Source organism: Oncorhynchus gorbuscha, linkage group LG14 (assembly GCF_021184085.1).
Source record: "Oncorhynchus gorbuscha isolate QuinsamMale2020 ecotype Even-year linkage group LG14, OgorEven_v1.0, whole genome shotgun sequence".
NCBI classification, from domain to species: domain Eukaryota; kingdom Metazoa; phylum Chordata; class Actinopteri; order Salmoniformes; family Salmonidae; genus Oncorhynchus; species Oncorhynchus gorbuscha.
The window spans coordinates 58,278,204-58,350,292 of NC_060186.1; the positions used below are offsets into that span (position 1 = coordinate 58,278,204).

At 43.2% G+C, this 72,089-nt stretch overlaps 1 protein-coding gene and 1 long non-coding RNA gene across 6 annotated transcripts; one reads left to right on the top strand and one right to left on the bottom strand.

The window, feature by feature from the left end:
• The first annotated feature begins 20,459 nt into the window (after positions 1–20,459).
• acp1 (acid phosphatase 1) lies at positions 20,460–33,020 on the top strand. Of its 4 annotated transcripts, none has more exons than XM_046298639.1 (6): positions 20,460–20,747; positions 21,830–21,903; positions 23,109–23,222; positions 26,239–26,300; positions 28,276–28,381; positions 28,675–29,404. In XM_046298639.1, exons 1-6 carry the CDS (start codon positions 20,705–20,707, stop codon positions 28,855–28,857), a joined length of 582 nt encoding a protein of 193 aa, XP_046154595.1. In that variant the 5' UTR covers positions 20,460–20,704; the 3' UTR covers positions 28,858–29,404. The 4 variants fall into 4 exon arrangements, with proteins under 4 accessions (XP_046154595.1, XP_046154596.1, XP_046154598.1 ...); XM_046298640.1 differs by lacking the exon at positions 23,109–23,222 and adding an exon at positions 22,927–23,040 and having other exon boundaries at positions 28,675–28,872; XM_046298642.1 differs by lacking the exon at positions 28,675–29,404 and adding an exon at positions 32,708–33,020 and having other exon boundaries at positions 20,467–20,747.
• Positions 33,021–36,031: 3,011 nt separating this feature from the next.
• On the bottom strand, positions 36,032–40,181 carry LOC123995718. 2 transcript variants are annotated; one of them, XR_006831880.1, is made up of 6 exons: positions 39,980–40,181; positions 38,436–38,777; positions 38,086–38,139; positions 37,772–37,852; positions 37,543–37,617; positions 36,032–36,973 (listed from the first exon to the last, which is right to left on the bottom strand). It is a non-coding gene; the product is annotated as an uncharacterized LOC123995718 (long non-coding RNA). The 2 variants fall into 2 exon arrangements; XR_006831879.1 differs by having other exon boundaries at positions 39,287–40,178.
• Between the last annotated feature and the right edge of the window lie 31,908 nt (positions 40,182–72,089).

Sequence of the window (72,089 nt, forward strand, 5' to 3'; positions counted from 1 at the left end):
AGAGAGACTGACGGACGCACCAATCAAACGACAGAACTCCCTCCAAAACTGTGACGTGAATTGCGGGCCTCTGTCTGAAACGGCGTCTAACGGGAGGCCATGAATTCTGAACACATTCTCGATAATGATTTGTGCCGTCTCCTTAGCGGAAGGAAGTTTAGCGAGGGGAATGAAATGTGCCGCCTTAGAGAACCTATCGACAACCGTAAGAATCACAGTCTTCCCCGCAGACAAAGGCAGACCGGTAATGAAGTCTAGGGCGATGTGAGACCATGGTCGAGAAGGAATGGGAGCGGTCTGAGACGACCGGCAGGAGGAGAGTTACCCGACTTAGTCTGCGCGCAGTCCGAACAAGCAGCCACGAAACGGCGCGTGTCACGCTCCTGAGTCGGCCACCAAAAGCGCTGGCGAATAGACGCAAGAGTGCCTCGAACACCGGGATGACCAGCTAACTTGGCAGAGTGAGCCCACTGAAGAACAGCCAGACGAGTGGAAACAGGAACGAAAAGGAGGTTACTAGGACAAGCGCGCGGCGACGCAGTGTGCGTGAGTGCTTGCTTAACCTGTCTTTCAATTCCCCAGACTGTCAACCCGACAACACGCCCATAAGGAAGAATCCCCTCGGGATCAGTAGAAGCCACAGAAGAACTAAACAGACGGGATAAGGCATCAGGCTTGGTGTTCTTGCTACCCGGACGGTAAGAAATCACAAACTCGAAACGAGCGAAAAACAACGCCCAACGAGCTTGACGGGCATTAAGTCGTTTGGCAGAACGGATGTACTCAAGGTTCTTATGGTCTGTCCAAACGACAAAAGGAACGGTCGCCCCCTCCAACCACTGTCGCCATTCGCCTAGGGCTAAGCGGATGGCGAGCAGTTCACGGTTACCCACATCATAGTTGCGCTCAGATGGCGACAGGCGATGAGAAAAATAAGCGCAAGGATGAACCTTATCGTCAGACTGGAAGCGCTGGGATAGAATGGCTCCCACGCCTACCTCTGAAGCGTCAACCTCGACAATGAATTGTCTAGTGATGTCAGGAGTAACGAGGATAGGAGCGGACGTAAAACGTTCTTTTAGAAGATCAAAAGCTCCCTGGGCGGAACCGGACCACTTAAAACACGTCTTGACAGAAGTAAGAGCTGTGAGAGGGGCAGCAACTTGACCGAAATTACGAATGAAACGCCGATAGAAATTAGCGAAACCTAAAAAGCGCTGCAACTCGACACGTGACCTTGGAACGGGCCAATCACTGACAGCTTGGACCTTAGCGGAATCCATCTGAATGCCTTCAGCGGAAATAACGGAACTGAGAAAAGTAACGGAGGAGACATGAAAAGAGCACTTCTCAGCCTTTACGTAGAGACAATTCTCTAAAAGGCGCTGTAGAACACGTCGAACGTGCTGAACATGAATCTCGAGTGACGGTGAAAAAATCAGGATATCGTCAAGATAGACAAAAACAAAGATGTTCAGCATGTCTCTCAGAACATCATTAACTAATGCCTGAAAAACAGCTGGCGCATTGGCGAGACCAAACGGCAGAACCCGGTACTCAAAATGCCCTAACGGAGTGTTAAACGCCGTTTTCCACTCGTCCCCCTCTCTGATGCGCACGAGATGGTAAGCGTTACGAAGGTCCAACTTAGTAAAGCACCTGGCTCCCTGCAGAATCTCGAAGGCTGATGACATAAGGGGAAGCGGATAACGATTCTTAACCGTTATGTCATTCAGCCCTCGATAATCCACGCAGGGGCGCAGAGTACCGTCCTTCTTCTTAACAAAAAGAACCCCGCCCCGGCCGGAGAGGAAGAAGGCACTATGGTACCGGCGTCAAGAGACACAGATAAATAATCCTCGAGAGCCTTACGTTCGGGAGCCGACAGAGAGTATAGTCTACCCCGAGGAGGAGTGGTCCCCGGAAGGAGATCAATACTACAATCATACGACCGGTGAGGAGGAAGGGAGTTGGCTCGGGACCGACTGAAGACCGTGCGCAGATCATGATATTCCTCCGGCACTCCTGTCAAATCGCCAGGTTCCTCCTGAGAAGTGGGGACAGAAGAAATGGGAGGGATGGCAGACATTAAGCACTTCACATGACAAGATACGTTCCAGGATAGGATAGAATTACAAGACCAATTAATAGAAGGATTATGACATACTAGCCAGGGATGACCCAAAACAACAGGTGTGAAAGGTGAACGAAAAATCAAAAAAGAAATAGTCTCACTGTGGTTACCAGATACTGTGAGAGTTAAAGGTAGTGTCTCAAATCTGATACTGGGAAGATGACTACCATCTAAGGCAAACATGGGCGTAGGCTTGTCTAACTGTCTGAAAGGAATGTTATGTTTCCGAACCCATGCTTCGTCCATGAAACAACCCTCAGCCCCAGAGTCAATCAAGGCACTGCATGTAGCACCCGAACCGGTCCAGCGTAGATGGACCGACATAGTAGTACAGGATCTAGATGAAGAGACCTGAGTAGTAGCGCTCACCAGTAGCCCTCCGCTTACTGATGGGCTCTGGCCTCTTACTGGACATGAATTAACAAAATGTCCATCAAATCCGCAATAGAGGCACAGGCGGTTGGTGATCCTCCGTTCCCTCTCCTTAGTCGAGATGCGAATCCCTCCCAGCTGCATGGGCTCAGTCTCAGAGCCAGAGGAGGGAGATGGTTGCGATGCGGAGCAGGGAAACACCGTTGATGCGAGCTCTCTTCCACGAGCCTGGTGACGAAGATCTACCCGTCGTTCTATGCGGATGGCGAGAGCAATCAAAGAGTCCACACTGGAAGGAACCTCCCGAGAGAGAATCTCATCTTTGACCACTGTGTGGAGTCCCTCCAGAAAACGAGCGAGCAGCGCCGGCTCGTTCCAGTCACTAGAGGCAGCAAGAGTACGAAACTCTATAGAGTAATCCGTTATGGATCGATCACCTTGGCATAGGGAAGCCAGGGCCCTAGAAGCCTCCCCACCAAAAACTGAATGGTCAAAAACCCGAATCATCTCCTCTTTAAAGTTCTGGTAATTGTTAGAACAATCAGCCCTTGCCTCCCAGATAGCTGTGCCCCACTCTCGGGCCCGGCCAGTAAGGAGTGAAATGACGTAAGCAACCCGAGCTCTCTCTCTAGAGTATGTGTTGGGTTGGAGAGAGAACACAATCTCACACTGGGTGAGAAAGGAGCGGCACTCAGTGGGCTGCCCGGAGTAGCAAGGTGGGTTATTAACCCTAGGTTCTGGAGGCTCGGCAGGCCAGGAAGTAACAGGTGGCACGAGACGAAGACTCTGGAACTGTCCAGAGAGGTCGGAAACCTGAGCGGCCAGGTTCTCCACGGCATGGCGAGCAGCAGACAATTCCTGCTCGTGTCTGCCGAGCATGGCTCCTTGGATCTCGACGGCAGTGTTACGAGCGTCTGTAGTCGCTGGGTCCATTCCTTGGTCGGATCCTTCTGTTATGCAGGTGAATGAGGACCCAAAAGCGACTTGGCGAAAACAGAGTTTTTAATCCAGTAAGAAACTTTACAAAACAAAAAGCATAATACTACTCGTAAAGACGAGAACAGACTGGAGACTTGATCGAGAACTGCAGGTTGCCTCGGGAAGGCACTTGAACCTAGCAGACTCAGACACCTGCTCACCACGCAGCATCTGAGGGAAACACGACACGACAGGGCAAAACATAGACACAGCACGGTGAATTATAGATGAGGATCCGACAGGGCAGGTACGGAAAACAAGGAGAGAAATAGGGACTCTAATCAGGGAAAAGGATCGGGAACAGGTGTGGGAAGACTAAATGATGATTAGGGGAATAGGAACAGCTGGGAGCAGGAACGGAACGATAGAGAGAAGAGAGAGCGAGAGAGTGAGAGAGGGAGGGGGAGAGAGAGGGATAAAAAGAGGGAAAGAACCTAATAAGACCAGCAGAGGGAAACGAATAGAAGGGGAAGCACAGGGACAAGACATGATAATTAATGACAAAACATGACAGAGTAAAGGTAGGCTCGCCTATACTCCTTCACAGTACATTCTTGGGATAGAACCAAGTCAAAAGTCAGCCACAGGAAATGCATTATTGAACACATTCTTTACCACTGACCAGATTCAGTCAACTCTGTTATCACTATCAACATTTAACACTGTGACTTTTGATTGAGTCATACTGAAAATATTTGGGTTAGTTTGTAAATAGATTTGACTTGAATAAAAATGGGCTAGTTACGGATGCAGGATCTTAATTTGAGCCAGTTTGCTACAGAAAGAAAATAATCCAGCAGCAACAGGACATGTGAATTATTATGTGGATTTTAATGAATTGACATTTATTTAGGGGTTGGTACATTTTTCTTAAGAGAAAATCAAGTTATAATTTTTAAAGTGGAAATAACAGACTCCGGAAGTCTTTTTAAACCTCAAATACAGTACACATTTTTAAAATCTCCTGCAACAGGGCGATCAAGTTAAGATCCTACATCTGTAATATCCTCTTATTTCACTGAGTTGATACCCTGTCCACTAGAAGGTGCAACAGGTGTAATCTCGGCACTCAGAACCACAACAGGTGTAATCTCGGCACTCAAAACCACAACAGGTGTAATCTCGGCACTCAGAACCACAACAGGTGTAATCTCGGCACTCAGAACCACAACAGGTGCAGCAACATTCTCTCTTTTCTGAGCATCACATTACATTTACTTTATTTACCTACAAAATGTTGATGAATTCAATAAAAAACCTAATCTCTTTCACCACTTCCACCTTGGGACGGAAGGCCAAGTATAGCCTAAGGTGCAAAAATGTTAATACTTATTAGGTAGGCTAAAAGTAGTGGTAGGAGGGGTATGTAATAATTAAAAGGCTGGCAAAAATGACAATAATTGACTCACAAAACAGTCAAACAGGGTCAACAATCTAAATCAAATCTTCAAATGAATTCAAGGTGGTTCTACCCACATTGATGATCTCAAACTAAATGTACAAATTACAGATTACATAATAATGTAATTACACAGGTATACATTGAGTAAATGAAACATTAAGAACACCTGCTCTTTCCATGACATACACTGACCAGGTACATCCAGGTGAAAGCTATGATCCTTTATTAATCTTACTTCAATCAGATCAGATCTTACTTCAAATCAGATGTAGGGGAGGTCATTTTTAAACCTTGAGGCATTTGAGACGTGAATTGTGTATGTGTGCCACTCAGACGGTGAATGGGCAAGACATAAGATTTAAGTGCTGTTGAACGAGTATGGTAGTAGGTGACCAGCCGCACCGGTTTGTGTCAAGAACTGCAACGCTGCTGGGTTTTTCACGCGCAAAAGTTTCCCATGTGTATCAAGAATAGACCACCACCAAAAGGCCATCCAACCCACTTGACACGACTGTGGGAAGCATTGGAGTCAACATGGGACAGTATCCCTGTAGAACGCTTGACACCTTGTAGAGTCAATGCCCCAATGAATTAAGGCTGTTCCCGAGGGCAAAAGGGGTTGGAGCGAGCGGTCGCATCGGCACTTCGCTCCGCAGGTAGTATAACTTTTTCATTATATTTCATTACATTTCATTATAGCACAACGGTTTGATTTGTCTAATCTTAGCAATTTCTTCTTAGCTAGCTACATAGCCGTCTTTGTATCAAAGATAATTGCGTAATTATCGTATTTCGCCGCCCTAACGTAGTCTTCACTGCTCTGCCCAGCACCTAGCCAGCTAACGTCCACCGATTAGCTGCACTGTAGAACTATTACACTCAACTGAACGACTTGATTAGTGTAGTGTTAGCTAGCTACATAGCTGTCTTTGCTGTCTTCGTATCCAAGATAATTGTGTAGTTTAGAGTGTGTAGTCTTAGAGTGATTATCTTAATTTACCGAGGTTAGCTAGCCAGCTATTTGTCGTCCTTAACGTAGGAGACTATGCTAGCTAGCCAACAGCTAGCCAACAGCTAGCCAACGACTTCTGAATAGAACTCAACAACCCGGTTTTCACAGGTAGTATCACATTTTCATTTCATTTCATTACAGTACAACGGTACAACGGTACAATTACAGTACAACGGTACAACGGTTTGATTTGTTTGATCGTAGCTAGCTACATAGCTAGCTACATAGCCGTCTTTGTATCAAAGATAATTGTGTAGTCTAGAGCGACTTTCTAGGTTAGCTAGCCAGCTATTGTCGTTCTTTTAACGCAACGTAACGTAAACAACACTGCTAGCTAGCCAGCTAGCCCCCGAATAGCAGCACTGTCGAAACTATTACACTCAACGGAACGACTTGATTAGTGTAGTGTCAACAACGCACCCACTGCCAGCTAGCCTACTTCAGCAGTACTGTATCATTTTAATCATTTTAGTCAATAAGATTCTTGCTACGTAAGCTTAACTTTCTGAACATTCGAGACGTGTAGTCCACTTGTCATTCCAATCTCCTTTGCATTAGCGTAGCCTCATCTGTAGCCTGTCAACTATGTGTCTGTCTATCCCTGTTCTCTCCTCTCTGCACAGACCATACAAACGCTCCACACCGCGTGGCCGCGGCCACCCTAATCTGGTGGTCCCAGCGCGCACGACCCACGTGGAGTTCCAGGTCTCCGGTAGCCTCTGGAACTGCCGATCTGCGGCCAACAAGGCAGAGTTCATCTCAGCCTATGCCTCCCTCCAGTCCCTCGACTTCTTGGCACTGACAGAAACATGGATCACCACAGACAACACTGCTACTCCTACTGCTCTCTCTTCGTCCGCCCACGTGTTCTCGCACACCCCGAGAGCTTCTGGTCAGCGGGGTGGTGGCACCGGGATCCTCATCTCTCCCAAGTGGTCATTCTCTCCTTCTCCCCTTACCCATCTGTCTATCACCTCCTTTGAATTCCATGCTGTCACAGTTACCAGCCCTTTCAAGCTTAACATCCTTATCATTTATCGCCCTCCAGGTTCCCTCGGAGAGTTCATCAATGAGCTTGATGCCTTGATAAGCTCCTTTCCTGAGGACGGCTCACCTCTCACAGTTCTGGGCGACTTTAACCTCCCCACGTCTACCTTTGACTCATTCATCTCTGCCTCCTTCTTTCCACTCCTCTCCTCTTTTGACCTCACCCTCTCACCTTCCCCCCCTACTCACAAGGCAGGCAATACGCTCGACCTCATCTTTACTAGATGCTGTTCTTCCACTAACCTCATTGCAACTCCCCTCCAAGTCTCCGACCACTACCTTGTATCCTTTTCCCTCTCGCTCTCATCCAACACCTCCCACACTGCCCCTACTCGGATGGTATCGCGCCGTCCCAACCTTCGCTCTCTCTCCCCCGCTACTCTCTCCTCTTCCATCCTATCATCTCTTCCCTCTGCTCAAACCTTCTCCAACCTATCTCCTGATTCTGCCTCCTCAACCCTCCTCTCCTCCCTCTCTGCATCCTTTGACTCTCTATGTCCCCTATCCTCCAGGCCGGCTCGGTCCTCCCCTCTCGCTCCGTGGCTCGACGACTCATTGCGAGCTCACAGAACAGGGCTCCGGGCAGCCGAGCGGAAATGGAGGAAAACTCGCCTCCCTGCGGACCTGGCATCCTTTCACTCCCTCCTCTCTACATTTTCCTCCTCTGTCTCTGCTGCTAAAGCCACTTTCTACCACTCTAAATTCCAAGCCAGCATCTGGTTAGCCTAGGAAGCTCTTTGCCACCTTCTCCTCCCTCCTGAATCCTCCTCCCCCCCCTCCCTCTCTGCAGATGACTTCGTCAACCATTTTGAAAAGAAGGTCGACGACATCCGATCCTCGTTTGCTAAGTCAAACGACACCGCTGGTTCTGCTCACACTGCCCTACCCTGTGCTCTGACCTCTTTCTCCCCTCTCTCTCCAGATGAAATCTTGCGTCTTGTGACGGCCGGCCGCCCAACAACCTGCCCGCTTGACCCTATCCCCTCCTCTCTTCTCCAGACCATTTCCGGAGACCTTCTCCCTTACCTCACCTCGCTCATCAACTCATCCCTGACCGCTGGCTACGTCCCTTCCGTCTTCAAGAGAGCGAGAGTTGCACCCCTTCTGAAAAAACCTACACTCGATCCCTCCGATGACAACAACTACAGACCAGTATCCCTTCTTTCTTTTCTCTCCAAAACTCTTGAACGTGCCGTCCTTGGCCAGCTCTCCCGCTATCTCTCTCTGAATGACCTTCTTGATCCAAATCAGTCAGGTTTCAAGACTAGTCATTCAACTGAGACTGCTCTCCTCTTTATCACGGAGGCGCTCCGCACTGCTAAAGCTAACTCTCTCTCCTCTGCTCTCATCCTTCTAGATCTATCGGCTGCCTTCGGTACTGTGAACCATCAGATCCTCCTCTCCACCCTCTCCGAGTTGAGCATCTCCGGCGCGGCCCACGCTTGGATTGCGTCCTACCTGACAGGTCGCTCCTACCAGGTGGCGTGGCGAGAATCTGTCTCCTCACCACGCGCTCTCACCACTGGTGTCCCCCAGGGCTCTGTTCTAGGCCCTCTCCTATTCTCGCTATACACCAAGTCACTTGGCTCTGTCATAACCTCACATGGTCTCTCCTATCATTGCTATGCAGACGACACGCAATTAATCTTCTCCTTTCCCCCTTCTGATGACCAGGTGGCGAATCGCATCTCTGCATGTCTGGCAGACATATCAGTGTGGATGACGGATCACCACCTCAAGCTGAACCTCGGCAAGACGGAGCTGCTCTTCCTCCCGGGGAAGGACTGCCCGTTCCATGATCTCGCCATCACGGTTGACAACTCCATTGTGTCCTCCTCCCAGAGCGCTAAGAACCTTGGCGTGATCCTGGACAACACCCTGTCGTTCTCAACCAACATCAAGGCGGTGGCCCGTTCCTGTAGGTTCATGCTCTACAACATCCGCAGAGTACGACCCTGCCTCACACAGGAAGCGGCGCAGGTCCTAATCCAGGCACTTGTCATCTCCCGTCTGGATTACTGCAACTCGCTGTTGGCTGGGCTCCCTTCCTGTGCCATTAAACCCCTACAACTCATCCAGAACGCCGCAGCCCGTCTGGTGTTCAACCTTCCCAAGTTCTCTCACGTCACCCCGCTCCTCCGCTCTCTCCACTGGCTTCCAGTTGAAGCTCGCATCCGCTACAAGACCATGGTGCTTGCCTACGGAGCTGTGAGGGGAACGGCACCTCAGTACCTCCAGGCTCTGATCAGGCCCTACACCCAAACAAGGGCACTGCGTTCATCCACCTCTGGCCTGCTCGCCTCCCTACCACTGAGGAAGTACAGCTCCCGCTCAGCCCAGTCAAAACTGTTCGCTGCTCTGGCCCCCCAATGGTGGAACAAACTCCCTCACGACGCCAGGACAGCGGAGTCAATCACCACCTTCCGGAGACACCTGAAACCCCACCTCTTTAAGGAATACCTAGGATAGGATAAGTAATCCCTCTCACCCCCCCCCTTTAAGATTTAGATGCACTATTGTAAAGTGACTGTTCCACTGGATGTCTTAAGGTGAATGCACTAATTTGTAAGTCGCTCTGGATAAGAGCGTCTGCTAAATGACTTAAATGTAAAATGATGTAAATGGGTGGTGCAACTCAATATTAGGAAGGTGTTCTTAATGTTTTGTAAACTCAGTGTTTGTACACCTAGCACCACCCCAGGCTAAACTGGTTTTATCTAGACAGGATACTGACTTTTCATAGCAGGTTAGAAGAACTTCCGCAGCAGGTTAGGATAATTAGGTTAAGGTTAATAGGGAAAGAGTTAGGGTTAGCTAAAATGCTCAATTTGAGAAAAGCTGTATCCTGTGTAAACATGACCGGCTAAACCACAGCTTTTATGTGAGTTGACTATAATGGGCCTTTACAATTCAACCGGTTACATTTCTCATAAGCACATTTCCCAAATAAGCATAAATGACAAGAATATCGCTGGAAAAGAGCGCACCTCTTTATTAGCAGATACACGCACACACCAGCGGGTGACAGCAAGCAGGATTTCCTAGATTTTCAATCAGGCATGATATTTTCCAACCCAGTGACAGTGACATTGACAGAAGGAGCCAGAAGCATAATGGGAGGTGGGAGGACGACTTGAGGCAGAAAGAATAGCACACATACCGTGTTCACGTGCTAGTCGGAACTAGGATCTTGGAAATGTCCGACTGGGGTGCTGAGGAGTATTTCTGTCTTTAATAAAGTCCTTTGTGGGGAAAAACTAATTATGATTGGCTGGGCCTGGCTCCCCAGTTTGTATTTAACTAAGTCAGTTAAGAACAAATTCTTATTCACAATGACAGCATACCTACTATGAATTATTACTGTAAAATCTTGTTGCAAATATATTTGTGTTCAGTATACAGTCATGGCAAAACGTTTTGATAATGACACAAATATTAATTTTCACAAAGTCTGCTGCCTCAGTTTGGATGATGGCAATTTGCATATACTCCAGAATGTTATGAAGAGTGATCAAAGTTTCCACTGCATTTCAGCCCTACCACAAAACGACCAGCTGACATCATGTCAGTGATTCTCTCGTTAACACAGGTGTGTGTGTTGACGAGGACAAGGCTGGAAATCATTCTGTCATGCTGATTGAGTTCGAATAACAGACTGGAAGCATCAAAATGAGGGTGGTGCTTGGAATCATTGTTCTTCCTCTGTCTACCATGGTTACCTACAAGGAAACACGTGCCTTCATCATTGCTTTGCACAAAAGGGCTTCACAAGCAAGGATATTGCTGCCAGTAAGATTGCACCTAAATCAACCATTTATAGGTTCATCATCAAGAACTTCAAGGAGAGCGGTTCAATTGTTGTGAAAAAGGCTTCAGGTCGCCCCAAGAAAGTCCAGCAAGCACCAGGACCGTCTCCTAAAGTTGATTCAGCTGTGGGATCAGGGCACCACCAGTACAGAGCTTGCTCGGGAATGGCAGCAGGCAGGTGTGAGTGCATCTGCACGCACAGTGAGGGCTAAGACTTTTGGAGGATGGCCTGGTGTCAAGAAGGGCAGCAAAGAAGCCACTTCTCTCCAGGAAAAACATCAGGGACAGACTGATATTCTGCAAAAGGTACAGGGATTGGACTGCTGAGGACTGGGGTAAAGTCATTTTCTCTGATGAATCCCCTGTCCAATTGTTTGGGGCATCCGGAAAAAAAGCTTGTCCAGAGAAGACAAGGTGAGCGCTACCGTCAGTCCTATGTCATGCCAACAGTAAAGCACCCTGAGACCATTCAAGTGTGGGGTTGCTTCTCAGCCAAGGGTGTGGGCTCACTCACAATTTTGCTTAACACAGCCATGAATAAAGAATGGTACCCACACATCCTCCGAGAGCAACTTCTCCCAACCATCCAGATACAGTTTGGTGACGAACAATGCCTTTTCCAGCATGATGGAGCACCTTGCCATAAGGCAAAAGTGATAACTAAGTGACTCGGGGAACAAAACATTGATATTTTGAATCCATGGCCAGGAAACTCCCCAGACCTTAATCCCATTGAGAACTTGTGATCAATCCTCAAAGAGGCGGGAGGACAAACAAAAACCCACAAATTCTGACAAACTCCAAGCATTGATTATGCAAGAATGGGCTGCCATCAGTCAGGATATGGCCCAGAAGATAATTGACAGCATGCCAGGGCGGATTGCAGAGGTTTTGAAAAAGAAGGGTCAACACTGCAAATATTGATTCTTTGCATCAACTTCATGTAATTGTCAATAAAAGCCTTTGACACTTATGGAATGCTTGTAATTATATTTCTGTATTCTATAGTAACTTCTGTCAAAAAATATCTAAAGACACTGAGGCAGCAGACTTTGTGAAAATGTATATTTGGGTCAATCTCAAAAGTTTTGGCCACGACTGTGCAACCAATTAGCAAAACGGAAATTTCGGAGTTGCCTAGTTCGGATTAGCACGTTAACCTGCCATTAGTACAAACCATACAAAACGACATCTCCCTAATACAAGCCCAGCTAACAATTATAGGTAGAGAGAACATTTATGTAATGTTACCCATAATGTTCCCCTAATGTTTGAGTGTCCAGTTTTCAGTTTGTTAGCAGATGATTAAATCTATTTTTGCAAAAACCTTTTGAGAACATTTTTAGCATGATTTGGTGTTAAAGTTAGGATAACATTGCCTTATTGTCAAGCAGAACCTATCTAGAACGTGGTTACAATGTCCTCAGAATATACAACATGAATGTTCTAGATGCTTTTTATGGGACATTGCAAGAACATTAATGTGTCCAGTTTTCTAAGAGTTAAGGAACCTACTTTTACTCCTTAAGGTCCAAGGATCTTATGCTATTTTCAGAGGTAGACTGGCTCTGACAGTTAAAACGGCCAAATACTCCATCTAAACGTGAATCGATTCTCAATTGCCACACTGTTCTATAAACATAAAGCCCTTTACTTTCATGTCACATCAAAATAATTTCACAAACGCAAAATAAACACTTACTGTACATTGTTTTAACCTGCTGTATCACAGTTGCAGGCAATAGCATTTTTCAGTGACAACACATTCTGGCAGTGAGAGTAAGGTGACTTGCCTAACAGGTCTAGAAACCAGGCCACCAGCACCAATGACAAATGCCCTACCCACTGTCCCAATATGGGATCTCTAGGGAATGTGCTTATTGGGACAATGTAGTTAAGCCCTGTCCAGAAGAAACCATTAACCTCCTTCCTAGGCAATTGTGTAAATCTGAAACAACTTGATATTGTAGGTGTAAGCAATAGGGTTAATGCATTTTGAAGTAAATCTCAGCTCTGTTAAAAGTACATTCAAGAAAGTATTTTATTGAACATCGTTATTCAAATAGCAGTGCTGACAGGAGGGGAGGAGTGGTGAGGAGTGAGCCAGCAACTGGAGCGGAGCTGGCATCAATCCTCAAGTGCCAGGGTTAACGAACTTAACCCCCGAAACTGTTCATTGGGCACTGCACAGCATGTGTGTGTGTTAAAAGCAGAAGACACATTTCCATCGCGTGGCGACTAATACCGTTGTGTCTTGTCATTAAAACAGGCTAATATACCCCACCAACATTACACAACTGCTAAAGTTGTTTCTTTCAAATGATGAAAATACTCAGATGAATTGATACCTGACATTGTGGTGTAGCAGGAAGTTCAGAGTACCATGAAGCAAGAGGTTGTGAGTTCAAAACCCAGGTGAGGACATGTTGAATAATAATTACTGTAGAACTAAACATGCCAAATGTGTGTTGATAACACTGTGTGTGAAAATCCCTAATCTTACCAACAGACAAAGAGCTAACCAATCAGGGCTTTCATTGGCTTGGTGACATGTGTATTTAATTTTTACACATATACTGAACAAAAATATAATGCAACACACAACAATTTAAAATATTTTTATTTATTTATTTTTATTTTTATTTCACCTTTATTCAACCAGGTAGGCAAGTTGAGAACAAGTTCTCATTTACAATCGCGACCTGGCCAAGATAAAGCAAAGCAGTTCGACAGATACAACGACACAGAGTTACACATGGAGTAAAACAAACATACAGTCAATAATACAGTATAAACAAGTCTATATACAATGTGAGCAAATTAGTTGAGAAGGGAGGTAAAGGCAAAAAAAGGCCATGGTGGCAAAGTAAATACAATATAGCAAGTAAAACACTGGAATGGTAGTTTTGCAATGGAAGAATGTGCAAAGTAGAAATAAAAATAATGGGGTGCAAAGGAGCAAAATAAATAAATAAATTAAATACAGTTGGGAAAGAGGTAGTTGTTTGGGCTAAATTATAGGTGGGCTATGTACAGGTGCAGTAATCTGTAAGATGCTCTGACAGTTGGTGCTTAAAGCTAGTGAGGGAGATAAGTGTTTCCAGTTTCAGAGATTTTTGTAGTTCGTTCCAGTCATTGGCAGCAGAGAACTGGAAGGAGAGGCGGCCAAAGAAATAATTGGTTTTGGGGTGACTAGAGAGATATACCTGCTGGAGCGTGTGCTACAGGTGGGAGATGCTATGGTGACCAGCGAGCTGAGATAAGGGGGACTTTACCTAGGGGTCTTGTAGATGACATGGAGCCAGTGGGTTTGGCGACGAGTATGAAGCGAGGGCCAGCCAACGAGAGCGTACAGGTCGCAATGGTGGGTAGTATATGGGGCTTTGGTGACAAAACGGATTGCACTGTGATAGACTGCATCCAATTTGTTGAGTAGGGTATTGGAGGCTATTTTGTAAATGTTTGGCAGCATGAGTGAAGGATGCTTTGTTGCGAAATAGGAAGCCAATTCTAGATTTAACTTTGGATTGGAGATGTTTGATATGGGTCTGGAAGGAGAGTTTACAGTCTAACTAGACACCTAAGTATTTGTAGTTGTCCACGTATTCTAAGTCAGAGCCGTCCAGAGTAGTGATGTTGGACAGGCGGGTAGGTGCAAAGAAGGGCCGGAAGTATACAGAATGGTGTCGTCTGCGTAGTGGTGGATCAGGGACTCACCAGCAGCAAGAGCGACCTCATTGATGTATACAGAGAAGAGAGTCGGTCCAAGAATTGAACCCTGTGGCACCCCCATAGAGACTGCCAGAGGTCCGGACAGCAGACCCTCCGATTTGACACACTGAACTCTATCAGAGAAGTAGTTGGTGAACCAGGCGAGGCAATCATTTGAGAAACCAAGGCTGTCGAGTCTGCCGATGAGGATGTGGTGGTTGACAGAGTCGAAAGCCTTGGCCAGATCAATGAATACGGCTGCACAGTAATGTTTCTTATCGATGGCGGTTAGGATATTGTTTAGGACCTTGAGCGTGGCTGAGGTGCACACATGACCAGCTCTGAAACCAGATTGCATAGCAGAGAAGGTATGGTGAGATTCGAAATGGTCGGTAATCTGTTTGTTGACTTGGCTTTCGAAGACCTTAGAAAGGCATGGTAGGATAGATATAGGTATGTAGCAGTTTGGGTCAAGAGTGTCCCCCCCTTTGAAGAGGGGGATGACCGCAGCTGCTTTCCAATCTTTGGGAATCTCAGACGACACGAAAGAGAGGTTGAACAGGCTAGTAATAGGGGTGGCAACAATTTCGGCAGATAATTTTAGAAAGGGTCCAGATTGTCTAGCCCGGTTAATTTGTAGGGGTCCAGATTTTTCAGCTCTTTCAGAACATCAGCTGAATGGATTTGGGAGAAGGAGAAATGGGGAAGGCTTGGGCGAGTTGCTGTTGGGGGTGCAGTGCTGTTGACCGGGGTAGGAGTAGCCAGGTGGAAAGCATGGCCAGCTGTAGAAAAATGCTTATTGAAATTCTCAATTATGGTGGATTTATCAGTGGTGACAGTGTTTCCTATCTTCAGTGCAGTGGGCAGCTGGGAGGAGGTGTTCTTATTCTCCATGGACTTTACAGTGTCCCAGAACTTTTTTGAGTTAGTGTTGCATTTAATGAGTTACAGTTCATATAAGGAAATAAGGAAATTGAAATAAATGATTTAGGCCCTAATCTAGGGATTCCCCATGACTGGGAATACAGATATGCATCCGCTGGTCACAGATACCTTTTAAAACAAAAGTAGGAGCGCCAATCAGAAAACCCAACAGTATCTGGTGTGACCATCATTTGCTTCATGCAGAGTGACACATCTCCTTCGCATAGAGTTGATCAGGCTGTTGATTGTGGCATGTGGAATGTTGTCCCACTCCTCTTCAATGGCTGCGCAAAGTTGCTGGATATTGTGGGAACTGGAACACGCTGCCATACACGATCAAGAGCATCTCGAACATGCTCAATTGGTGACATGTCTGGTGAGTATGCAGGGCATGGAAGAACTGGGGCATTTTCAACTTCCAGGAATTGTGTACAGATCCTTGCGACATAGGACCGTGCATTATCATGCTGGATCATGAGGTGATGGATGAATGGCACGACAATGAGCCTCAGGATCTCTTCACTGTAGCTCTGTGCCTTCAAATTGCCATTGATAAAAGACAATTGTGTTCGTGGTCCGTAGCTTATGCCTGCCCATACCATAACCCTACCGCCGCCATGCGGCACTCTGTTCAAAATGTTGACATCAGCAAACCACTCGCACACACGGATCTGCGGTTGTGAGGCCGGTTGGGCGTACTGACAAATTCTCTAAAATGACGTTGGAGGTGTCTTATGGTTGAGAAATTAACATTAAATTATCTGGCAACAGCTCTGGTGGACATTCCTGCAATCAGCATGCCAATTGCACGCTCCATTAAAACTTGAGACATCTGTGGCATTGTGTTGTGTGACAAAACTGCACATTTCAGAGTGGCCTTTTATTGTCCCCAGCACAAGGTGCACCTATGCAATGATCTCACTAACAAGAATGTAAACAAATCTATGCACAAAATGTGAGAGAACTTAGCGTTTGGGATTTCTGGGATTTTTTAATTCAGCTCATGAAACAATAGGCCAACACTTTATATTTCTGTTCAGTGTGTATACACATTTCAAATCAAAGTTTATTTGTCACATACGGCAAATACAACAGGTGTAGACCTTACAGTGAAATGCTTACGTACAGGCTCTAACCAACAGTGCAAAAAAGGTATTCGGTGAAAAATAGGAAAGTAAAGAAATAAAACGTTAAAAAGACAGTCTAAATACAATAGCGAGGCTATAAAAGTAGTGAGGCTACATACAGGCACCGGTTAGTCAGGCTGATTGAGGTAGTATGTACATGTAGATATGGTTAAAGTGACTATGCATATATGACCAGAGAGTAGCAGTAGCATAAAAGAGGGGTGGTGGGTGGCGGGACACAATGCAGATAGCCCGGTTAGCCAATGTGTGGGAGCACTGGTTGGTCGGGCCAATTGAAGTACTATGTACATGAACATATAGTTATTTCTTCTTTGGACACATACTGCTTTACTGTGGATATAGATACTTTTGTACCCGTTTCCTCCAGCATCTTCACAAGGTCCTTTGCTGTTGTTCTGGGATTCATTTGCCCTTTTCGCAGCAAAGTACGTTCATCTCTAGAAAACAGAATGTGTCTCCTTCCTGAGCGGTATGACGGTCACATGGTGTTTGTACTTGTGTACTGTTTGTACAGATGAACGTGGTACCGTCAGGCATTTGGATATTGCTCCCAAGGATGAACCAGACTTGTGGAGGTCTACAATGTTCTTTCTGAGGTCTTGGCTGATTTCTTTTGATTTTCCCATGATGTCAAGCAAAGAGGCATTAAGTTTGAAGGTAGGCCTTGAAATACATCCACAGGTACACCTCCAATTGACTCAAATGATGTCAGAAGCCAAGCTTCTAAAGCCATGCATAATTTTCTGGAATTTTCCAAGCTGTTTAAAGTCACAGTCAACTTAGTGTATGTATTCTGACCCACTGGAATTGTGATGCAGTGAATTATAAGTGAAATAATCTGTCTGTAAACAATTGTTGTAAATATTACTTGTGCCATACAAAAAATAGATGTCCTAACCGACTTGCCAAAACTATAGTTTGATAACAAAATATTTGTGGAGTGGTTGAAAAACGAGTTTTAATGACTCCAACGTAAGTGTATGTAAATTTACGACTTCAACTGTATATATTCTTGCAACGTTCCCATGAAGCGTGTATACAACATTAATATCTTATGTTCTGAGAAAATGGCAACCATGTTCTGTGTATGTTCGGCGGGACTATGATGGAATATTCTACTAACCCTCAGAAAACTGGACACAAATGTTCTTCAAACATTCCCATGAAAAGAGTCTAGAACATTAATATATTATGTTCTAAGAATGTTTGGTGGGATGTTGATGGAATATTCTCCTAATCCTCAGAAAACTGAACATGTAAATGTTGTTGCAATGGCTCCCGAGTGGCGCAGTGGTCTAAGGCACTGCATCTGAGTGCAAAAGATGTCACTGCAGTCCTTGGTTTGAATCCAGGCTGCATCACATCTGGCTGTGATTGGGAGTCCCATAGGGCAGTGCACAATTGGCCTAGGTTTGGCTGGGGTAGGCTGTCATTGTGAATGAGAATTTTATCCTAACTGACTTGCATGGTTAAATAAAAACATTTATTTTCTAATTTAACGTGTCTACAATAATATCTTATATTCTGAGAACATGGCAACCATGTTCTGTGTATGTTTGGTGGGGCGTTGATGGAATATTCTCCTAACCCAAACAAAACCAGACATATGAATATCTTGCAATGTTCCCACGAAACATGTCTAGAACATGAAAGTTCTGAGAACATGGTAACTACGTTCTGGGTAAGTTATATTTGACATGAACCGAATGGTCTCTTGGAAACATTCCATGCACATGGGAATATTCCTATAAAAATCTTAGCTACTGAACGAATTAGACGCTTAAGGGAATGTTATACAGTTGTTGGAACATTTGTCGTTAGCTGGGATGTTGCTGGGAATCAGAAATGTTGGGTGCAAGAGAGACAGTTTGATATGCTAGGCAGTGTGGAAAGTAGAGGATGATGGGCAAAGGGTGAGAGAGCCTGAGAGGATCCCTATGAGTAGTAGTAGGCCAGTAAAGAGTGACCCAAACAGTTTGTGCTTTAGTAAGGTTGGCATCTTGGCATTTATTGCTATGTTCATTAATTGTACCGCACAGATGGAACGGAGATCCCAGAAGATTGATTTGGTGGCAGCTGAGAAGTTTTTGGGTGTCAGAGATTTTAATGCAGAAGATCTACAGGGGGTTTTGAGAGAAGAGATTCCATCCTCCTGGGCCGACAGCCTGGTGTAGGATCTGTTAGGGCAAAAGTAGTGGGAAGAGGTGTAGGGTTTGTTGGGGATAGTGGCATATACAGTTGAAGTAAAAAGTTTACATACACCTTAGCCAAATACATTTAAACTCAGTTTTTCACAATTCCTGTAATTTAATCCAAACAAAAATTCCCTGTCTTAGGTTAGTTAGGATCACCACTTTATTTTAAGAATGTGAAATGTCAGAAAAATAATAGAGAGTGATTTATTTCAGCTTTTCTTTCTTTCATCACATTCCCAGTGGGTCAGAAGTTTACATACACTCAATTAGTATTTGGTAGCATTGCCTTTAAATTGTTTAACTTGGGTCAAACGTTTGAGGTAGCCTTTCACAAGCTTCCCACAATAAGATGGGCCCATTAATTTTTGCCCATTCCTCCTGACAGAGCTAGTGTAACTGAGTCAGGTTTGTAGACCTCCTTGTTCGCACACACTTTTTCAGTTCTGCCCACAGATTTTCTATGGGATTGAGGTCCGGAATTTGTGATGGCCACTCCAATACCTTAACTTTGTTGTCCTTAAGCCATTTTGCCACAACTTTGGAAGTATGCTTGCGGTCATTGTCCATTTGGAAGACCCATTTGCGACTAAGCTTTAACTTCCTGACTGATGTCTTGAGATGTTGCTTCAATATATCGACATCATTTTCCTACCTCATGATGCCATCCATTTTGTGAAGTGCACCAGTCCCTCCTGCAGCAAAGCATCCCCGCAACATGATGCTGCCACCCCCGTGCTTCACGGTTGGGATGGTGTTCTTTGGCTTGCAAGCCTCCCCCTTTTTCCTCCAAACATAATGATGGTCATTATGGCCAAACAGTTATATTTTTCTTTCATCAGACGAGAGGACATTTCTCCAAAAAGTACGATCTTTGTCCCCATGTGCAGTTGCAAACCGTAGTCTGGCTTTTTTATGGAGGTTTTGGAGCAGTGGCTTCTTCCTTGCTGAGTGGCCTTTCAGGTTATGTCGATATAAGACTCGTTTTACTGTGGATATAGATACTTTTGTACCTGTTTCCTCCAGCATCTTCACAAGGTCCTTTGCTGTTGTTCTGGGATTGATTTGTACTTTTCGCACCACAATACGTTAATCTCTAGGAGACAGAACGCGTCTCCTTCCTGAGCGGTATGACTGATGCGTGGTCACATGGTGTTTATACTTGTGTACTATTGTTTGTATAGATAAACTTGGTACCTTCAGGCATTTGAAAATTGCTCCCAAGGATGAACCAGACTTGTGGAGGTCTACAATTGTTTTGGTCTTTCTTTTGATTTTCCCATGATGTCAAGCAAAGAGGCAGTGAGTTTGAAGGTAGGCCTTGAAATTCATCCACAGGTACACCTCCAAGCACAGTTAACTTAGTGTATGTAAACTTCTGACCCACTGGAATTCTTAATTATAAGTGAAATAATTTGTCTGTCAACAATTGTTGGAAAAATTACTTGTGTGATGAACAAAGTTGATGTCCTAACCGACTTACCAAAACTATTGTTTGTTAACAAGACATTTGTGGAGTGGTTGAAAAACATGTTTTAATGACTCCAACCTAAGTGTATATGTAAGCTTCAGATTTCAACTGTATGTACAGTAGGGTTAGATGGCGGTACAATGCATTTTTCCCATTCTCCTTTTCCCGTTTTTGTGAACAAATGTGAAATTCACACTCCAACCTGTAAACGCCAGCAATATGCAACAAAGCGTCTTGTCTGCCTGAAAACTAGAAGAAGAAGAAGAAGAAGAAGGACGTGCTAGTGACGTGAACAAGGCTAGATGGGATACATTCTATGTCAAAAGTTGATTTGAACCCTAACTATTTTTCTGACCTTAACCCAATTATCTCAAACTAATACGTAAACTGCTACGTAAACCTGCCGCGTAGATTCCCCTAACCTGCTCCGAAATATCAATTCTGACATAAACTGTATCCCTTCTAGACAAAAGCGAGTGATACTGACATAATACCCTAAAAGCAAAATGGCAGCCAGCAGTGGAAAATCTGTTCTGTTCGTGTGTCTGGGTAAGAAACGACCAAGAAAAAGCCCACAGTCTCTGTGATTTCATGCACATAATGAGTCAATGGTGTGTCAAGGTGATAATACATTCAAAAAATTGCTATTCACTTGGAACTGACTGCCGTTTGTACATTAATGGCAAGTGATGCTAACGGGTGCTATGCTAGCGCCAGTAGTTACTGACTAACTAGCTAGCTAAACCACTGAAAACGTTGGTACAATAACTATTGCAACCGCTATTGTAGTTAGTTAGCTAGCTAGCTAACTAAATTGCACATATCAATTTCTGTATCCAACTTGCAATACTAAAACCTTACATTCACTGCCATGATTTAGTTTGGAATCTGTCCATTAGTTCACGCAGTTCATTCACGTCTTCATCTGAAAAACTAGTGACTACTCATCAAACTTGCCTAATATCCCTTACTAATATATCACCAGATTCTCTTTATCTGAAATGCAAAGGCAATGAAAAGGTTGCTCAATGATTCTATCACGGCCTAAGACCTTTGGACAGTAGAGTCCAATGTAAAATTATATACGAAGATCATGTGCCATAGCCAGGCAGGCTAAGGTGATTTTGTGGTTAACAGCCAGCTATCAAAAGTTTCTCATGTTTCCAATATGTTATATTGAACTGTTAATTGGAAATTTCATTTCAACGACGATCCATTGTTCAGATTCCATAATGTAAAACGTGACCACATTGTCATGTAATACCTCCAATCAAACACTGTAGTTGACTCACTTGGGTCTCAACAATTTAAATGATTATTTTTCATTCAGAAATATAGGCTAGATATTCACCAAGACTCCAGGGGATATTGTGAGATAATCAGTTTTTGCTGATGCAAGTGTAGCAGATGGGTATCTCCACTAGCGCTGCCAAATAGCTAACTTTTCTGTGACTCGACTGGGTAAGACGCTTCAGGAGGGTGGTCATATGTGTTTGCGAGGCAGAGGTCCTAGGTTCGAGCCTTAGTATGAGCTGAGTTATGAGGAAGTGGTACTGGTGAAGCAAGCAGCGTGACCTAATTTAGCCAAGCACTGTTGTAGTCAGCTTATTATGTGTCATTTTTTTGAACAGGGAACATTTGCAGGTCCCCCATTGCCGAAGCCGTCTTCAGGAAAATGGCGACAGATGCTGGTGTTGTTGACAAGGTAAAGACTTAAATGTATATGTGTGGGTAGATCTTCACAGGAACATATTGACAGCTCTGTTACATAGAAGTAATGGGTAGAAGTAATGCATATATTATATAACTTGTTTTGTGTAGACTTTGCTCCACATATGTTGTACGTTTGTTGAGCTACTGTACTCTTTTGATTGATACACTTTTGTTCCCCTACTGCATCATATTCCAAACTGTTAAAAAAATATATATTTAAAAAAACTTTATTTAATTAGGCGATTCAGTTAAGAACAAATTCTTATTTACAATGACAGCCTACCAAAAGGCCTCCTGTGGGGACGGGGGCTGGGATTCAAAATAAAAATGAATTAAATACAAATATAGGGCAAAACACACATCACAACAATAGAGACAACACTACATAAATAGAGACCTAAGACGACAACACAGCATTGCAGCAACACAACATGGCAGCAACACAAAACAGGGTACAGACATTATTGGACACAGACAACAGCACAAAGGGCAAGAAGGTAGAGCCAATACATCACGCGAAGCAGCCACAACTCTCAGTTAGAGTATCCATGATTGAGTCTTTGACTGAAGAGATGGAGATGAAACTGTCCAGTTTGAGTGTTTTTTGCAGCTTGTTCCAGTCGCTAGCTGCAGTGAACTGAAAAGAGGAGCGACCCAGGGATGTATGTGCTTTGGAGACCTTTAACAGAATGTGACTGGCATAACGGGTGTTGTATGTGCAGGATGAGGGCTGCATTAGATATCTCCGATAGGGGGGAGTGAGGCCTAAGAGGGTTTTGCAAATCAGCATCAACCAGTGGGTCTTGCGACGGGTATGCGGAGATGACCAGCTCTGCAGTCTTCTGCTTCTAGAGATGGAGATGCATTTTTAACAGTATAGGCTAAGGAAACAAACAAATTAGACTGAACTCTATCAACCTATTATTAGATTGCTCTAATGTGCTGCATGTGCTGAGTCATTGTGTGCATATGAATACATTTTGCTTTGTTGTTGCTGTTCTCCTGCTCTGCATAGTGGAGGATAGACAGTGCTGCCACCTCCACCTATGAGATAGGCAACCCTCCAGACCACCGTGGTCAAGCCTGCATGAAGAAACACGGGGTGCCCATGAGGCATGTAGCCAGGCAGGTACGACCAACCCTTTATCCTTCCTGTTAGCATTAGCTAGCTAGCTCTTGTGTTCTCTGTTGTTGCAGTGGGTCATAGACAGTGGTGCCACGACTGACTGGAACACAGGCAGCTCCCCGGACACCCGTGGTCTGGCCTGCCTGAGGACACATGGCATTGAAACAAAACACAGGGCCCGACAGGTATATGATACATCAGTCACCCTGGGGTCCTTGCTGGGTCACTTTGGAGACTGTATAAAAATGTGTGTGGCTCTATTAGCCTAAATCCCATGAATAAAACACTCGAGCACAATGACTTTCCTTGCAGTACTAACTTTTATTGCCAATGCTTAGTATTGCATCCTGATAGATGCTGCTAAATCAAACCAAGATGTTATGAAGTCTGGTATCTAGGCTCTCCAAATCTACTCAGTCTATTGAAAGAGACAAGCTTGGGGTTAATTCCATTTCAATTCCAGTCAATTTAGGAAGTACACTGAAATTTCAATTCTTGTCAACCCTTTTCATTTTGGAAAATGTGTAATTTGGTTTACTTTTTTAATTGACTGGAATTTAAATGGATTTCACCCAAACCATATTTGCCAACTATGTTAGTGGGCCTCATGTTTTGCTGGTCTTTTTCTCTCCAAAGTTTTTCCAGCTCTCCCTGTCTCTCCTGCCAGCTCTCTGGTGCCCTCCCTGACCCAATGCTGGGAAGGGGAGCTGCCGTCATGTTGGTTTGTCTCTCATAACGGACAGAGGCCAACCCCATTCTAATCTCCAGAAATAAGGGATGGGAGCTCAACGCTGCCCTGGCTCTGAGCCACCCATGTCTCCACGCAATGAACTTTGACAAGCTCTGAGTTTCTCTCGCTCTCTGTCCCCCCCCCCCCCGTTCCCTGCTAATTTCAGTGAACTTTAACTCACTGTTTCTTGCCTCTAATGTAATGTCTCGGCTTGCCTCAGAAAATACTGTTTAGAGACAGAGGGTGCTCTGTTTAATCAAAAACGGGAGTTTGTTTGTTTTATTGAGAGACGACCGCAAGGGGATAGAATGGGGACTATTAGTTTTTTGTTTTTTTGAGTTAATGAATCCATAAGTGCATCATCACAGAGAAAGATTAAGTTATTTGAGTCTTAACACTGGAAATCCCAGATAATTGATTTGATTGGAGGGGCCCCTGCAAGGGGTTGGAAGCGATATGATTTTTTGCCCTGAATGCAAATTGTCAGAATCAATAATAATAATTGTTTTGAGTCTGTGTGTCATCCCAATTCCCATCACCACATTTTACTTACTGTAGCTTTAGACTGAGCTCTTGTAAGCAGACAATTCCCTGCTCCACTCACTGCACACCAAGAGTCATACAATAACTCAACAACTCCACACGGTTTCTGAACTTTTATCTGTCTGCCCTCAGACCGGGTCATCGTTCTCCCTTATTTCTCCTTATATCTCTCCCCTCCTACTCGTTCCTCATATAACAGCCTCCCTGACTGTCAGTCAAAAATTCCAGAAATCCAACCAGGCTCTATCGCTGCATCGTGGAGGGGGTTCACATGAGGATTTTGACCAGAGATTATTGCAAAGAGAGAAGACAAATATTGTGTGTGTGTGTTTGTGCTGTAAAGTCCAAGCGGGGAACTACAGAGTTGAAATAGCAGTGGATGGAATTTGACATTTTGCCAACTTAACTTTGATTTTGCAAGGGTTTTTGGATACTACATACACAACACCTAGTTATTATATACTATTATTATACAAATCTGGAATGGCCAAGTTTTGGCGAGCTTTCATGTAAATTGCTCTTTCTCTCTGTCTTTACTCCCTCTACTTCTTTCTCTTCACTCTTTTAACCTCTCCATTCCCAAGTCCCACCCTAGAAACCCTTTCAAACCATAAGTGAGGCATGGCCTCACTCTCTCCTGAGTCATGGCAGCTGAGTAAGTGTTGCAAGATTCACATACAGTGCATTCAGAAAGTATTCAGATCCCTTGATTCCCCCCCCCCCCCACATTTTGTTACGTTCAGCCTTATTCTAAAATTGATTAAATTTGTTTTTTCTTCTCATCAATCCACACACACTACCCCATAATGACAACGCAAAAACAGGTTTTCAGACATTTGTGAAAATGCATTACAATTATAAAAACAGATATTTAATTTCCATAAGTATTCAGACCCTTTACTCGGTACTTTGTTGAAGCACCTTTGGCAGCGATTACAGCCTCGAATCGTCTTGGTTATGACGCTACAAGCTTGGCACACTTGTATTTGTGGAGTTTCTCACATTCTTCTCTGCAGATCCTCTCAAGCTTTGTCAGGTTGGATGGGGTCTCTCCAGAATGTTAGATCGGGTTAAAGTCCGGGCTTTGGCTGGGCCACTCAAGGACATTCAGAAACTTGTCCCGAAGCCACTCCTGCATTGTCTTGGCTGTGTGCTTAGGGTCATTGTTCTGTTGGAAGGCAACCCTTCACCTTCGGTTCTGAGCGCTCTGGAGCAGGTTTTCATCAAGGATCTCTCTGTACTTTGCTCCGTTCATCTTTCCCTCAACCCTGACTAGTCTCACAATCCCTGCCGCTGAAAAACATCCCCGCAGCATGATGCTGCCACCACCATGCTTCACCTTAGGGATGGTACCAAAACAGGAAGCACCTGAGGTTAATTTCAAGTCTCATAACAAAGGGTCTGAATACTTATGTAAATAAGGTATTTCTGTTTTATATTTTTTATACATTTACAAAAAATGTAAAACTGGTTTACACTTTATCATTATGGGGTATTTAGTGTAGATTGAAAATTATTAATTTAATCAATTTGAGAATAAGGCTGTAACGTAACGCAATGTGGAAAAAGTCAAAGGGTCTGAATACTTTCCAATGCACTGTACTTGGAAGATGTACTGCTTTGATCCCTTTCATAACCCTGAACATGGAGGTACCCAGACACCACTCCTCTCCATCTCTCTCTCGCTCCCCCTCTTTTTCTCCTTCCTCTTCTCTCTCGGAGTTCTCTGGAACCTCTCAATTTGACTCAACAAGAACCAGGGAGAGGTCTTTACCACTGTAATGGAACACATATACCAGGCAGAAGTCATATAGGGCCTAGTGCCTGACAGTTAAACTTTATAGAGAAATCACAACAGCCAGTCTTTTGTTGTCAACACACACCAGTACCAATGTTAACATTTTGTCTTCTGTGTTTTTTTATTCTAGGTGACAAAGGAGGATTTTATGTCATTTGACTACATTCTGTGCATGGATGAGAGCAATTTGAGGTATATGCATCTTAACCCTATATTCGTGTGTGTGTGCATGTGTGTCCGTCCATGCGTATATATATATATATGTGTGTGTGTGTGCTCGGTTTGCTTCCTTTGTTCAAGAGGAGGGTGAACACAATTTGCAACATCTGCATGGACACTCTTGACTCACAGAACGGTGTTCTGTGCCATGACATCATGACAAGTCTATTCTATTCTGGGCTGCCATTCAAAATTATTGGAGTAAAAAGAAACATGTTTAAGTAACTAACATCCTGGGGTGTACTTGTTCTATGACCCTATGGCACTTACCCAAACATGATTACCGGGGTCACAAACTAAGTCAGAGAAGAGCTTATGCGGAGTGTAGAAATGGCCCGGGATATTGAGATAGACAGAACAGACCGAGCAATAAAAGTACAATAGGAACGAGGTAATTGTCAGATCCAAATTTTATATCAGGAACTCGGGATGGCTGTCGTCCATTCAAAATGTCATTGTATGTTAAAGTTAGGCTTTCCCTGCAACGGGTCAGGTAAGGGGATGCCTTGGCGATTGTGGAGAAGTATATTGTGTACACACACACAGATGCACACGTGACATACAGGCAGACATGTACACCTCAAGGTCTATGTAACGTGTAGGGGTAAAGTCTGTCTAACAAGTGAGTGTCCCTAAGCTGTTTGCATGTGAAGCCTGGGCAGGGGGAGGGATATTTCTTGCTACTTTGAACGTTCAGGGATCATTTAGAGATCACATGCCTAAGGCGGTGTGGTCTGTAAGCAGCTTACTGAGGTCTTTGGATGCCTCGTCTTTTCTGTTTGGGGGCGACTTTTCCCTTCCTCCATTCTGTTTCTCTCTCCAAGTATTTGGTTGGCTAGTGAGAGAAAGAGATTAACCTTAACTCCCCGCCAATTATTACCAATGACCTAATTAATCATCACCAGTTAGGTTTTACATGTGTTATTATTGTGTTGGATTATAGTGCTTTTACATTTCAATTTAGTCAGTGGGAACCAGGAGCCCTTTCATCTCCCCTGCATTCTACATTTACAATGCAGTGCTATAGAAGTAACCTTAACACCCCCCCCCCCCCCCAATGAAAGCATCAGGGGGCCGTTGCTCTACCACAGGGTTAGGCACGGGAGGTGGCAGTGGGGCGGTTCTTCCCTGTTTTGAGTCCCATTCCCAGTATTGGAAGCCTCACAGCTTGGTCCCATACCCTCACTGTGGGGGAGTCAGTCCCCTCTCGGCCCAAGCAGTATGGCTGGCCATTTCATTTGAGCCATTACACTACTTACAATGGGAAGGACCTGGCAACCGCTTTGTTTTAGTGCCTGGGTTAGTAATATTTTTTTTTATATCCATCCGCTACATTTCTAAACCCCTGTGGTCTGGTTTCAAGCCAGGCTTGGTGCATGGATCCTTCCTAGCTGCTTTTATTACAGTCTGAGTGTATTGTTGTATTTATAAGCCCAATTACCCAAGCATCAAAATAAAAGAAACCAGTAAAGTCAATAAAAGACTCATTTCCACAGTTGGATTGTGAGGACGTGTTTGAAGAAGTTGTGTAGCCTTTAAGTAACTGTTCTAGTAACTGTCAAAACGATTTAGTCACAAATAAATTCTCATATATTGATATTTGGTTTCAGAGTTTGACTTGTTTTGTACTGATAGCATATACCACAGTAAGCCATTTCGAAAACTTGGAATAGAATAGATGTGTTGTCTGTGATAGGCTCTTGCGTGTAACAGAAACACCAAACCAACAAAATGGGTGTCTAAGACTTATTAAACCTTTTTTATTTGGTTCAATTTGTTATGGACAGATGGCCATTTATACCACAATAAAATTTGTTCTATGAAATGGGTGGTTACATTTGTAAAAGTCTGTCAGATATATGGTCCAAAATAGCACTGGTGGTATTTGATTTTAGTATTGTCACAGGAACGCATCCTAACCGTCTCTGACTTTTCTCTCTCGTTACAGTGACCTGAAAAAGAAGGCAAACTCTGTGAAAAACAGCAAAGCCAAGATTGAGCTGCTGGGCTCGTACGACCCAGAGAAACAACTGATCATCAAAGACCCATACTACGTACGTCTACTGCACTGACAGCGTTTTCCCACCAGTACTAAGGAGCCTATCACAACTGGGTTACTAGGTTTAGACAAAAAAACGATTCTACTGCTCGCGTTGTGAACAAAAAAGAAACATGACTGCATATGGCTTAACCCACCAACATTATTCTAAAGTTACTGTAGGCTACATGAATCCATACACTTACAGCGAGATATGGTAACACATTCAGTAGAACAATGTCCTGTTCTCTACAGGGTAAGTTTCCATGTTAACTCCCATAATTCAGAGTCCTTGTGTCTTCACACCAGCACTATCTATGCCTAAGCCTCACTCTGGACTCCCGAGTGGCGTGGCGCTCTAAGGCACTGCAACTCAGTACAAGAGGCGTCACAGTCCCTGGTTCAAATCCGGCCTTGATTGGGAGTCCCATAGAGCGGTGCACAATTGGCCCATCGTCGTCCAGGTTTGGCCGCCGTAGGCCGTCATTGTAAATAATAATTTGTTTTTAACTAACTTGCCTAGTGTAAAAAAAATATTTTTAAGTAATCCCCAGTTAAAACCACTGTATGGAACAATTGGTTTCTGATGGGAAAACAGTAGCAAGATATTGTCTTCCCCTCATGTCCTGAGATACGATATTATTGCGATACGATATTATCACGATACTTTGGTGCCGATACGATATTATTGTGATTCTCACAATTCTATATGTATTGTGATTCGATCATTTGATTTTATTGCAATTTGATGTTCCAAACATTATTGCTCACATATGTCTGCTGCAGCGGGACAAGAGAGCCATGAGAAAGATTTGATCAGTTATGGAAATAAAACTGTTAAAAACAAATTGTCTCCCTACTTAAAAATATGGAGAACAAGCTATGAAGGAAAAATACTGGAGTTTTGGTGCAGTTACAGCCAACTAGCGCAAAAATAGTATTACGATATATCGTCAAAAATAATATCCTGATATGTACAGTACCAGTCAAAAGTTTGGACGCCTACTCATTCAAGGGGTTTTCTTTATTTTTACTATTTTCTACATTGTAGAATAATGGTGAAGACATCAAAACTATGAAATAACACACATGGAAACAGCATTCAGCAGCGATACGCCATCCCATCTGGTTTGCGCTTAGTGGGACTATCATTTGTTTTTCAACAGAACAATGAGACAAGAAAAACCCTGGAATGAATAGGTATGTCCAAACTTTTGACTGGTACAGTAACTATCGATTTTTGTTCCCCATCACTAATGTCCTGTGTCCTCAAGTCTCTCTGCAGCCCCTCCTTTACCATCTCACAACATGTTTAATGGCTTTGTTAACTTTTCCCAGCTTTAAATGCTTCCTATGCATTCGTAAGTCCTGCCAAATGGCATCGGAAGTGAAGGCCAGTTGGTTTGTGCAGAGTAGATAGAATTTTACATGGATGTGATGAGTGAGATAGGGAGGGGGGGGGGGGGACTGATACTGGGGGAGGAGACTGGCAGTTTGATAGTTGAAGTCCAGTTGTTGGTCTACTACGGTCTCTGCTGTTGGTCTACTACGGTCTCTGCTGTTGGTCTACTACGGTCTCTGCTGTTGGTCTACTACGGTCTCTGCTGTTGGTCTACTACGGTCTCTGCTGTTGGTCTACTACGGTCTCTGCAGTTGGTCTACTACGGTCTCTGCAGTTGGTCTACTACGGTCTCTGCAGTTGGTCTACTACGGTCTCTGCAGTTGGTCTACTACGGTCTCTGCAGTTGGTCTACTACGGTCTCTGCTGTTGGTCTACTACGGTCTCTGCAGTTGGTCTACTACGGTCTCTGCAGTTGGTTTACTACGGTCTCTGCTGTTGGTCTACTACGGTCTCTGCAGTTGGTCTACTACGGTCTCTGCAGTTGGTCTACTACGGTCTCTGCAGTTGGTCTACTACGGTCTCTGCTGTTGGTCTACTACGGTCTCTGCTGATGGTGTACTACGGTCTCTGCTGATGGTCTACTACGGTCTCTGCTGATGGTCTACTACGGTCTCTGCTGTTGGTCTACTACGGTCTCTGCTGTTGGTCTACTACGGTCTCTGCTGTTGGTCTACTACGGTCTCTGCTGTTGGTCTACTACGGTCTCTGCTGTTGGTCTACTACGGTCTCTGCTGTTTGTTGCGAAGGAAGATAATTAGAAAAAAGGAGGGAAATGTTTCAGGAATGTGAAAATGCAGGCAAACTGCATGTTTGGTTTGATGAGGAATGCTACATAAATCATATCCCCTGTCCTATATTCTTGTTAAAATAATAAATGAATGAATTTGTTGTGTGGTCTTGACTAGGGACATGCATGTTACGGGTAGACCTCTGATCGCATAATGTCATGTGTGGGTAATTGAGATGTTTCAGGAAATACCCTTTTGATAGAATAATGATGGTAAAGTATTAATGTTGCGATGGTTGTGGTTGACCAAAATTAAGTGTCTGTGTGCACTCTGGATCAATCATGTGTGTCTCTCTTCTTGGCTGTCTATCCCTGTGTGTTAAAATCCCAGTGCTGTCAAAAATGTGATTTTCCTATGTTTTATATATGTTTCCACACTGAGGTTGTAAAAATATTGTGAAAATGACAATATCCTTTTAGTGTAAGAGCTGTTTGGAAAAAAAAGAAAACGCCTGGAATTTCAGCCTGTTTTGGTGGGATGGAGTCTTGGCTTCACCAGGCAGTAAATGAGTTAATAGACCAATAAGAGTTCTAAACCTCTCTGCCAATAACAGCTAGTTTTCAGTTTTCCCCTCCCCACTCAGACCACTACAACAGTCCTAGAAAAATTCTTGCTTGAGAAATGACTCTTTGCTAAGAAGCTATTCTTGTTTCGTTTTGATCATTTCAATTAGAAACAGTCACAGTAAGGTATCTAATTGTTACCCAGAAATGATTTGCTATTGAGATAAAAATGTCTGCATTGGACCTTTAACACCAGCTGTGAGTGTGTGGTAGCCAGAGGGAGCTTAGCCTTAAACATGGTTTCAGAGGCGAGTAAATAAATATTTTGGCGTGTTGACAGCACTGGGCTGTGGTCCGTCATCCGTCGCCACAGCGCATGGCAGAGAAGCACAGTAAAGGACTAGAGCCAGACGGCTGTTTTTTAAATAAATTGAGACATAAATTCAGTCCAACCTTAGAGCCGATGACAAGCTCTGAGGAGGACGTAGCTGAATGGGTTTCCAAAGACTTCGTTTGGAGCCTTTTTGTTTGGATCAGAGACTGGGTTTGGGGGTTGGAGGGGGTGGAGGAACTGGGTGGGTGTTAAGAGTCTTCAGGTGTGGTTGGCTGTTCTCCTGCCAGCGAAGGAGTATATTAAAAGGCTAACTGTCAAATGTGTCCAAGTACATTTAGCACAGGGACTCATTTCTGAACCTTTCTGCTTTTGATTTGAGTTCCAGTATGGTATAAAACGAGCAGTCCGTTATAAAAAACAATACAATTTTCCAGACGTTTTTTTACCTTTTACAATGGCCTGAACAAGTAAAAAACACTTTAAAATGTATTACAAAACGGCATGTGCACTCTACTCCTAGACCATTTCTGAGGAAAGAAAATATCTTTCATTTTTGGGTGAACTTTTTAAAGTTAGTGTTACGTGCCGTTGTCGGCCATCTTCCCTGGTTGTTACAGATATGATTTTTTATGAATATGAGATCATCGCTTTAGGAGTCCCCAACCGGACTCTACAATGGACTGTCTGTGTTTCACCAATGCATGTGGACAGATATTACATCTATTGTTGTTGTTTTTATTGCATCTCTCTCTGTTTGGTATATTTTTCTGGAAAGAGTCTCTTCTTGATGTTTTAACATTAACTTTCACACAGTGTAAATTTGAGTTTTAAATTAGTTTGCCACAACAACAGGAGAGCGAAATGCTGAACATTTCAAAGGACAAAACATGCTCTTTTGGCACTTTGGATTGGTGTTACAGGTCTCTGAAAGGTGTAACGTTATTTATGGTGGGCCTGGAAAGTTGGCTTGGGCTGTTTTCTTCTCTATTATTGGCTAATGTAATCACGAGCCAATTAGCCAGAACTGTGTGGGTTTGGGGGGGGGGCGTCACTGAAGAAACCCCCCCATCCAATGTCAGCTCTATATTCTACTGGGTTGGGAAATGATTGAGCTAGTAACTAGAGGCTTTCTGATCCAGATTTGGAGAAAGATGAACTGTTTCATTGCTCAAGGATAAGGCTCTTTCCTGCTGTTTTATTTTGATGGCACTATTTAAATGCCTTATAAAAACAATTCTGGTGAACACATCAACTTTTATTTTATAGCTTTTTTGGGGCAAAATGAATTGATTTCCCTTTTTTTCCTGTTTTATAGGGGCATGAGGAAGACTTTGAAAATGTGTACGAACAATGTGTGAGATGCTGCAAAGTGTTTTTGGAAAACAACTCGTAACCAGACCCAAGATCTGACCGGTGAACATTCACCCAAACACTAGATGGATAGTAAAGAAACGATCCTCCGTTATCATCCATAGTTGTGCAGTTCCAATACACATCTGCCAGGTCACACTAACAGTAGTTCCCATCAATATGGTGTAGCAATCAGTTGATTGTCACAATCTACAATATGTCTATAAAACGAACCGTTTACTGTACTGTGTCCTAAATAAAATGCTTTTTTTGAGGAATTTGCAGATTGTCTGGTCCATTCAAATAAACAATACATACTCAACAGAACTAACAATGCACTATTCTATCTTTATCTTATTTCTCTCTCTTTTACATTTTGTAAATTGTTAGTCTAATCTAGTCTAACATAGCCATCAACGTTTATAGAGATCAATATGGATGCATTATGGCATGACCAGACATTTTAGGGTTCAGAGGGGAAGGGTTAAAGGTTGAGACCAGGGTCAAAGTTAATGCTTGCCCAAATGATAATCTTGTTGGGTATTTGACACGGGTTTAGTTAGTTACTTTCATGTCACAATGTTTTTTTTTTAAATTGAGTCATTCTTCCATTTGTACTCCCATGACATCCTAATTCGAACATCAGGGCTTTGATAAAACAAAACCTATAAAATCACTTTTAATGAGTGTAATTGCTTTAGCTCAGCTATTGGTATTTTAGAGAAATGAGAGGACAAAAATAGTCTGCAGTGATTTTGTTCTCATAACTAGCTAATGATGCTACTTAGCCCTTTATTTTACCACTGGCACCTCTACCATTCTGTCTGATTTGGACCCTCACATACTCCTTATGTCAAAGATGATTCAAATCCCAAACCATGGCAGCCCAAGGTAGTGCAGAATGCTGCCTGTGAAAATAACCCTGAATTGTACGTTTTCAGGTGTATTTCACTGTGGATTTAGTTCCTAGGCTGTGATTGGCAGAAATTGGGAGTGGTAATACATAATAAACCAGATGAAGTAGATGAAGGCATTGATATATCGTGCTAGAGTGGAACGACCAAAGGAATGTCCCTCCACACACTGTTCCCTGCTAGTGGTCCAGTCTATCCTCTTAGGACTGTGCTCAATCCAAACCAGCAAGCAGAAGTTTGCCGTACTAGGGTAAAGCCAAAGCATGGTGAATTATTTATTCAGCATTGCACAAGAGAGTATTTGAATGAATCTAAAGTTGAGCGTCTGATTTTGATTGAGTAGGACTCTTACTGTAGTATCAGGCTGAAAAAAAAGTTACTTAGAGTTGATCACTTTGCCTGCTAGCTTGTACAAACATATGTTGGCACGGGGGAATGAGATCCACAATGCATAAATCCTGCAGTACAACAAATGGTTGATTGTTTGGTGACTTTGTCATTTGAACTTAAACAAATAGACATTTTCAGACAAATATTTACTCTCTCTTAGGTAACGAGAACTTCCATTGACAGAATACATTTTCCCAGACGGCAAGTTCACTCAATGCTCATTAAGCAAAAACTACTTGGCTTTATAGGGATACTTTGGGATTTTGACAATGAGGCCCTTTAATTCCCCAGAGTCAGAGGAACTTGCATGCTAATGCTAGTTAGCATTGGCTTGTGAAACTACATCTAACTTCCTTCATACTGGACACGGAGACATAAAAAATAGTATCCACAACGTTATCTGACTGGGGAAGTATATAAAGGGCCTCATTGCCAAAATCCCAAAGTATCCCTTTAATGCTCATTGTCCATTACTATTACAGTACATAATGTGAATTTTAGATAACTGACTTTGCAAAGTGTTTTATTTGTATTTTAATCTACAGTGAACAAAAATATAAATGCAACATGCAAACATTTCAAAGATTTTAATATGATCAGAAAAAACATTCAGTATTAGGTGTGACCACCGTTTGCCTCATGCAGCGTGACACATCTCCTTCACATAGAGTTGATCAGGCTGTTAACTGTGGCCTGTGGATTATTTCCCCCACTCCTCTTCAATAGCTGTGCGAAGTTGCTAAATATTGGCGGGAACTGGAACACGTACATGTCGAACCACAGTATCCCAACATGCTCAATTGGTGACATGTCTGGTGAGTATGCAGGCCATGGAAGAACTGGGCCATTTTCAGCTTCCAGGAATTGTGTACAGATCCTTGCAACATGGGGCTGTTTCATTATCATGCTGAAACATGAGGTGATGGTGGCGGATGAATGGCACGAGGCTCAGGATCTCGTCACCGGTATCTCTGTGCATTCAAATTGCCATAGATAAAATGCAATTGCATTCATTGTCCGTAGCTTATGCCTGCCCACACCATAACCCTACCGACCTCATGGGGCACTCTGTTCACAACTTTGACATCAGCAAACCGCTCGCCCACATGGCGCCAAACACTGTGTTTGCCATCTGCCCTGTACAGTTCAAACTGGGATTCATCCGTGAAGAGCACACTTCTCCAGCGTGCCAGTGGCCATCGAAGGTGAGTATTTGCCCTCTGAAGTCAGTTATGACACCAAATTGCAGTCAGGTCAAGGACAACGAGCACGCAGATGAGCTTCATGGAGACTGTTTGACAGTTTGTGCAGAAATCCTTTGTTTGTGCAAACCCACAGTTTCTTCAGCTGTCCGGGTGGCTGGTCTCAGACGATCCCGCAGGTGAAGGAGTGGGATGGAGAGGTCTTGGGCTGGCGTGGTTACAGGTGGTCTGCAGTTTTGAGGCCGGTTGGACATGCTGCCAATTTCTGAAAAATGATCTTGGAGGTGGCTTATGGTTGAGAAATTAACAATCAATTCTCTGGCAACAGCTCTGGTGGACATTCCTGCAGTCAGCATGCAAATTCCCTAAAGACCTGAGGCACCTGTTGCAATGTGTTGTGTGACAAAACCACATTTTTTAATTGTATTGTCCCCAGCACAAGGTGTACCTGTGTAATGTTCATGCTGTTTAATTAGCTTCTTGATATGCCGCACCTGTCAGGTGGATGGATTATCTTGGCAAAGGAGAAAATGCACACTAACAGGGATGTAAACAAATCTGTGCACAACAATTTCTGTGATCTTTTATTTCAGCTCATGGGACCAACACATAATTAACATGTTGCATTTATATTTGAGTTCAGTGTATTAATCTAGACCTGTAAGGAAGCCAGAGACCTGTGCAACCTACTGGATTCCTATAGATTCCAATTGAATCAAATTGCCTGTTATAGTCAGTGATGAACAACACCACGTACTTTAAGAAACAACAGAGTGAGGCCGCTCATGTTTGTACCAATCTTATAATTTATTTAAATATATTTCATGTTTTTGATATATATTTTTTAACACCAAGTTAATATACGTCAAACATTTTCATTTATGGTTGTTATGTGGATTCCTTTTATGCTTTTTACAATATGTACATATTGCACTCAGGTTAGAATGTTTATACATACTGTATGTATACAGAGGAAAACATATGACAACTTGAATATATAAATATACTATGTACCACACTCAGACTCACAGGAGGGTTTCTTCTTACACACAACTTCTGACTGCAACCAGTGCCTAATATATAGCGTCTCTTGTTTTAATACATGTCTTACAAAGACAAAAGGCAAGGAAATTGTCACGCAGTTAATAATTTAATCATACGTTTCAGTGTGGTCACAGGTAGGTGAGAGAATGTCCGAGATAGCCTTATATCCACTAATAGGTAGTGCTGCTGACAAAGATATGACGCCGAACCACAACAGAAATACAACCTAAAAAGGCATGTTGCAACCCAACCAAAGGATTTGATTGATTCCAATTGTTGTTGTTGGTTGTTTTTTTTAGGGGAGGGGGGGGGGGGTTAAAAACAAACAAAAGCAATCCCTTTTCTCTTTTGGTAAAAACCAAGAAAGAAAGAAGAAAGTAGAGTTTGTCCAGCCAGCAGGACAATAATAACCCCGAAATCTGTGGTTGCTGCCATGTTTTCCCCCTTCACCTTCTGTATCTTCTGTATAGACTCTTGTCAAGACCCGCAGTGACCACAGACTGTCGGGTCCAGGCAGGCCTGTGGGTGGTAATCCATGCCTTTGTAAAATAGTGAACTCTGGTGACGGACACTGCGTAATGGTGGACGTGACTGGTTCCACTTTGTTTGGTTTCCCTGTTGTTGTCTAAGGCACTTTTTTTCAGGGCTCTGTCTTCTGGACAGCTCTGGTTTGGCTTCAACCTGCGAGAGAGAGAGGAAGTGAAATTTAGTGCTCTCTCGTACTTGGCAGCACCCAGAAATTCTTTCCTCTCCAAAAGTACCATGAAAAATGGAGAAAGAAACATGATTTGTTACAGATCTGTATTTCATGCTGTGCTCCAAAAACTGTGTGGACAGCGTGCATGGCACTGATTAGATCTACCTATAAGGCTGAGAAAGACATTTTAACATTAGTTAACTTCTTCCTTTCAACTTAATGCTATGACTCTACGCAGTAAATTGAAACCATGTGAGGTGCAGTTCACCTTTACCAGGTGTTTTAGGTTACATTTCACTTTTGCAACAAGTATTTTTTATGTGGGAAAAGTTTAAGTATCAAGTTTAACAATGCATATTATTATACATGTAACAGGTGTATTTGATTAACACTTTCTGTTTGACCTATGTAAAGCCCATTAGACTGTTATTAGTTTCACTGAATAGACAAGGACCTCCATAAACAAACATACACAATACTTAGGGCCCTGTGCTCTACCAGACCATGTGACCTGACTAGGAAAAACTTGTACAAAAATTATATGCACACTTACTTGATTTCTGCTACCCTTCTGTACATCGTGGGCTCCCTGCTAAGCGTGTGAGAAGCCGTGCGCATCTTTTGAAGTCTTAAAAGGAAAGAAAAGAAATAGAGGGATGAATGAGTGCCTGGGAGACAGTACTATGCCTCCCCTTATACATAACATGTGATGTGCCTATAAACACTGCTTTAAATCCAGGGAAAATGTATTCTTTGTCATATGAAGAGGTTGAGGAACTTACATGCAGGTATTGTGCAGTCTCTGGTGTTGTGATATAGTCTGTATACGTGCTTCCTGCATTTGGGATTGAAATACAGAGGACCTGAGGGACAGAGAAAGCCTTTGAATTAAAGCTGAGCAGTCCAACTACTATCACCTTTCTCTCCCTTTCTTGTCCTTTACATCCTGACCCACCGCACTCAAATCTCTCTCTCTCTCTCTCTCTCTCTCTCTCTCTCTCTCTCTCTCTCTCTCTCTCTCTCTCTCTCTCTCTCTCTCTCTCTCTCTCTCTCTCTCTCTCACACACACACAAACATCATATGATGTATATCTCACCTGTTAAGTGTTTTAAAAACTTTTCTTTCTTTCTGAGATCTCTAGGAAATATTTCTGAAAGAAAAACAAGAAGGCAGGGGGTGAGAACAGGAGATCAAAGTGCGTTTCTAACTGTAAGTCGCTCTGGGTTAAGAGCATCTGCTAAATGACTCAAATGTCAAATGTAAATCACTTTCTTAAGATTCAGCAACTTCAAAATTCCCCAGGCATAACATATTTGAATGATGTGCACCCAGTACCCTCATAGCGCGTTACATTCCGCAGTGGTCTTTTTACTCCACCACTTAAGACTGTTATACAACATATTTTGGAGTTCATGGTAACGCCCAGCTGTCAATGTGCGAACTCACCAATAATTTGATCGCCACTATCTGTTTTGAGGTTTCGCAAATCCCTTTTTGTCTCAACTGGGGTTTCTCTCCTAGAAGTCGACTGTGATGCTGCGTTCGTGCCGTTCTCACCGCGGCTCTCCTCCACGTGCCTCACTATGTCTGCAATCCGCCTGAGTAGGCTCTTGTCGTTCCTCGCGACCGTGGGAGCCGTGGCTGGCGCGCTCTCCTCACAGTGGCTGGTAGTACTGCAGATCAGCAATATGAGTCCCATAACTACAGGCTTGCACAGTCCGCTCATTGCTACCGCGGGCTGAGGAAAGGGATCTCCCTCTCTGACGCTGCGGTGAGTTTAACGAGACCCTGCAAGAGTTAAGACTGGGGGTCATAAATGAAGCCCTCTGACGCACAGAACCATTACATTGTGTTCTTATCTTCAGCATTTCTCCAACATAAATGATTACATTATATAACCCCACATCTACCATGCCTATATATCCTGTCCTCTTAGACAGAGTATTTCAATGTTAGTCTACACCTGTTATTGAAGAAGCATGTAAAATACAATTGTATTATACTATAAATGACCTATTCACACCCATTCATGCAAGCAGGAGATTAACAGGCGACGAACCAACTTTTATTGATCAAATCGATCGATATTTGTTTATTCAAACAAAATAGACGGTCAACTTTGTAGGTTAGTTCCAAACAAGTTCACTTTTTCTTACAATTCCTTAAAGCAATTCCAATAGTTCTGCTTATGTTGGACAGTAATGTTTCCTTTATGAAATAAAGTGCTATAGTTAATCAGAATGCTGTCCACTTGAGAAAGTGTCAGAGGGAAGTCCGATGGAAAACTGTGAAATTACCTGCTTTGTCTCCGTTCCTAATATCCTCCAGTAAATCCGTCGATGTTTTAATGTCAACGCTATTGAACCGCGCCGGATAACTCAGTCTTCGGCACTGTTCTGCCCCATACCATTCCACGATTTAAAACACGACCACAGAGGAAAGGAGAGAATCATCCGTTTTTATAAGAAGTGTATTTGGGCTGCAAGTGCGGTCATCTTCTGATCCTTCCTTGACCGACTTGATGGGAGAGAATGGAAAAGTAATTAAAAGGTCTGCTCCATATAGCCTAGAGGCTAACTTCTGTGTGCGCCTTGATGAAGTCTCAGGTTGTTTGCCAGGGTGCCACTCACTTTTTATTCTCGCTCTCATACGCAAGGAGCTGTCCCTCGAGGATCACCATGTCTTCAATTAGAATGGCGTTATGAACACTCGTAAATAGGAAATATCACTCAAATTTCCCGATCATCCGCTCTGCCTTGTCAATTTCTTTGCACTCTCCCTTTTTCGTCACTCCACTTATAGCCTATTTGCAATACGCGCTTACCAGGAAGCTTTTTTTAATTGTTTCCTTGAACTGAAATTCCAAATGACTGATGTGAACGTTTGCAGATAACCGCATCTCGTCTTGAATATACTCATAATAACCTCCAATAACCTCGTCACTTTACAAATCAATAGCAAATAAACTGAAAGACAAAACAATTACCCACCATGACACAAGCTTTCGTAATTATCATATTATTTGCGTAATTCCAACATCGATTCATGAATAGGTGCCAACGGACTGAGAGGAACAAGTGAACTGAAGTCTTCGCCCGGGTTAAGATTCGTTTTGTTTACTTTCGTTGGTACAACTCCATCTAAGCAAAGCCTCATTGTGTAATTGACTTGGTTTCACTGACCAACCTCCCCTGAACGCTCATAATTGGTTTCAATCTGTTGGATGGAATTTGAGATCTGTTAGATGATGACCAATAGCCTACTTATCAACTTGTTGCAAAACCTTCCCCTGTTTGAAACTTTCCCCATGTGTCTCTTTATTTGTGTTTGTGGGGTCTTCATGACAGCCGGTCACACATGTTGCCAAGACTCCTTCGTTAATCAGATGTTCAAATGATAGCAGGCCCATATAACGATAATTGACACGATATCTGGTGTCTTTCGATAAAGGCAACGCCCAGGTTAAATGTTACTGCCGTGCATAAGGACGGTGTGGTGCTGAAAGGACAGCGCTCACCTGCAGTGCGCACCTTCGAAAGTAGCTACTGCTACTCCAGTAGGGAGTGGGGACTGGTGTGTAATCATACAATTGGCTAGAGGGTTGTGTATAATAATATATTGTTATTATTATATTTCACTTAATTTATCACTTTCAATCTTTCTGCCTATTATCAACAATGTAAATCAATCAAACATGTCTGAGTGTCCATTCCGTTCGTCTTCATCCCTATAGCTTACTCACTGGCATGACATCAACACTGTACCTTTAACACACCGGCATTATCTCTTGGGGCATACAGATACACGCTATCGATCTACTAGGGAGGGAAGGAGAGTTCTGAAAGAGAGAGCGTGTGTGTCAGAGATATAGAGAGTGCATCTGTGGAGGTAACATTAATATATAACGTTAATCGGTTCTAAACTAAAACTAAAATCTACTGCTGTGAACGCTGTGTCAAGTCTGTGACTAGCGAGTGAGGTCTATAATAAACGAAGGCGGGCGTTGAAACAGAAACGCTGAATGCTCTCATGCGATCCTGAAACACCTTGCATACTGGGCGTATCTACCACCACCAACAACCACAGCGAGTCAACTCAATCAATCGAAGAAGAGTGCGTTTAGCCTTTCTCTGTGTGAGCCCTCGTGCCTTTCCCTATAACAAAATGTCGTATTCATATCCCCTCCACAAATATGCCTTACACGCGCTGATAACACCACATCTCATGTCACATTCCGCTGGAACTTTTGGCCAGGCGACAGACCCACCACATATCACAATGTGACAACTACCTGTCCTGATGAAGAGTGAGTGATAAGGAGTAAAAACGACACATACAGCCAGCCACATGCCATGTCTCAGTCACAAGGCCTTTGTCAATGCATAAAGAGATGGAATATAGAGGTCAATTTAGGCAGTTGGTGTCTCAATCTGCTATGATTTTAATGAATAAAAGTAGCCTATCATGGAGTGTTTGCCTGTAGTGAAATACCCTATTTAACCCTGTTAAGGTTAAACTCTTAAACATTCTTCTGACTCGTAGGAATTAGCAGGGGCACAACTTTGGTTTTAGAAGTGGGGGGCATGAGGATTAGTCATTGTTCACCTTACTTGCCCACAAATGTTCCCTTTCTCAATTTATCTGTTTTTTATACTCATACCACAGTGATGAATGATTTTTATATCTTCTTTTAGAGTGATGACCTACATGTCCAGAACATGCTGAATGTATAAATCACTATGATTAACCTCCGTTCTCACAATATGTGACCTCTGCTGGTCACCTGATTTTCTGTCTGGTGGGTTTTGTGGGAGGTCTCTAATTTCTTCTCCTTTTCCCCCTCTCTCTTTTCTGTGCTGTGTGTGTTCTTCCTGGGTGATGATATAATACATTTGATATGATACATTATACATCTGTCATGCACCGTTCTCCTCAGGGTGTCCCGTCAGTTGGTTTTTACTTCCTCAAGGTGATATTTGAGATGATTCTCTGTTCTTTGTCAGAATAATGAATGCGATGTCCTCTGCACTTGGCGCCACAGCAAAGGAACCCATGTTGTCGTAATCAGGAATGTTGGAATATCTTCAGTTGTGCGGGTTGGTAACACTTTTTAGATTTTGGCTTTTGTAATCCACTAACTGTTACGTTAGGGCCCAACTCAAAAACCGGTAACTGGATTTCCAGGCTGATTTGAAAACGTGTGAATGTGTAACCGGTGTGAAATGGCTAGCAAGTTAGCGGGGTGCGCTCTAATAGCGTTTTAAATCGTGACGTCACTCGCTCTGAGACCTTGAAGTAGTTGTAACTCTTGCTCTGCAAAGGCTGCGGCTTTTGTGGAGCGATGGGTAACGATGCTTCGAGGGTGGTTGTTGTCGATGTGTGCAGAGGGTCTCTGGTTCAGGGCAGAAGCGAAACTGTTACAAAAGCAAAACAGTAATTCAGAAATTAATCTAGATAACAAATTACACATTCATCCTCTTAGTAATTCAGTGCAAAAAAAGAACCCCCCCCCGTTTTTATTGAATAGGGCTCTTAAGCTCTGATAAATTGCAGGAAGGAGAATGGCATCCACCCTAAAACATATGTGTGCTTTTGGGATGTCTTCCTCCCCCTTTCCACACGTACGCCTGTTATCTTAAATATTAGCCCCATTTCCTATCCTAAATTACAAACTGCTGTACACACTATTGTAAACCATTACAAGACCTTCTCTGCATGTGTTTCTGGTCAGTCTTAATCCTGTTCAGATATAATACAGACTCCTGTTGCTGTGTCTTTCCCTCCCTCCCTCCCTCCCTCCCTCCCTCCCTCCCTCCCTCCCTCCCTCCCTCCCTCCCTCCCTCCCTCCCTCCCTCCCTCCCTCCCTCCCTCCCTCCCTCCCTCCCTCCCTCCCTCCCTCACAGTCACACTGTCTCCCTTCCTCACCCTCTACACAGCTCTTTCTCGCGCTCTCTCTCTCGTTACATCTTATCTATTCATACATTTTCCACTCCTTGTTCACACTAGTAATCCTCTCTTAAAATCATCCATAACCCCCAGATGTTGGTTTCTTACTGTGATAACCGTTCCCACTCCTCCTTCTGGATCCCATCATCTCTCCTTAATTCCTGCTTTGGTCCTCCACTTAGGTGAAAATGTTTTTTGGGCCAGCTCTCTCTCTCTCTCTCTCTCTCTCTCTCTCTCTCTCTCTCTCTCTCTCTCTCTCTCTCTCTCTCTCTCTCTCTCTCTCTCTCTCTCTCTCTCTCTCTCTCTCTCTCTCTCTCTCTCTCTCTCTCTCTCTCTCTCTCTCTCTCTCTCTCTCTCTCTCTCTCTCTCTCTCTCTCTCTCTCTCTCTCTCTCTCTCTCTCTCTCTCTCTCTCTCTCTTCCATTTCAATTTAATGGGCTTTATTGGCATGGGAATTATATGTTTACATTGCCAAAGCAGGTGAAATAGATAATAAACAAAAGTGTAATAAACAATAAAAATTACACTACAAAAGTTCCAAAAGAACAAAGGCATTTCAAATGTCATATTATGTCTATACACAGTGTTGTATTGATGTGAAAACCCTCTTCCGGAGGGTTTGTCTTTGGCACTGTCATCTCAGGCTATTTAGGAGTTTGATTTGTGTGTGTGTGGTGTGCTTACACGCACACCGTTTACTCTTACGCTTTCCTCTGATGTACATTTTCTCTGATGTACATTTTCTTCACATCTTAAGCAGTTGAATCACATTTTTATTTATTTTACCTTTATTTTACTAGGCAAGTCAGTTAAGAACAAATTCTCATTTTCAATGACGGCCTAGAAACAGTGGGTTAACTGCCTGTTCAGGGACAGAACGACAAATTTGTACCTTGTCAGTTCTGAGATTTGAACTTGCAACCTTGCAACACTCTAACCACTAGGCTACCCTGCCGCCCCGGGAGGGTAGTGGGGGTGGGGGGGATTAGATTCGTAGATAATAAATTGTATTTGTCGCATGTGCCGTATACAATGGGCTGGCTTACGAGCCCTTTCCAGTGATGCAGCGTTTAAAAATTACAATAAAAAATTAAAAAAATAGTAGCACAAGAGGAATAAAATACACAAGAATTAAGCTATATACAGGAAGTACCAGTACCAGATCAATGTGGAGCTATATACAGGAAGTACCAGTACCAGATCAATATGGAGTTATATACAGGATGTACCAGTACCAGATCAATATGGAGTTATATACAGGATGTACCAGTACCAGATCAATGTGGAGCTATATACAGGAAGTACCAGTACCAGATCAATGTGGAGCTATATACAGGAAGTACCAGTACCAGATCAATATGTAGCTATATACAGGAAGTACTAGTACCAGATCAATGTGGAGCTATATACAGGAAGTACCAGTACCAGATCCATGTGGAGCAAAATACAGGAAGTACCAGTACCAGATCAATGTGGAGCTATATACAGGGAGTACCAGTACCAGATCAATGTGGAGCTATATACAGTACAGGGAGTACCAGTACCAGATCAATGTGGAGCTATATACAGGGAGTACCAGTACCAGATCAATGTGGAGCTATATACAGTACAGGGAGTACCAGTACCAGATCAATGTGGAGCTATATACAGGGAGTACCAGTTACAGATCAATGTGGAGCTATATACAGGGAGTACCAGTACCAGATCAATGTGCAGGAGTACTAGATGAGTGTGCATGAAGGCTGAGGGTAGGTGGTAGTGGGCTCCCCAACTAGGCATTTGAACAGTCAATCACCTGGGCTCAGTTTTTCAAAGTTATCTGGATTTCGCTTATCAGATTGAATTAAATGCATAGAAAGTATTAATAGAAAGGACAAATAATTGTCCTGAATGGGGACTCCCATTCTATTAATTACATGTATATGCATTTAATCTGCTAGAGCTGCCACGGTTAACTGTAAGTGCTGTTATTGTGAAGTGGAAACGTCTAGGAACGCAAAGTGGTAGGCCACACAAGATAACAGAACGGGACCTCCGAGTGCTGAAATACATAAAAATCAACTGTCCTTGGTTGCAACATTCACTACTGAGTTCGAAACTTCCCCTAGAAGCAACGTCATTACAAGAACTGTTTATCGGGAGCTTCATGAAATGGGTTTCCATGACCGAGGAGCCGCACACAAGCCTAAGATCACCGTGTGCAATGCCAAGCGTCAGCTGGAGTGGTGTAAAGCTCACTGCCATTGGACTCTGGAGCAGTGGAAATACATTCTTTGGAGTGATGAATCCCACTTCACCATCCCGCAGTCCAACGGACGAATCTGTGTTTGGTGATGTTAGTTGAACGCTGCCTGCCCCAATGCATAGTGCCAACTGTAAAGTTAGGTGTAGGAGGAATAATGGCCTGGGGCTGTTTCTCATGGTTCGGGCTAGGCCCCTTAGTTCCAGTGATGGGAAATCTTAACACTACAGCATATAATGTCCACATACTTTTGGTAATGTAGTGTATATTGGAGAATAATACACTGGGAGAAGAATTCAAGAAATCGAAGGATAATGCTCAATATGATATAGAGAATGATCAATGTTTAACTACTATCCGATAAGGAATTAATGGAATACATATCCCCCCCCACCCCCAAAAAAGAAAACTTGACATGAAACAAATGCTTTTCTTCCATGTTAAACACACATGTTTGTTATCAGGATTTGGAGACCGGGAGAGAAAAAGCTAGAGAAAGTGTAGGATGCGGGTGAATTGGCCATAATGCATTTCACATGCGCCCTGGTGTCCTCATACAAACCCAGGCACAGCAACCTGCACGGGAGGCTAGGGCGACTGGATGCCATGAGCCACAGTCCCCCCTGTCTGGATCCAGCCTTGTACCGTCTCATCCACCATGCAGAACTAACTCTGCCCGTGTGTAAAACAAAAAGGAAGCAGCCTCAGGAGAAACATACGTAAATGATAAACACTTTATACAACTGCATTTCATATGATGTGCAATAGCCTGTTCCATATGCAAAATACCCTGGACAAGGCACAGTGATGCCGAAACGTTGGTGTTTTACACAATAAATAACTGGGAGTTTATATAAAGAGTGTGTAACTCTCTTTATTTTTTGTAGCTTACAGTTCATTCACTGTTAGTCAGTACCTCGACACTAAATAAATGTATCTGGGTGTGCGCCAGCTCATGCTTTTTATTAGACCATATGCAAAATGGAACAAATTAAACTGCAAACAGTCATGCTGTAAACACATGTAGTATCATGCTGTAAACACATGCAGTATCCTGCTGTAAACACATGCAGTATCATGCTGTAAACACATGCTGTAAAAACATGCAGTATCCTGCTGTAAACACATGCAGTATCCTGCTGTAAAGACATGCAGTATCCTGCTGTAAACACATGCAGTATCATGCTGTAAAAACATGCAGTATCATGCTGTAAAGACATGCAGTATCCTGCTGTAAAGACATGCAGTAACCTGCTGTAAACACATGCAGTATCCTGCTGTAAAGACATGCAGTATCCTGCTGTAAACACATGCAGTATCATACTGTAAACACATGCAGTATCATGCTGTAAACACATGCAGTATCCTGCTGTAAACACATGCAGTATCATACTGTAAACACATGCAGTATCATGCTGTAAACACACGCAGTATCCTGCTGTAAACACATGCAGTATCATGCTGTAAACACATGCAGTATTATGCTGTAAACATATGCACACATGCAGTATCATACTGTAAACACATGCAGTATCCTGCTGTAAACGCATGCAGTATCATGCTGTAAACACACGCAGTATCATGCTGTAAACACATGCAAACACTATTATGCTGTAAACACATGCAGTATCATGCTGTAAACACATGCAGTATCATGCTGTAAACACATGCAGTATCATGCTGTAAACACATGCAGTATCATGCTGTAAACACATGCACACATGCAGTATCATACTGTAAACAAATGCAGTATCCTGCTGTAAACACATGCAGTATCATGCTGTAAACACATGCAGTATCCTGCTGTAAACACATGCAGTATCCTGCTGTAAAGACATGCAGTATCCTGCTGTAAACACATGCAGTATCATGCTGTAAACACATGCAGTATCATGCTGTAAACATATGCACACATGCAGTATCATACTGTAAACACATGCAGTATCCTGCTGTAAACACATGCAAACAGTATCATACTGTAAACACATGCAGTATCATGCTGTAAACACACACAGTATCCTGCTGTAAACACATGCAAACAGTATCATGCGGTAAACACATGCAGTATCATACTGTAAACACATGCAGTATCATGCTGTAAACACACGCAGTATCCTGCTGTAAACACATGCAGTATCATGCTGTAAACACATGCAGTATTATGCTGTAAACATATGCACACATGCAGTATCATACTGTAAACACATGCAGTATCCTGCTGTAAACGCATGCAGTATCATGCTGTAAACACACGCAGTATCATGCTGTAAACACATGCAAACACTATTATGCTGTAAACACATGCAGTATCATGCTGTAAACACATGCAGTATCATGCTGTAAACACATGCAGTATCATGCTGTAAACACATGCAGTATCATGCTGTAAACACATGCACACATGCAGTATCATACTGTAAACAAATGCAGTATCCTGCTGTAAACACATGCAGTATCATGCTGTAAACACATGCAGTATCCTGCTGTAAACACATGCAGTATCCTGCTGTAAAGACATGCAGTATCCTGCTGTAAACACATGCAGTATCATGCTGTAAACACATGCAGTATCATGCTGTAAACATATGCACACATGCAGTATCATACTGTAAACACATGCAGTATCCTGCTGTAAACACATGCAAACAGTATCATACTGTAAACACATGCAGTATCATGCTGTAAACACACACAGTATCCTGCTGTAAACACATGCAAACAGTATCATGCGGTAAACACATGCAATATCATAATGTAAACACATGCAGTATCATGCAGTAAACACATGCAGTATCATGCTGTAAACACATGCAGTATCATGCTGTAAACATTTAGCAGACACTCTTATCCAGAGCGACTTACAAATTGGTGCATTCACCTTATGACATCCAGTGGAACAGCCACTTTACAATAGTGCATCTAAATCTTTTAAGGGGGGGTGAGATGGATTACTTTATCCTATCCTAGGTATTCCTTAAAGAGGTGGGGTTTCAGGTGTCTCCGGAAGGTGGTGATTGACTCCGCTGTCCTGGCGTCGTGAGGGAGTTTGTTCCACCATTGGGGGGCCAGAGCAGCGAACAGTTTTGACTGGGCTGAGCGGGAACTGTACTTCCTCAGTGGTAGGGAGGCGAGCAGGCCAGAGGTGGATGAACGCAGTGCCCTTGTTTGGGTGTAGGGCCTGATCAGAGCCTGGAGGTACTGAGGTGCCGTTCCCCTCACAGCTCCGTAGGCAAGCACCATGGTCTTGTAGCGGATGCGAACTTCAACTGGAAGCCAGTGGAGAGAGCGGAGGAGCGGGGTGACGTGAGAGAACTTGGGAAGGTTGAACACCAGACGGGCTGCGGCGTTCTGGATGAGTTGTAGGGGTTTAATGGCACAGGCAGGGAGCCCAGCCAACAGCGAGTTGCAGTAATCCAGACGGGAGATGACAAGTGCCTGGATTCGGACCTGCGTCGCTTCCTGTGTGAGGCAGGGTCGTACTCTGCGGATGTTGTAGAGCATGAACCTACAGGAACGGGCCACCGCCTTGATGTTAGTTGAGAACGACAGGGTGTTGTCCATAATCACGCCAAGGTTCTTAGCGCTCTGGGAGGAGGACACAATGGAGTTGTCAACCGTGATGGCGAGATCATGGAACGGGCAGTCCTTCCCCGGGAGGAAGAGCAGCTCCGTCTTGCCGAGGTTCAGCTTGAGGTGGTGATCCGTCATCCACACTGATATGTCTGCCAGACATGCAGAGATGCGATTCGCCACCTGGTCATCAGAAGGGGGAAAGGAGAAGATTAATTGTGTGTCGTCTGCATAGCAATGATAGGAGACACATGCAGTATCATGCTGTAAACATATGGACACATGCAGTATCATACTGTAAACACATGCAGTATCCTGCTGTAAACACATGCAAACAGTATCATACTGTAAACACATGCAGTATCATGCTGTAAACACACACAGTATCCTGCTGTAAACACACACAGTATCCTGCTGTAAACACATGCAGTATCATACTGTAAACACATGCAGTATCATGCTGTAAACACACGCAGTATCCTGCTGTAAACACATGCAGTATCATGCTGTAAACACATGCAGTATTATGCTGTAAACATATGCACACATGCAGTATCATACTGTAAACACATGCAGTATCCTGCTGTAAACGCATGCAGTATCATGCTGTAAACACACGCAGTATCATGCTGTAAACACATGCAAACACTATTATGCTGTAAACACATGCAGTATCATGCTGTAAACACATGCAGTATCATGCTGTAAACACATGCAGTATCATGCTGTAAACACATGCAGTATCATGCTGTAAACACATGCACACATGCAGTATCATACTGTAAACAAATGCAGTATCCTGCTGTAAACACATGCAGTATCATGCTGTAAACACATGCAGTATCCTGCTGTAAACACATGCAGTATCCTGCTGTAAAGACATGCAGTATCCTGCTGTAAACACATGCAGTATCATGCTGTAAACACATGCAGTATCATGCTGTAAACATATGCACACATGCAGTATCATACTGTAAACACATGCAGTATCCTGCTGTAAACACATGCAAACAGTATCATACTGTAAACACATGCAGTATCATGCTGTAAACACACACAGTATCCTGCTGTAAACACATGCAAACAGTATCATACTGTAAACACACACAGTATCATGCGGTAAACACATGCAATATCATAATGTAAACACATGCAGTATCATGCAGTAAACACATGCAGTATCATGCTGTAAACACATGCAGTATCATGCTGTAAACACATGCAGTATCATGCTGTAAACATATGCACACATGCAGTATCATACTGTAAACACATGCAGTATCCTGCTGTAAACACATGCAAACAGTATCATACTGTAAACACATGCAGTATCATGCTGTAAACACACACAGTATCCTGCTGTAAACACATGCAAACAGTATCATGCGGTAAACACATGCAATATCATAATGTAAACACATGCAGTATCCTGCTGTAAACGCATGCAGTATCATGCTGTAAACACATGCAGTATCATGCTGTAAACATATGCACACATGCAGTATCATACTGTAAACACATGCAGTATCCTGCTGTAAACACATGCAAACAGTATCATACTGTAAACACATGCAGTATCATGCTGTAAACACACACAGTATCCTGCTGTAAACACACACAGTATCCTGCTGTAAACACATGCAGTATCATACTGTAAACACATGCAGTATCATACTGTAAACACATGCAGTATCCTGCTGTAAACACATGCAAACAGTATCATACTGTAAACACATGCAGTATCATGCTGTAAACACACACAGTATCATGCAGTAAACACATGCAGTATCATGCTGTAAACACATGCAGTATCATGCTGTAAAGACATGCAGTATCCTGCTGTAAACGCATGCAGTATCATGCTGTAAACACATGCAGTATCATGCTGTAAACATATGCACACATGCAGTATCATACTGTAAACACATGCAGTATCCTGCTGTAAACGCATGCAGTATCATGCTGTAAACACACGCAGTATCATGCTGTAAACACATGCAAACACTATTATGCTGTAAACACATGCAGTATCATGCTCTAAACACATGCAGTATCATGCTGTAAACACATGCAGTATCATGCTGTAAACACATGCAGTATCATGCTGTAAACACATGCACACATGCAGTATCATACTGTAAACAAAAGCAGTATCCTGCTGTAAACACATGCAGTATCATGCTGTAAACACATGCAGTATCCTGCTGTAAACACATGCAGTATCCTGCTGTAAAGACATGCAGTATCCTGCTGTAAACACATGCAGTATCATACTGTAAACACATGCAGTATCATGCTGTAAACATATGCACACATGCAGTATCATACTGTAAACACATGCAGTATCCTGCTGTAAACACATGCAAACAGTATCATACTGTAAACACACACAGTATCATGCGGTAAACACATGGAATATATTAATGTAAACACATGCAGTATCATGCAGTAAACACATGCAGTATCATGCTGTAAACACATGCAGTATCATGCAGTAAACACATGCAGTATCATGCTGTAAACACATGCAGTATCATGCTGTAAAGACATGCAGTATCCTGCTGTAAACGCATGCAGTATCATGCTGTAAACACATGCAGTATCATGCTGTAAACATATGCACACATGCAGTATCATACTGTAAACACATGCAGTATCCTGCTGTAAACGCATGCAGTATCATGCTGTAAACACACGCAGTATCATGCTGTAAACACATGCAAACACTATTATGCTGTAAACACATGCAGTATCATGCTGTAAACACATGCAGTATCATGCTGTAAACACATGCAGTATCATGCTGTAAACACATGCAGTATCATGCTGTAAACACATGCACACATGCAGTATCATACTGTAAACAAATGCAGTATCCTGCTGTAAACACATGCAGTATCATGCTGTAAACACATGCAGTATCCTGCTGTAAACACATGCAGTATCCTGCTGTAAAGACATGCAGTATCCTGCTGTAAACACATGCAGTATCATGCTGTAAACACATGCAGTATCATGCTGTAAACATATGCACACATGCAGTATCATACTGTAAACACATGCAGTATCCTGCTGTAAACACATGCAAACAGTATCATACTGTAAACACATGCAGTATCATGCTGTAAACACACACAGTATCCTGCTGTAAACACATGCAAACAGTATCATACTGTAAACACACACAGTATCATGCGGTAAACACATGGAATATATTAATGTAAACACATGCAGTATCATGCAGTAAACACATGCAGTATCATGCTGTAAACACATGCAGTATCATGCTGTAAACACATGCAGTATCATGCTGTAAACATATGCACACATGCAGTATCATACTGTAAACACATGCAGTATCCTGCTGTAAACACATGCAAACAGTATCATACTGTAAACACATGCAGTATCATGCTGTAAACACACACAGTATCCTGCTGTAAACACACACAGTATCCTGCTGTAAACACATGCAGTATCATACTGTAAACACATGCAGTATCATACTGTAAACACATGCAGTATCCTGCTGTAAACACATGCAAACAGTATCATACTGTAAACACATGCAGTATCATGCTGTAAACACACACAGTATCATGCAGTAAACACATGCAGTATCATGCTGTAAACACATGCAGTATCATGCTGTAAAGACATGCAGTATCCTGCTGTAAACGCATGCAGTATCATGCTGTAAACACATGCAGTATCATGCTGTAAACATATGCACACATGCAGTATCATACTGTAAACACATGCAGTATCCTGCTGTAAACACATGCAAACAGTATCATACTGTAAACACATGCAGTATCATGCTGTAAACACACACAGTATCCTGCTGTAAACACACACAGTATCCTGCTGTAAACACATGCAGTATCATACTGTAAACACACGCAGTATCCTGCTGTAAACACATGCAGTATCATGCTGTAAACACATGCAGTATCATACTGTAAACACATGCAGTATCCTGCTGTAAACGCATGCAGTATCATGCTGTAAACACACGCAGTATCATGCTGTAAACACATGCAAACACTATTATGCTGTAAACACATGCAGTATCATGCTGTAAACACATGCAGTATCATGCTGTAAACACATGCAGTATCATGCTGTAAACACATGCAGTATCATGCTGTAAACACATGCACACATGCAGTATCATACTGTAAACAAATGCAGTATCCTGCTGTAAACACATGCAGTATCATGCTGTAAACACATGCAGTATCCTGCTGTAAAAACATGCAGTATCCTGCTGTAAAGACATGCAGTATCCTGCTGTAAACACATGCAGTATCATGCTGTAAACACATGCAGTATCATGCTGTAAACATATGCACACATGTAGTATCATACTGTAAACACATGCAGTATCCTGCTGTAAACACATGCAAACAGTATCATACTGTAAACACATGCAGTATCATGCTGTAAACACACACAGTATCCTGCTGTAAACACATGCAAACAGTATCATGCGGTAAACACATGCAATATCATAATGTAAACACATGCAGTATCATGCAGTAAACACATGCAGTATCATGCTGTAAACACATGCAGTATCATGCTGTAAACACATGCAGTATCATGCTGTAAACACATGCACACATGCAGTATCATACTGTAAACACATGCAGTATCCTGCTGTAAACACATACAGTAAAATGCTGTAAACACATGCAGTATCCTGCTGTAAAGACATGCAGTATCCTGCTGTAAACATTTACATTTAAGTCATTTAGCAGACACTCTTATCCAGAGCGACTTACAAATTGGTGCATTCACCTTATGACATCCAGTGGAACAGCCACTTTACAATAGTGCATCTAAATCTTTTAAGGGGGGGGTGAGATGGATTACTTTATCCTATCCTAGGTATTCCTTAAAGAGGTGGGGTTTCAGGTGTCTCCGGAAGGTGGTGATTGACTCCGCTGTCCTGGCGTCGTGAGGGAGTTTGTTCCACCATTGGGGGGCCAGAGCAGCGAACAGTTTTGACTGGGCTGAGCGGGAACTGTACTTCCTCAGTGGTAGGGAGGCGAGCAGGCCAGAGGTGGATGAACGCAGTGCCCTTGTTTGGATGTAGGGCCTGATCAGAGCCTGGAGGTACTGAGGTGCCGTTCCCCTCACAGCTCCGTAGGCAAGCACCATGGTCTTGTAGCGGATGCGAACTTCAACTGGAAGCCAGTGGAGAGAGCGGAGGAGCGGGGTGACGTGAGAGAACTTGGGAAGGTTGAACACCAGAAGGCCGCGGCGTTCTGGATGAGTTGTAGGGGTTTAATGGCACAGGCAGGGAGCCCAGCCAACAGCGAGTTGCAGTAATCCAGACGGGAGATGACAAGTGCCTGGATTCGGACCTGCGCCGCTTCCTGTGTGAGGCAGGGTCGTACTCTGCGGATGTTGTAGAGCATGAACCTACAGGAACGGGCCACCGCCTTGATGTTGGTTGAGAACGACAGGGTGTTGTCCATAATCACGCCAAGGTTCTTAGCGCTCTGGGAGGAGGACACAATGGAGTTGTCAACCGTGATGGCGAGATCATGGAACGGGCAGTCCTTCCCCGGGAGGAAGAGCAGCTCCGTCTTGCCGAGGTTCAGCTTGAGGTGGTGATCCGTCATCCACACTGATATGTCTGCCAGACATGCAGAGATGCGATTCGCCACCTGGTCATCAGAAGGGGGAAAGGAGAAGATTAATTGTGTGTCGTCTGCATACCAATGATAGGGGACACATGCAGTATCATGCTGTAAACATATGGACACATGCAGTAACATACTGTAAACACATGCAGTATCCTGCTGTAAACACATGCAGTATCCTGCTGTAAACACATGCAGTATCATGCTGTAAACACATGCAGTATCATGCTGTAAACATATGCACACATGCAGTATCATACTGTAAACACATGCAGTATCCTGCTGTAAACACATGCAGTATCATACTGTAAACACATGCAGTATCCTGCTGTAAACACATGCAAACAGTATCATACTGTAAACACATGCAGTATCATGCTGTAAACACACACAGTATCCTGCTGTAAACACATGCAAACAGTATCATGCGGTAAACACATGCAGTATCATGCTGTAAACACATGCAATATCATAATGTAAACACATGCAGTATCATGCAGTAAACACATGCAGTATCATGCTGTAAACACATGCAGTATCATGCTGTAAACACATGCAGTATCATGCTGTAAACACATGCACACATGCAGTATCATACTGTAAACACATGCAGTATCCTGCTGTAAACACATACAGTAAAATGCTGTAAACACATGCAGTATCCTGCTGTAAAGACATGCAGTATCCTGCTGTAAACATTTACATTTAAGTCATTTAGCAGACACTCTTATCCAGAGCGACTTACAAATTGGTGCATTCACCTTATGACATCCAGTGGAACAGCCACTTTACAATAGTGCATCTAAATCTTTTAAGGGGGGGGTGAGATGGATTACTTTATCCTATCCTAGGTATTCCTTAAAGAGGTGGGGTTTCAGGTGTCTCCGGAAGGTGGTGATTGACTCCGCTGTCCTGGCGTCGTGAGGGAGTTTGTTCCACCATTGGGGGCCAGAGCAGCGAACAGTTTTGACTGGGCTGAGCGGGAACTGTACTTCCTCAGTGGTAGGGAGGCGAGCAGGCCAGAGGTGGATGAACGCAGTGCCCTTGTTTGGGTGTAGGGCCTGATCAGAGCCTGGAGGTACTGAGGTGCCGTTCCCCTCACAGCTCCGTAGGCAAGCACCATGGTCTTGTAGCGGATGCGAACTTCAACTGGAAGCCAGTGGAGAGAGCGGAGGAGCGGGGTGACGTGAGAGAACTTGGGAAGGTTGAACACCAGACGGGCTGCGGCGTTCTGGATGAGTTGTAGGGGTTTAATGGCACAGGCAGGGAGCCCAGCCAACAGCGAGTTGCAGTAATCCAGACGGGAGATGACAAGTGCCTGGATTCGGACCTGCGCCGCTTCCTGTGTGAGGCAGGGTCGTACTCTGCGGATGTTGTAGAGCATGAACCTACAGGAACGGGCCACCACCTTGATGTTGGTTGAGAACGACAGGGTGTTGTCCATAATCACGCCAAGGTTCTTAGCGCTCTGGGAGGAGGACACAATGGAGTTGTCAACCGTGATGGTGAGATCATGGAACAGTCCTTCCCCGGGAGGAAGAGCAGCTAGGTTCAGCTTGAGGTGGTGATCCGTCATCCACACTGATATGTCTGCCAGACATGCAGAGATGCGATTCGCCACCTGGTCATCAGAAGGGGGAAAGGAGAAGATTAATTGTGTGTCGTCTGCATAGCAATGATAGGAGACACATGCAGTATCATGCTGTAAACATATGGACACATGAAGTAACATACTGTAAACACATGCAGTATCCTGCTGTAAACACATGCAGTATCATGCTGTAAACACATGCAGTATCCTGCTGTAAACACATGCAGTATCATGCTGTAAACACATGCAGTATCATGCTGTAAACATATGCACACATGCAGTATCATACTGTAAACACATGCAGTATCCTGCTGTAAACACATGCAAACAGTATCATACTGTAAACACATGCAGTATCATGCTGTAAACACACACAGTATCCTGCTGTAAACACACACAGTATCCTGCTGTAAACACATGCAGTATCATACTGTAAACACATGCAGTATCATGCTGTAAACACACGCAGTATCCTGCTGTAAACACATGCAGTATCATGCTGTAAACACATGCAGTATTATGCTGTAAACATATGCACACATGCAGTATCATACTGTAAACACATGCAGTATCCTGCTGTAAACGCATGCAGTATCATGCTGTAAACACACGCAGTATCATGCTGTAAACACATGCAAACACTATTATGCTGTAAACACATGCAGTATCATGCTGTAAACACATGCAGTATCATGCTGTAAACACATGCAGTATCATGATGTAAACACATGCAGTATCATGCTGTAAACACATGCACACATGCAGTATCATACTGTAAACAAATGCAGTATCCTGCTGTAAACACATGCAGTATCATGCTGTAAACACATGCAGTATCCTGCTGTAAACACATGCAGTATCCTGCTGTAAAGACATGCAGTATCCTGCTGTAAACACATGCAGTATCATGCTGTAAACACATGCAGTATCATGCTGTAAACATATGCACACATGCAGTATCATACTGTAAACACATGCAGTATCCTGCTGTAAACACATGCAAACAGTATCATACTGTAAACACATGCAGTATCATGCTGTAAACACACACAGTATCCTGCTGTAAACACATGCAAACAGTATCATACTGTAAACACATGCAGTATCATGCTGTAAACACACACAGTATCATGCGGTAAACACATGCAATATCATAATGTAAACACATGCAGTATCATGCAGTAAACACATGCAGTATCATACTGTAAACACATGCAGTATCCTGCTGTAAACACATGCAAACAGTATCATACTGTAAACACATGCAGTATCATGCTGTAAACACACACAGTATCCTGCTGTAAACACATGCAAACAGTATCATGCAGTAAACACATGCAATATCATAATGTAAACACATGCAGTATCATGCAGTAAACACATGCAGTATCATGCTGTAAACACATGCAGTATCATGCTGTAAACACATGCAGTATCATGCTGTAAACACATGCACACATGCAGTATCATACTGTAAACACATGCAGTATCCTGCTGTAAACACATGCAGTATCCTGCTGTAAAGACATGCAGTATCCTGCTGTAAACATTTACATTTAAGTCATTTAGCAGACACTCTTATCCAGAGCGACTTACAAATTGGTGCATTCACCTTATGACATCCAGTGGAACAGCCACTTTACAATAGTGCATCTAAATCTTTTAAGGGGGAGGTGAGATGGATTACTTTATCCTATCCTAGGTATTCCTTAAAGAGGTGGGGTTTCAGGTGTCTCCGGAAGGTGGTGATTGACTCCGCTGTCCTGGCGTCGTGAGGGAGTTTGTTCCACCATTGGGGGGCCAGAGCAGCGAACAGTTTTGACTGGGCTGAGCGGGAACTGTACTTCCTCAGTGGTAGGGAGGCGAGCAGGCCAGAGGTGGATGAACGCAGTGCCCTTGTTTGGATGTAGGGCCTGATCAGAGCCTGGAGGTACTGAGGTGCCGTTCCCCTCACAGCTCCGTAGGCAAGCACCATGGTCTTGTAGCGGATGCGAACTTCAACTGGAAGCCAGTGGAGAGAGCGGAGGAGCGGGGTGACGTGAGAGAACTTGGGAAGGTTGAACACCAGACGGGCTGCGGCGTTCTGGATGAGTTGTAGGGGTTTAATGGCACAGGCAGGGAGCCCAGCCAACAGCGAGTTGCAGTAATCCAGACGGGAGATGACAAGTGCCTGGATTCGGACCTGCGCCGCTTCCTGTGTGAGGCAGGGTCGTACTCTGCGGATGTTGTAGAGCATGAACCTACAGGAACGGGCCACCGCCTTGATGTTGGTTGAGAACGACAGGGTGTTGTCCATAATCACGCCAAGGTTCTTAGCGCTCTGGGAGGAGGACACAATGGAGTTGTCAACCGTGATGGCGAGATCATGGAACGGGCAGTCCTTCCCGGGAGGAAGAGCAGCTCCGTCTTGCCGAGGTTCAGCTTGAGGTGGTGATCCGTCATCCACACTGATATGTCTGCCAGACATGCAGAGATGCGATCGCCACCTGGTCATCAGAAGGGGAAAGGAGAAGATTAATTGTGTGTCGTCTGCATACCAATGATAGGGGACACATGCAGTATCATGCTGTAAACATATGGACACATGCAGTAACATACTGTAAACACATGCAGTATCCTGCTGTAAACACATGCAGTATCCTGCTGTAAACACATGCAGTATCATGCTGTAAACACATGCAGTATCATGCTGTAAACATATGCACACATGCAGTATCATACTGTAAACACATGCAGTATCCTGCTGTAAACACATGCAGTATCATACTGTAAACACATGCAGTATCCTGCTGTAAACACATGCAAACAGTATCATACTGTAAACACATGCAGTATCATGCTGTAAATACACACAGTATCCTGCTGTAAACACATGCAAACAGTATCATGCGGTAAACACATGCAGTATCATGCTGTAAACACATGCAATATCATAATGTAAACACATGCAGTATCATGCAGTAAACACATGCAGTATCATGCTGTAAACACATGCAGTATCATGCTGTAAACACATGCAGTATCATGCTGTAAACACATGCACACATGCAGTATCATACTGTAAACACATGCAGTATCCTGCTGTAAAGACATGCAGTATCCTGCTGTAAACATTTACATTTAAGTCATTAAGCAGACACTCTTATCCAGAGCGACTTACAAATTGGTGCATTCACCTTATGACATCCAGTGGAACAGCCACTTTACAATAGTGCATCTAAATCTTTTAAGGGGGGGGTGAGATGGATTACTTTATCCTATCCTAGGTATTCCTTAAAGAGGTGGGGTTTCAGGTGTCTCCGGAAGGTGGTGATTGACTCCGCTGTCCTGGCGTCGTGAGGGAGTTTGTTCCACCATTGGGGGGCCAGAGCAGCGAACAGTTTTGACTGGGCTGAGCGGGAACTGTACTTCCTCAGTGGTAGGGAGGCGAGCAGGCCAGAGGTGGATGAACGCAGTGCCCTTGTTTGGGTGTAGGGCCTGATCAGAGCCTGGAGGTACTGAGGTGCCGTTCCCCTCACAGCTCCGTAGGCAAGCACCATGGTCTTGTAGCGGATGCGAACTTCAACTGGAAGCCAGTGGAGAGAGCGGAGGAGCGGGGTGACGTGAGAGAACTTGGGAAGGTTGAACACCAGACGGGCTGCGGCGTTCTGGATGAGTTGTAGGGGTTTAATGGCACAGGCAGGGAGCCCAGCCAACAGCGAGTTGCAGTAATCCAGACGGGAGATGACAAGTGCCTGGATTCGGACCTGCGCCTTCCTGTGTGAGGCAGGGTCGTACTCTGCGGATGTTGTAGAGCATGAACCTACAGGAACGGGCCACCGCCTTGATGTTGGTTGAGAACTGTTGTCCATAATCACGCCAAGGTTCTTAGCGCTCTGGGAGGAGGACACAATGGAGTTGTCAACCGTGATGGCGAGATCATGGAACGGGCAGTCCTTCCCGGGAGGAAGAGCAGCTCCGTCTTGCCGAGGTTCAGCTTGAGGTGGTGATCCGTCAACACTGATATGTCTGCCAGACATGCAGAGATGCGATTACCTGGTCATCAGAAGGGGGAAAGGAGAAGATTAATTGTGTGTCGTCTGCATACCAATGATAGGAGACACATGCAGTATCATGCTGTAAACATATGGACACATGCAGTAACATACTGTAAACACATGCAGTATCCTGCTGTAAACACATGCAGTATCCTGCTGTAAACACATGCAGTATCATGCTGTAAACACATGCAGTATCATGCTGTAAACATATGCACACATGCAGTATCATACTGTAAACACATGCAGTATCCTGCTGTAAACACATGCAGTATCATACTGTAAACACATGCAGTATCCTGCTGTAAACACATGCAAACAGTATCATACTGTAAACACATGCAGTATCATGCTGTAAACACACACAGTATCCTGCTGTAAACACATGTAAACAGTATCATGCGGTAAACACATGCAGTATCATGCTGTAAACACATGCAATATCATAATGTAAACACATGCAGTATCATGCAGTAAACACATGCAGTATCATGCTGTAAACACATGCAGTATCATGCTGTAAACACATGCAGTATCATGCTGTAAACACATGCACACATGCAGTATCATACTGTAAACACATGCAGTATCCTGCTGTAAACACATACAGTAAAATGCTGTAAACACATGCAGTATCCTGCTGTAAAGACATGCAGTATCCTGCTGTAAACATTTACATTTAAGTCATTTAGCAGACACTCTTATCCAGAGCGACTTACAAATTGGTGCATTCACCTTATGACATCCAGTGGAACAGCCACTTTACAATAGTGCATCTAAATCTTTTAAGGGGGGTGAGATGGATTACTTTATCCTATCCTAGGTATTCCTTAAAGAGGTGGGGTTTCAGGTGTCTCCGGAAGGTGGTGATTGACTCCGCTGTCCTGGCGTCGTGAGGGAGTTTGTTCCACCATTGGGGGCCAGAGCAGCGAACAGTTTTGACTGGGCTGAGCGGGAACTGTACTTCCTCAGTGGTAGGGAGGCGAGCAGGCCAGAGGTGGATGAACGCAGTGCCCTTGTTTGGGTGTAGGGCCTGATCAGAGCCTGGAGGTACTGAGGTGCCGTTCCCCTCACAGCTCCGTAGGCAAGCACCATGGTCTTGTAGCGGATGCGAACTTCAACTGGAAGCCAGTGGAGAGAGCGGAGGAGCGGGGTGACGTGGAGAGAACTTGGGAAGGTTGAACACCAGACGGGCTGCGGCGTTCTGGATGAGTTGTAGGGGTTTAATGGCACAGGCAGGAGCCCAGCCAACAGCGAGTTGCAGTAATCCAGACGGGAGATGACAAGTGCCTGGATTCGGACCTGCGCCGCTTCCTGTGTGAGGCAGGGTCGTACTCTGCGGATGTTGTAGAGCATGAACCTACAGGAACGGGCCACCGCCTTGATGTTAGTTGAGAACGACAGGGTGTTGTCCATAATCACGCCAAGGTTCTTAGCGCTCTGGGAGGAGGACACAATGGAGTTGTCAACCGTGATGGCGAGATCATGGAACGGGCAGTCCTTCCCCGGGAGGAAGAGCAGCTCCGTCTTGCCGAGGTTCAGCTTGAGGTGGTGATCCGTCATCCACACTGATATGTCTGCCAGACATGCAGAGATGCGATTCGCCACCTGGTCATCAGAAGGGGGAAAGGAGAAGATTAATTGTGTGTCGTCTGCATAGCAATGATAGGAGACACATGCAGTATCATGCTGTAAACATATGGACACATGCAGTAACATACTGTAAACACATGCAGTATCCTGCTGTAAACACATGCAGTATCCTGCTGTAAACACACACAGTATCCTGCTGTAAACACATGCAAACAGTATCATGCTGTAAACACATGCAGTATCCTGCTGTAAAGACATGCCGTATCCTGCTGTAAACACATGCAGTATCATACTGTAAAAACATGCAGTATCATGCTGTAAACACACGCATTATCCTGCTGTAAACACATGCTGTATCATACTGTACACACATGCAATATCATGCTGTAAACACACGCAGTATCCTGTTGTAAACACATGCAAACAGTATCATGCTGTAAACACATGCAGTATCATACTGTAAACACATGCAGTATCATGCTGTAAACACAGGCAGTATCATGCTGTAAACATGTGCACACATGCAGTATCATACTGTAAACACATGCAGTATCCTTCTGTAAACACATGCAGTATCATGCTGTAAAACACGCAGTATCCTGCTGTAAACACATGCAAACAGTATCATGCTGTAAACACATGCAGTATCATACTGTAAACACATGCAGTATCATGCTGTAAACACATGCAGTATCATGCTGTAAACACATGCAGTATCATGCTGTAAACACACGCAGTATCATGCTGTAAACATGTGCACACATGCAGTATCATACTGTAAACACATGCAGTATGCTGCTGTAAACACATGCAAACAGTATCATGCTGTAAAGACATGCAGTATCCTGCTGTAAACACATGCAGTATCATGCTGTAAACACATGCAGTATCATACTGTAAACACATGCAGTATCATGTTGTAAACACATCTCAGTATAATACTGTAAATACATGCATTATCATGCTGTAAACACATGCAGTATCCTGCTGTAAAGACATGCAGTATCCTGCTGTAAACACATGCAGTATCATACTGTAAACACATGCAGTATCATGCTGTAAACACATGCAGTATCATGCAGTAAACACACGCAGTATCCTGCTGTAAACACATGCAGTACCATACTGTAAACACATGCAATATCATGCTGTAAACACACGCAGTATCCTGCTGTAAACACATGCAAACACTATCATGCAGTAAACACACGCAGTATCCTGCTGTAAACACATGCAGTATCATGCTGTAAACACATGCAGTATCATGCTGTAAACACATGCAGTATCATGCTGTAAACACATGCACACATGCAGTATCATACTGTAAACACATGCAGTATCCTGCTGTAAACACATACAGTAAAATGCTGTAAACACATGCAGTATCCTGCTGTAAAGACATGCAGTATCCTGCTGTAAACATTTACATTTAAGTCATTTAGCAGACACTCTTATCCAGAGCGACTTACAAATTGGTGCATTCACCTTATGACATCCAGTGGAACAGCCACTTTACAATAGTGCATCTAAATCTTTTAAGGGGGGTGAGATGGATTACTTTATCCTATCCTAGGTATTCCTTAAAGAGGTGGGGTTTCAGGTGTCTCCGGAAGGTGGTGATTGACTCCGCTGTCCTGGCGTCGTGAGGGAGTTTGTTCCACCATTGGGGGGCCAGAGCAGCGAACAGTTTTGACTGGGCTGAGCGGGAACTGTACTTCCTCAGTGGTAGGGAGGCGAGCAGGCCAGAGGTGGATGAACGCAGTGCCCTTGTTTGGGTGTAGGGCCTGATCAGAGCCTGGAGGTACTGAGGTGCCGTTCCCCTCACAGCTCCGTAGGCAAGCACCATGGTCTTGTAGCGGATGCGAACTTCAACTGGAAGCCAGTGGAGAGAGCGGAGGAGCGGGGTGACGTGAGAGAACTTGGGAAGGTTGAACACCAGACGGGCTGCGGCGTTCTGGATGAGTTGTAGGGGTTTAATGGCACAGGCAGGGAGCCCAGCCAACAGCGAGTTGCAGTAATCCAGACGGGAGATGACAAGTGCCTGGATTCGGACCTGCGCCGCTTCCTGTGTGAGGCAGGGTCGTACTCTGCGGATGTTGTAGAGCATGAACCTACAGGAACGGGCCACCGCCTTGATGTTAGTTGAGAACGACAGGGTGTTGTCCATAATCACGCCAAGGTTCTTAGCGCTCTGGGAGGAGGACACAATGGAGTTGTCAACCGTGATGGCGAGATCATGGAACGGGCAGTCCTTTCCCGGGAGGAAGAGCAGCTCCGTCTTGCCGAGGTTCAGCTTGAGGTGGTGATCCGTCATCCACACTGATATGTCTGCCAGACATGCAGAGATGCGATTCGCCACCTGGTCATCAGAAGGGGAAAGGAGAAGATTAATTGTGTGTCGTCTGCATAGCAATGATAGGAGACACATGCAGTATCATGCTGTAAACATATGGACACATGCAGTAACATACTGTAAACACATGCAGTATCCTGCTGTAAACACATGCAGTATCCTGCTGTAAACACACACAGTATCCTGCTGTAAACACATGCAAACAGTATCATGCTGTAAACACATGCAGTATCCTGCTGTAAAGACATGCCGTATCCTGCTGTAAACACATGCAGTATCATACTGTAAAAACATGCAGTATCATGCTGTAAACACACGCATTATCCTGCTGTAAACACATGCTGTATCATACTGTACACACATGCAATATCATGCTGTAAACACACGCAGTATCCTGTTGTAAACACATGCAAACAGTATCATGCTGTAAACACATGCAGTATCATACTGTAAACACATGCAGTATCATGCTGTAAACACAGGCAGTATCATGCTGTAAACATGTGCACACATGCAGTATCATACTGTAAACACATGCAGTATCCTTCTGTAAACACATGCAGTATCATGCTGTAAAACACGCAGTATCCTGCTGTAAACACATGCAAACAGTATCATGCTGTAAACACATGCAGTATCATACTGTAAACACATGCAGTATCATGCTGTAAACACATGCAGTATCATGCTGTAAACACATGCAGTATCATGCTGTAAACACACGCAGTATCATGCTGTAAACATGTGCACACATGCAGTATCATACTGTAAACACATGCAGTATGCTGCTGTAAACACATGCAAACAGTATCATGCTGTAAAGACATGCAGTATCCTGCTGTAAACACATGCAGTATCATGCTGTAAACACATGCAGTATCATACTGTAAACACATGCAGTATCATGCTGTAAACACATGCAGTATCATGCAGTAAACACACGCAGTATCCTGCTGTAAACACATGCAGTACCATACTGTAAACACATGCAATATCATGCTGTAAACACACGCAGTATCCTGCTGTAAACACATGCAAACACTATCATGCAGTAAACACACGCAGTATCCTGCTGTAAACACATGCAGTATCATGCTGTAAACACATGCAGTATCATGCTGTAAACACATGCAGTATCCTGCTGTAAACACATGCAATATCATACTGTAAACACATGCAGTGTCATGCTGTAAACACATGCAGTATCATGCTGTAAACACATGCAGTATCATGCTGTAAACACATGCACACATGCAGTAACATACTGTAAACACATGCAGTATCCTGCTGTAAACACATGCAGTATCATGCTGTAAACACATGCAGTATCATCCTGTAAACACATGCAATATCATACTGTAAACACATGCAGTATCCTGCTGTAAACACATGCAGTATCATGCTGTAAACACATGCAGTATTATACTGTAAACACATGCAGTATCATGCTGTAAACATATGCACACATGCAGTATCATACTGTAAACACATGCAGTGTCATGCTGTAAACACATGCAGTATCATACTGTAAACACATGCAGTATCATGCTGTAAACACACGCAGTATCCTGCTGTAAACACATGCAAACAGTATCATGCTGTAAACACATGCAGTATCATGCTGTAAACACATGCAGTATCATGCTGTAAACACATGCAGTATCATGCTGTAAACACACGCAGTATCATGCTGTAAACACATGCACACATGCAGTAACTTACTGTAAACACATGCAGTATCCTGCTGTAAACACATGCAGTATCATGCTGTAAACACATGCAGTATCATCCTGTAAACACATGCAATATCATAATGTAAACACATGCAGTATCATGCAGTAAACACATGCAGTATCATGCTGTAAACACATGCAGTATCATGCTGTAAACACATGCACACATGCAGTAACATACTGTAAACACATGCAGTATTCTGCTGTAAACACATGCAGTATCATGCTGTAAACACATGCAGTATCATGCTGTAAACACATGCAGTATCATGCTGTAAACACATGCACACATGCAGTAACATACTGTAAACACATGCAGTATTCTGCTGTAAACACATGCAGTATCCTGCTGTAAACACATGCAGTATCATACTGTAAACACATGCAGTATCATGCTGTAAACACACGCAGTATCCTGCTGTAAACACATGCAAACAGTATCATGCTGTAAACACATGCAGTATCCTTCTGTAAAGACATGCCGTATCCTGCTGTAAACACATGCAGTATCATATTGTAAAAACATGCAGTATCATGCTGTAAACACACGCAGTATCCTGCTGTAAACACATGCAAACAGTATCATGCTGCAAACACATGCAGTATTCTGCTGTAAAGACATGCAGTATCCTGCTGTAAACACATGCAGTATCATACTGTAAACACATGTAGTATCATGCTGTAAACACACACATTATCCTGCTGTAAACACATTCTGTATCATAATGTACACACATGCAATATCATGCTGTAAACACACGCAGTATCCTGTTGTAAACACATGCAAACAGTATCATGCTGTAAACACATGCAGTATCATACTGTAAACACATGCAGTATCATGCTGTAAACACATGCAGTATCATGCTGTAAACACATGCAGTATCATGCTGTAAACACATGCAATATCATAATGTAAACGCATGCAGTATCATACAGTAAACACATGCAGTATCCTGCTGTAAACACATGCAATATCATACTGTAAACACATGCAGTGTCATGCTGTAAACACATGCAGTATCATGCTGTAAACACATGCAGTATCATGCTGTAAACACATGCAGTATCATCCTGTAAACACATGCAATATCATACTGTAAACACATGCAGTATCCTGCTGTAAACACATGCAGTATCATGCTGTAAACACATGCAGTATTATGCTGTAAACACTTGCAGTATCATGCTGTAAACATATGCACACATGCAGTATCATACTGTAAACACATGCAGTATCATGCTGTAAACACATGCAGTATCATACTGTAAACACATGCAGTATCATGCTGTAAACACACGCAGTATCCTGCTGTAAACACATGCAAACAGTATCATGCTGTAAACACATGCAGTATCATGCTGTAAACACATGCAGTATCATGCTGTAAACACATGCAGTATCATGCTGTAAACACACGCAGTATCATGCTGTAAACACATGCACACATGCAGTAACATACTGTAAACACATGCAGTATCCTGCTGTAAACACATGCAGTATCATGCTGTAAACACATGCAGTATCATCCTGTAAACACATGCAATATCATATGTAAACACATGCAGTATCATGCAGTAAACACATGCAGTATCATGCTGTAAACACATGCATTATCATGCTGTAAACACATGCACACATGCAGTAACATACTGTAAACACATGCAGTATCCTGCTGTAAACACATGCAGTATCATGCTGTAAACACATGCAGTATCATGCTGTAAACACATGCAGTATCATGCTGTAAACATATGCACACATGCAGTATCATACTGTAAACACATGCAGTATCCTGCTGTAAACACATGCAGTATCATACTGTAAACACATGCAGTATCATGCTGTAAACACACGCAGTATCCTGCTGTAAACACATGCAAACAGTATCATGCTGTAAACACATGCAGTATCCTGCTGTAAAGACATGCCGTATCCTGCTGTAAACACATGCAGTATCATATTGTAAAAACATGCAGTATCATGCTGTAAACACACGCAGTATCCTGCTGTAAACACATGCAAACAGTATCATGCTGCAAACACATGCAGTATTCTGCTGTAAAGACATGCAGTATCCTGCTGTAAACACATGCAGTATCATACTGTAAACACATGTAGTATCATGCTGTAAACACACGCATTATCCTGCTGTAAACACATGCTGTATCATACTGTACACACATGCAATATCATGCTGTAAACACACGCAGTATCCTGTTGTAAACACATGCAAACAGTATCATGCTGTAAACACATGCAGTATCATACTGTAAACACATGCAGTATCATGCTGTAAACACATGCAGTATCATGCTGTAAACACATGCAGTATCATGCTGTAAACACATGCAATATCATAATGTAAACGCATGCAGTATCATACAGTAAACACATGCAGTATCCTGCTGTAAACACATGCAATATCATACTGTAAACACATGCAGTGTCATGCTGTAAACACATGCAGTATCATGCTGTAAACACATGCAGTATCATGCTGTAAACACATGCAGTATCATGCTGTAAACACATGCAATATCATAATGTAAACACATGCAGTATCATGCTGTAAACACATGCAATATCATAATGTAAACACATGCAGTATCATACAGTAAACACATGCAGTATCATGCTGTAAACACATGCAGTATCATGCTGTAAACACACGCAGTATCATGCTGTAAACATGTGCACACATGCAGTATCATACTGTAAACACATGCAGTATGCTGCTGTAAACACATGCAGTATCATGCTGTAAAAACACGCAGAATCCTGCTGTAAACACATGCAAACAGTATCATGCTGTAAAGACATGCAGTATCATACTGTAAACACATGCAGTATCATGTTGTAAACACATCTCAGTATAATACTGTAAATACATGCATTATCATGCTGTAAACACATGCAGTATCCTGATGTAAAGACATGCAGTATCCTGCTGTAAACACATGCAGTATCATACTGTAAACACATGCAGTATCATGCTGTAAACACATGCAGTATCATGCAGTAAACACACGCAGTATCCTGCTGTAAACACATGCAGTACCATACTGTAAACACATGCAATATCATGCTGTAAACACATGCAAACACTATCATGCTGTAAACACATGCACTATCATACTGTAAACACATGCAGTATCATACTGTAAACACATGCAGTATCATGCTGTAAACACATGCAGTATCATGCTGTAAACACATGCAGTATCATGCTGTAAACACATGCAATATCATAATGTAAACGCATGCAGTATCATACAGTAAACACATGCAGTAGCCTGCTGTAAACACATGCAGTATCCTATTGTAAACACATGCAAACAGTATCATGCTGTAAACACATGCAGTATCATACTGTAAACACAGGCAGTATCATGCTGTAAACATGTGCACACATGCAGTATCATACTGTAAACACATGCAGTATCATACTGTAAACATGTGCACACATGCAGTATCATACTGTAAACACATGCAGTATCATACTGTAAACACATGCAGTATCATGCTGTAAACACACGCAGTATCCTGCTGGAAACACATGCAAACAGTATCATGCTGTAAACACATGCAGTATCATGCTGTAAACACATGCAGTATCATGCTGTAAACACATGCAGTATCATGCTGTAAACACACGCAGTATCATGCTGTAAACACATGCACACATACAGTAACATACTGTAAACACATGCAGTATCCTGCTGTAAACACATGCAGTATCATGCTGTAAACACATGCAGTATCATCCTGTAAACACATGCAATATCATAATGTAAACACATGCAGTATCATGCAGTAAACACATGCAGTATCATGCTGTAAACACATGCAGTATCATGCTGTAAACACATGCACACATGCAGTAACATACTGTAAACACATGCTGTATCCTGCTGTAAACACATGCAGTATCATGCTGTAAACACATGCAGTATCATGCTGTAAACACATGCAGTATCATGCTGTAAACATATGCACACATGCAGTATCATACTGTAAACACATGCAGTATCCTGCTGTAAACACATGCAGTATCATACTGTAAACACATGCAGTATCATGCTGTAAACACACGCAGTATCCTGCTGTAAACACATGCAAACAGTATCATGCTGCAAACACATGCAGTATTCTGCTGTAAAGACATGCAGTATCCTGCTGTAAACACAAGCAGTATCATACTGTAAACACATGTAGTATCATGCTGTAAACACACGCATTATCCTGCTGTAAACACATGCTGTATCATACTGTACACACATGCAATATCATGCTGTAAACACACGCAGTATCCTGTTGTAAACACATGCAAACAGTATCATGCTGTAAACACATGCAGTATCATACTGTAAACACATGCAGTATCATGCTGTAAACACATGCAGTATCATGCTGTAAACACATGCAGTATCATGCTGTAAACACATGCAATATCATAATGTAAACGCATGCAGTATCATACAGTAAACACATGCAGTATCCTGCTGTAAACACATGCAATATCATACTGTAAACACATGCAGTGTCATGCTGTAAACACATGCAGTATCATGCTGTAAAGACATGCAGTATCCTGCTGTAAACACATGCAGTATCATGCTGTAAACACATGTAGTATCATGCTGTAAACACACGCAGTATCGTGCTGTAAACACATGCAAACAGTATCATGCTGTAAACACATGCAGTATCATGCTGTAAAAACACGCAGTATCATGCTGTAAACATATGCACAAATGCAGTATCATACTGTAAACACATGCAGTATCCTGCTGTAAACACATGCAGTATCATACTGTAAACACATGCAATATCATGCTGTAAACACACGCAGTATCCTGCTGTAAACACATGCAAACAGTTTCATGCTGTAAACACATGCAGTATCATTCTGTAAACCCACGCAGTATCCTGCTGTAAACACATGCCGTATCCTGCTGTAAAGACATGCAGTATCCTGCTGTAAACACATGCAGTATCATACTGTAAACACATGCAGTATCATGATGTAAACACACGCAGTATCCTGCTGTAAACACATGCAAACAGTATCATGCTGTAAACACATGCAGTATCATGCTGGAAACACATGCAGTATCATGCTGTAAACACATGCAGTATCATGCTGTAAACACATGCAGAATCATGCTGTAAACACATGCAGTATCATGCTGTAAACACATGCACACATGCAGTATCATACTGTAAACACATGCAGTATCCTGCTGTAAACACATGCAGTATCCTGCTGTAAAGACATGCAGTATCCTGCTGTAAACACATGCAGTATCATGCTGTAAACACATGCACACATGCAGTATCATACTGTAAACACATGCAGTATCCTGCTGTAAACACATGCAGTATCATGCTGTAAACACATGCAGTATCCTGCTGTAAACAAATGCAATATCATACTGTAAACAAAAGCAGTGTCATGCTGTAAACACATGCAGTATCATGCTGTAAACACATGCACACATGCAGTATCATAATGTAAACACATGCAGTATCATGCAGTAAACACATACAGTATCATGCTGTAAACACATGCAGTATCATGCTGTAAACACATGCAGTATCATACTGTAAACACATGCAGTATCATGCTGTAAAGCCATGCAGTATCCTGCTGTAAACACATGCAGTATCCTGCTGTAAACACATGCAGTATCCTGCTGTAAACACATGCAGTATCATGCTGTAAACACATTCAGTATCATGCTGTAAATACACACAGTATCATGCTGTAAACATATGAACACATGCAGTATCATACTGTAAACACATGCAGTATCCTGCTGTAAAGACATGCAGTATCCTGCTGTAAACACATGCCGTATCCTGCTGTAAACACATGCAGTATCCTGCTGTAAACACATGCAGTATCATACTGTAAACACATGCAGTATCATACTGTAAACACATGCAGTATCATGCTGTAAACCCACGCAGTATCCTGCTGTAAACACATGCAGTATCCTGCTGTAAATAAATGCAGTATCATGCTGTAAACACATGCAGTATCCTGCTGTAAACACATGCAGTATCCTGCTGTAAAGACATGCAGTATCCTGCTGTAAACACATGCAGTATCATGCTGTAAACACATGCAGTATCATGCTGTAAACACATGCAGTATCATGCTGTAAACACATGCAGTATCATACTGTAAACACATGCAGTATCTTGCTGTAAACACATGCACACATGCAGTATCATGCTGTAAACACATGCAAACAGTATCATGCTGTAAACACATGCAGGATCCTGCTGTAAAGACATACAGTATCCTGCTGTAAACACATGCAGTATCATGCTGTAAAAACATTCAGTTTCATGCTGTAAACACACGCAGTA

Coding starts and splice junctions, on each gene's coding strand:
- acp1 (XM_046298639.1), top strand. CDS start 20,705: ATGGCAGCCAGCAGTGGAAAATCTGTTCTGTTCGTGTGTCTGG. Junction 21,904..23,108: donor ATGCTGGTGTTGTTGACAAG/GTAAAGACTTAA, acceptor CTGTTGTTGCAG/TGGGTCATAGACAGTGGTGC. Junction 26,301..28,275: donor ATGGATGAGAGCAATTTGAG/GTATATGCATCT, acceptor CTCTCGTTACAG/TGACCTGAAAAAGAAGGCAA.